Here is a 51164-nt window from a genome sequence, read left to right as displayed (position 1 = left end):
TCGCCGGCATCAAAAGTCACAGGTGCAAATGTGTCCAGGCCCTCGAGCAACGCCCTGGAGGCAGGGTCGACCTCGGGGGTTATCATCAGCGGAGATGACAAGCTATCGTCCAATGTGGGGCCGGCAGAGCTCATAACACTATCAATGACCGTGCGCACGCCCAAATAGTCACCAACTTCCTGGTTCTGTTGTAACCGTTCATCAGCCATGAATCTGTGCGAGGCAGAGTCCATGCGTATGTCGCGCTTACTTGGCGGCGGCAGCTGCACAAACATGCCGGTACCCACAGGCTGTCTCCGTACATTAGCACCATTCGACATGGCAGTGTCGTGGGCCGCCACCATGGCCAAGCGCACATCCCCCACAGAGCTCCGACGCTTCCGCGCCACCGACATCGAGCTGCTGCTGCTAACGCCAATATTGTTGTTGTTACCATCGCCAATATTACTGTCCGCCAGGCGTTGTCTGAGGAACTGCATATTTGCAATCCACTCGGCCTTTTTAGGCTTAGCCGCTTGGGCTGCAGCCCGAGCCGCCGCCGCACTACCGCCATCTCTGCCAACCATGCTAAGGTCAATGCGCTCCACCAGTGCATGTTGCGCCTCAAGCGACAGTTCAATATGAGTTGAAGCGCGTGGTGGGCTAGCCTCCTGTAAAACAAGCAGTGCGCTCTTGCTGCGCTTCATAACAGGCGACATCTGCTTAGGAATCGTGGTAATCTCAGCGTGTTCCAGCAGCGGGGCCATTTCAGCAACGGGGATTTCCGTCGACGGTTTTTTACGCATGCTCAGCGCGCGCCTGATCAACGGACTGCCAATGCTAGCCTTGGTTTTAAGACCCATTAGCCTGCCTGCTGCCTTTGTGTTGCCCTGGGAGGCGGGGGCCAAGTATGCGCATTCGGTCGAGTCCACTGTGCGGTAGCTGGCTGCGGGCGACGCCATGCCGAGTGATGAATTGTCAGATTCGAGCTGTCTTGTTGCGTTGTTGCTGCGGATAGGCACGAATCCGTCATCTATGTCTGCATCCGCCGGGTTTTGCAGCAGTTGCAATGAGTGCAAGTTCAGTTTGCTCTTTTCCGGCTGGGCAACGGCAATTGTCTGAGCTGCCCGGAGCGTCGATGTGTCGACGATAGATCCCGCCTTGCGAATATGTGAGTTGGAAATGTTAGCCATAGACGACGCCGTGCTAGACTGCTGTTCCTCCTCCTCCTCATCATCATCCTCCCCCTCATCATCCTCCTCCTCGTCGTTGTCGTCGTCGTCGCCACCGTCCTCGTCGTTTTTAAGCTGCCGTCCGTGCTGTAGCGTGCGCAGGATGGCCGAGTCACCAATAACCGATGGCATCTCTGTATACATGCGCAGCCCGCTTCCCTCCCGCTCCTCGACGCGCGACACCGCCAATGGTGACGGAATATCACTAACCGAAAACGCAACAGACTCGCGACTCGCCGGACGACTTCCCCCATAGCTCGGGATCGACCCGACAGTGGACACAGTATTCAGCCTCCCGCCCATCCCGCGTCTCAACGGATCGATGGCGAAAGCCGATAGGTCCGCGCGAGGATCACGCATGGGTTCGCGCTGCAGGCCACGCACAATATTGACCTCCATAGAGGGTCTCGAGGTCATCACCGGCGGTGGTGATATGGTTTTGGTGGTGAGCGAGGTGAGAGGGTCGGCGGATGTGTTGTGCTGTTTGATTTGTCCGTTGATCAGCTGCTGGGTGAACTTGTCGCGCGGTGTAAAGCTAATCCGTCCATCCTGCACGGTTGCTGGCTCCTCCTTGGTTGCCGCCAGCTTGGAAATGGCCAGTGCCATGGCTGCGGTATCGGGAAACGCCTGGTCTTCCTTAGTCGCTGCCAGCTTGGCGATGGCCACAGCCATTGCTGCAGTGTCAGGGAACGCCGACACAACAGGCTGCTGCTGCTGCAGCTGAGCTGCATGAGCAAACGTCTTGTCCAGCCGCGATGCTCTCTCAACAGCAGCAAGACCGGGATTTACAGCTACAGACACAGTGTCTTTCCCAACAGGACCAAATGTCGGGGACGTGCGGGATTTGGTCGAACCCACTGACAAGTCCTGCGACACGCGCCTCGAGTCTTCCATCTCCATCTCCATATCATCGTTATCTGCCGGCACAACCTGCATCTCCATTCCCATCTCCATCTCCATCGACTGGCTTGGCACAAGGGGTTCACCCAGGGTGTGGTCAAGCATACTGGATACTAGGGCCAGAGCCTCCTGCGCAGTCGGGCGATCCACCGGGTTCAGTACCAGCATATGGTCGACAAGGCGGAGCATAGTCGGAGACACATCCGTCATGACTGTATCCAGGGGCTTCCGCGTGCTGGGCACAAAGTTAATTCCGAGTTTGCGCGCATGCACCGCTCCCTCATACCAGGAGCCGGCGGAATCCGCACCGTCATCCATTTGGCCTACAGCAGGGGTGGATATCTTAGGGGTACCGAGGACCTCAAAGATTCTCCGCAGCTGGTCGATCTGGTTACTTCCCGGGAACAACGGTCGCAGTGTTGCCAGCTCCGCAACTATCGTGCCGACTGCCCAGACATCTATTGGGGTAGAGTAGTTAGGGCAGTTCAGAAGTACTTCAGGCGCGCGGTACCACCGCGTACTAATGTAATCCGTCAGGGGTCGGGAGAAATCCAAATCATGGACGAGTCCAAAGTCTGCAATCTTGGCCTCCACAACAATGGCCGAGCTGCCGCCTGGCCCGCCAGACGAAGTGATATGGCGCCGGATAAGGACATTTTCGGGCTTAATGTCTCGGTGGAACAGCTCGTTCTTATGGATAAAGTCCAAGCCATTTAATACCTGGTAGGTGATGTCCAATATGACAGTGTCGGGGATTCTGCGTCCGTGTCGCGAAACTACTAGCTCGTTGAGGTCGCAGTCCATGCATTCGAAGACTAGGAAGGACCGGTAGTCCTCGCGGAATACGTCTAGGAGTCGGATGATGTTCTCGTGGTGCAGCTTTTGTAAAGCGCTGATTTCTGCCTGTGCTGCTGTGTCCTTCCACCGCCGCTTCTTCATCTTCTTGATGGCTACTTTTTCGCCCGTCTCGATGTTGAGCGCAAGGAGAACTGAACTGAAGGCGCCTTCACCAATATGCTTGATGGACTTGTATCTGCTCTCCATTGTTTTTTTTTATAATGGTGGTAGTGATGGTGAGAGTGTTAAAAATAAAAATAAAAAAGATGAAAGGTGAAGGATGAAAGGTGAAATAGGAAAATAGGATAGTAGAGTAGAGTAGAGTAGAGTAGGGCAGAGAGAGAAGAAGAAAAAACAATAAACAAAAAGGCTGTTCCAGCAGCTCTTTGTTTGACTAAAGTAGCAGTAGTAGCAAGCAGCAGCGAGATTCTATAAGAAAAATTACAAATAAAAAAGTGAAAGAGAAAGAAAAAAGAAGAGCTATAGAGTAAATTGTATTAGTATTTCAATTTTAATGTCAGCACACAAATACAAAAAATAAAAAATTACTACTTTTTTATTTTTATTTTTTTACATTATATAAATTATTTTTGTTACGGACATTATGACTATGTTTTTTCTGTTTAACCCAAAAAAGAAAAAGGAAAAAAAAGGAAGGAAAAAAGTAGGGAGTTGACAAGAATGGGAAAAAATACAAAGAGAAGAAAAAAAGAAACACATACACAGGACGGAAATGGTTGAAAACAAAAACAAGACTACTTTTTTTCTTCTTCTTCATCAGTCTCTTCATGTGTTGTATGTGTGCTTGCAGATCAAAAAAATAGAAAAAAAGCAAAGAAACAGGTAATTTTAAAAAAGGCAAATATTTTTGTTTTTTTTCTTCTTTTTGCCAGGTAATCCGCACCATATCCATATTTGGGCTTTTTCGTTATTGAAATGATCAAGCACATGTACGACATAGCAAACATGAGAAAGAAGAAAAGTCATTTGCTTTTTCAGGACCCCAAAGTGTAAACAAAAGAAGGATAATCAAACGGTCTGGGTTATATTTTTTATTTTATGTATGTGTATTATTCCGGGAACTGGTACCCTTTCTCGGATTCATATTTTTTATCAGCAGTATCTCCCCCCCCTACACTATACTGTTGTATAGCTTTGTTCCATTGATAATATAATAAGGACATTAAAGGTGTTGATTTATTGTGTGAGGCAAAAGAGAAAAAAAGAAGGCCAAATAAAGGGGAGGGGGGAGGGGAATGGTGAGAGAAAAAAAAGAGGGGGGATGGTGGGGAGTAGGAACAATGGTAATTTTTTTTATTGATTGACAGATAAGTGCAGATTAAGTGGAGAGGGAGTATAAGACACGTAAAAAGAAGGGAAAAAAAGTGGCAGTAAAAGGAATAAGGAAGAAAAAGCTAAGGATACTGGGTTATAGACCAAATTTAAACAAGCACAACTGAGCAAAAGAAAGAAACGCAGGGAGATATTAGAAACTGGTGAGTACACCCTATATATAAAGGTAAATAAAAGAACTTACATGTGCGAGCTTGTATGTTTTGCTTTTATTCGCCAAAACAAAAAAAACAAAAAATTAACCAAATGAGGGGAAAATTGAAATAGTCGCAATCGCTGTGAAATGGAAAAAATAAAAAATAAAAAAGTATATATATGTATATGTATATATTTTTAGAGAATAGAAATGCTATCTTTTGTTGAATTTCGAGCAACAAGGAAAATAAGCGAAAAACGAAAAAGAAAAATAAGACGTGATTTAGATGAATAGCGGAAGAGAAATTAATTCATTATTTTCGGGTTGAAATCCGATCGTTAATGGTGAAGTAACAACAACAATAACAACAATAATAATAATAATAGTAATAGTTGTATTTTATTTTCCCATGTGGGATTGAGACAAGGCACAAGCTGTTCCTCAACTCAGGGTTGGCCCTTTTTTACCTTTTCCTTCTCTTTTTGTTTATTTTTCTATCCTCCCCCCCCTCCCCACACTTTCTATTCCACAAACTACTATTCTGAATAAGAAAAGAAAGGGCTTGGTGCGGAGAATAAAAACAATGAAAGGAAATTAAAATTGCGTCCCTTGTTTCAGAAGACACCACCAACCAATCAGTTCCATTTGTTTAATCCTTGTTCCAAGCCAGCATCTCCCGCACCCACGTCTGCGCCGGCATGGCGTCGTCCTCATCGCACACCCAAATGCTCCGTCCAGGCGGAGCAAACACAGGTGCCTTGGGGTCCTTTGCCAGGCACTCGGCGATGTCGTCTTCGATCCAACGACTCCACTCGACGCGGCGCTGGACATCATCCCCGATCAAATCACAGTCATCGCGGCCATCGCAGTCATCGCGGTCATCGCGGTCATCGCAGTCATCGCGGTCATCGCAGTCATCGCGGTCATCGCAGTCATCGCAGTCCTCTTCTTCAATCAGATCGTCGTCGCCGGCCACCCATCGGCGCCAAGCCTCCTCCAGCCCGCGCTCCAGATTGCGCGTCCACCGCTGCGTGTCGAACAGCCGCGACTGATCGCGCTGCATGAACAGCCGGAAGCGCAGGTCCATCGCCGGCCCGCCACACAGCTTGTGCTGAACAAGCCCGGTCAGCGGATCCGGGTCCAGAATGCCGCGCATCGGCGCCGCCGCCAGGGCAGCATCCGGGGCCGGGGCCGCATCGGCCGGCGGATACGCGTACTCGTACGTGTACGTGGCCTCCGTGGCCCACCGCACCGCGCGGTCGACGTACGCTTCAGCGTCGCCAACCACCATCTGGCCGGCGTCAGTGCCCACCGCGGCGCAGACCACCGACGCAGCCACTCGCGAGCACAGCTTGTGCTCGTGGCGCGGCCACGTCAGCACCGGCGTGCCGCTCCACAGGATGTCGACGGCCGTCGTGTGCGCGTTGCACTCGGTGGTGTCCAAAAAGGCGTCGGCAATGCGGCCGCGCTTGATGTGCATGTGCTTGGGCGCCACGTCGGTGAACACCAGGCGCGCAGCCACGGCGTCGCCGGCCCACTCCCTGGCCACGCGCCGCAGGTGGTCCTCGCCGGCGGCAGGGAAGCGCAGCAGCCAGACGACGGCGCTGGGCGCGCGCTCGAGAATGCGCAGCCACAGGCGGAACAGCTGCGGGTCGATCTTGTACAGCTGGTTGAAGTTGGCGAAGATGAACACGCCGTCGCCCAGCTGCGGGAACAGCTCGCGCCGCATGCGGTGGCGCGCGTCCTGCTCGGCCCGCCACAGCGCGTCGCCCGGCGCCGCCGCCAGCGCGCGCAGCTCGTCGTCCTCGCGGAAGCCCTGGCGGTGGTCGTTGACGAAGTACGTGTGCGGCATGTAGATCATGCGCTCGGTGTACACCCACGGGCCGGCGTCCTCCTCGGGGTCGAGCTCGCCAAAGTCGAGCGGCGGCGGGGGGCGTGGCCCCTGGGCGCCCTGCGGCCCCTGGGCGCCCTGCGGCCCCTGGGCGCCCTGCGGCCCCTGGACGCCCTGTGGCCCCTGGGCGCCCTGCGGCCCCTGGACGCCCTGTGGCCCCTGGGCGCCCTGTGGCCCCTGGGCGCCCTCGGCCGCCGCCGCCGCGATCCGCTGCTGCTGCCGCCGCCGCCGCCGCCCGGCCCGCACCTCGCTGCGCACCGTCCACGGCGGGCACACCACCGGGTCGGCCACCACGTAGTCGCACCAGCCGGCGCCCAGCGTGCCCGCAAAGCCCATGAAGGCAACCAGCACCGGCGCCGGCCGCGCCGCGAAGATCTCGTTGCGCGCGCCCTTGGTGTACCCGTTGAGGTTGACCAGCACGTGGATGCCGTCGGCCGCGATGCGCTCGACGATGCGCTGCGTCGGCCACGCGGCGCACGCCACAAACACGCCGGCCTCGCGCTCGATCTTGGCGCGGTGCGCGCTGCCGTCGGCCGCCGTCGTCGCGTAGCAGAAGACGCGCACGCGCCGCCGGTCGTGCATGCCAAAGACCGACTGCATCAGGTGCGCCAGCGGGTGGTTGTTGAAGTCCGACGACACGTAGCCGACGTGCAGCAGCGGCGCCGGCGCCGGCGGGGGCGCCAGCACGTGCGGCACGCCCGCCGGCGCGCCCGCGCCGCCCAGCGCCGCGAACGACAGCCGCAGCGCGTTGCGGTGCGAGATCAGCCGCACCTCGCGCGCGTCCAGCGGGTACGTGAACGTGTGGAACGGCAGCACCGTCGGCACGCCCGGCGCGGCCAGCCCGCCCGGCAGCCGCACGCGCTGCAGCGACGCGTCGCCCGCACGCGCCAGCCCCGCGAACTGCCGCCGCTGCTGCGCGGCCGCCACGCGCTCGGCCAGCCGCAGCGCCCACCCGCCCTCGTTGCGGATCTGCCGCACAGCGCGCGCCCACGTGCGCGGCGCCGGCGCCCCGTCCGGCGCGGCCGCCGCCGCCGCCGCCGCGCGCAGCGCGCAGTGCACAAACGCGGCCAGCGCGCCGGCGCGCGCGTCGGGCAGCAGCCGCGCCAGCGCGTCGAGGAACCGCAGCAGCTCGCGCGTCGGGCGCGGCGCGCCGCCCGCGCCGCGCGCCACCAGCAGCCCGCGGCCCCACGCGGCGCCGTCGCACAGCTGCTGGCCGACGATCTCGACGACGCGGTCCATCCAGCCGCGCGCCCTGGGGTGCGGGCCGGCCTCGCCTGCGCCTGCGCCGAGCGCCAGCCGCCGCCGCTGCATCCGCGCCACGGCCGCCGGCGCCGTCGGCTGGCGGCCGCGCGCCATCACCGCGAAGATGCGCTCGGCCGCGGCGTCGTCGGCGCCGGCCGCGCCGGCGCGCAGCCCGTCGCGCGCGCGCCAGTCGCAGACGCCGGCCATGGCGTTGGCCAGCCCGCAGACGGCCTCGACAAAGTCGGGGCTGGCCTGCACGGCGCGCAGGTACCAGCCGACCGACTCCTGCACGCGGCCGAGGTCCTTGATGGCGTTGCCCAGGTTGGCCAGCGCCACGTCGAAGCCGGGGCTGACGTCGACGGCGCGCTCGTACATGCGCACGGCCTCGGCCACGTAGCCCAGGTCCTTGAGCAGCGACCCGAGGTTGGTGTACAGGTGCGGGTGGCGCGCGTCCAGCGCCAGCCCGTGCGTGTAGTACTGCAGCGCCAGCGCCGCGCCCATCGGCGCCTGCGCCGCCTGGTGCCCGCCCTGCAGCGACGGCACCAGCGTCGGCGTCGGCGGCGTCGGGATCGCCGACAGGATGATGCCCAGGTTGTTGCACGTCGACGGCGACGGCGCCAGCGCCAGCGCCAGGTAGTACAGCGGCAGCACCACCGCCAGCGGCTGCACAACCAGCGCGTGGTCCTGGTGCAGCTTGGCCAGCGCCAGCAGCAGGTTGGCTGCCACCTGGTTGGCCTGCTGCAGCGCCGCCGCCGCCAGCCCCGCGAACCCGGGCAGCACACCGCGCGTCGCCGGGAACAGCGCCTGGGCGACGCGCACGGCCTTGTCTGGCGGCAGCAGCGTGAGCGGCAGCGAGTCCAGGGCCTGGGCCTGGGCCTGACCCCCGTCCTGGCCCTCGCCCTGGACCTCGCCCTGCGCCCCCAGCCCCGCCACCCGCACCACCACGTCCTCGAGCCGCAGCTGCCCGCCCAGCACAACGTCGACCGCCTTCTCGTACTCGCGCCGCGCGCCGCCAACATCGCCCAGCGCCAGCCGCAGGTTGCCCTCGGAGTACAGCAGCGACTGCAGCCGCCGCAGCTGCTTGTCCTGCACCTGGTACCGCGCCGGCGCGTCTGCAATGCGCAGGCTGCCGTCGACAAACTCGCACAGCTGCAGCGCCTCCTTGTACCGCGGCTGCGGCGCTGCTTTGTCTGCGCTGCCAGCGGCAGTGGTGTCCTTCGGCCCGTTGCCGCTGCTGCCGCTGCTGTTGCCGCACAGGACGCCCATCAGGTTCTCGACTGCGTCCCAGTATCCTGGCCGCAGCTTGACTGCCCGCCACCACCACGCCTCGGCCTCGGCTGCCCTGCCCATGCTGCGCAGCGTCGTGCCAATATTGGACATGGCCTCAACATAGTTGCCGTCGATCTCGAGGATCGCCTCGTTGTACTCGAGCGACTTGCCCGCCTGCCCGCTGCTAAAGTACGCGCATGCCAGCAGCAGCAACGTCGGTAGGTGTCGCGGGTGCAGCTGGTGCAGCCTCTGCAGCATGTCGATGAGCACCGGGTTGCGCGCGTTGCTCGAGTACAGCTGGTGCGCTGTCTGCAGAATGTGGTCTCGCACGTTCTCGTCCAGAGCCTGCTGCAGCCTGATTCGCGTGCCTGGCACGACCTCGCTGGTCGCCTGCTGTGGAATGACAGCTGCTGCCTTGACCCCGGCTCCAAACAGCGGCAGATTCTCCGGCTGCTGGATCTGGTGGATCTGCTGCTGTTGCTGCTGCTGGTGATGGTAGCGGTGCTTGTGGGTGCTGTGGCCCAGGGACATGCGCGATAGCGACGACAACGACAGTCCTCCATGGGACCGCGGGACATTCAGCGGCTGCAGCCGCCCATTGGCCGACTGCAAATGCTGCTGCTGCTGCTGCTGGAGTGTCTGCACCAGCCCCGCACTGCCGCCAAGCAGCGATGTCGATCCGCCAGCCGCGTACTGCGCATTAAACTCAGGCCTCACATACCCAGAAGCCGATCCCGGTTGCTGCTGCAGAGTCGCCAGATTTGTAAACGATGCTGACTTGCGCGTCTGCTGATAAAACCCATCAGACTGCTGCTGCTGCTGCTGCTGCTGTTGTTGTTGTTGCAGTTGCAGTTGCAGTTGCTGCGCTTGCTGCTGAGAGGCATACCCGTTGAATCCAGACACGCCGCCCCCGCCTTGCTGTCCACTGAACTGTAGTCCGACACCGACACCATTGCTATTCGCTGCTGCTACTGCTGACTGGTGCACATGTGGATGCCCCCCAATTGCATACTGCCCCGAGCCTACTGCTGTTGCCGCCGCCGCCGCTGCCATCTGTGCCGCAACAATATTGTTCTGATGCATCGCCTGATCCATCTGCGCCAATGAGCCGACAGAAGATATAGGGGGGACCTGCAATGACAGCTGCGACGAAGAAAGCGGATGAGGGGCAAACTGCTGTGTCAACAGCATCATCTGCCCACTATGCCCAGCCTGTTGCTGCTGCTGTTGGGATGGATCGGCAACCTGCATATTTGTGACGCCATACCCCAACGGTGCCATCTGCTGGTGTCCTGCAAAATTAAACGCCAACTGGTGTGGTGGAACCGGATGCTCATAATGGTACGCCTGTGGCTGATATGTGTTCTGATTCAACAGTGACATCCACTGGTTGGGGTCCGCCGTATAGTACGAGAGCACTGTTGGTGATGGAGGCGGGACCATCAGTGAATGCAGCGATGATGCAGTGGCATAGTGCAAGTTCTGCGGATATCCACTCTGCTGCTGCTGCTGCTGTTGGATTGCAGAAAATGGGTTGTTGACTGCCGCCGGATGCGACTGCCGCGCCAAGGCCATTGGATCCACATACGAGGCCTGGTTGTCACCTAGCATCGGCACTCCACCACCTTGCAATGTCGCCATCTGGCTATGATGCTGCTGCTGTTGCTGGAGGCTGTGGACCGAAGGGGCCATCATGACGTTATTTGTGGGCACTGCTCCTCCGTGCTGAAAATTATGTCCCGAAACTGTCGACACGCTGAATCCGTGGTCTACCTGCATGTTTTGCATCGATCCCATTGCTGTGCTCACTGCCACTGCTGCCATTTGCGCCGCCGCAAGCGCTGACATATTGGGCCCAGCAATTTGCTGGTTCTGGTGCTGTTGGTGCTGCTGCAATTGGTTGATCTGAGGCAATAGTGACGGAAGCAATTCGGGTGGAAGTCGGCTGAGGTTGGCAAGCAATGTCGCGTGGTTCATTGACCACGGATCGACCATATGCGCGGTTGTCGTTGCGTACGAGATGTAGTCGTTCGGCGATGGCAGTGCATACTGTGGATGCTGTTGCTGTTGCTGATGGTGGTATGCGTAATTGGGCTGTGTTGTTGGTGTGTCGACGTTCATCGCATAGCCGCTGGATCTGCGACGCCGTCGGTAAGTATCGTTGTTGCCATTAGACATCCCTGGTAACTCGTGGGTGTGTGCGGCATACACGCCTTCCGCTTGCTGCTGCTGCTGCCGGTGCTGGTGGTGGTATTGCTGCTGCTGGTGCTGGTAGTATGACATTATCTATATAACAAAATCAACATTGTATTTAGTCTATCGCCCAATCCCATGGCACGGCCAACAAAACACGACAAAGCGCGCTTCATGTCGTATGACTTGTCAAATGCCTGTATTTTTTTAAACATTCCTTTAGAATCGCGTGATTTTTTATTATCCGGTGCATTACTTACAATTATAAAAGTGTGTTTCTGCGTGTTGCGAATATATTTGAATGTAAAAAAGAACCCGAGTCAGTTTATGTCGTTATAGCGTAATAAACCCACTCCTGGAATTTGCTCTTTGCAGTCGACAAAATAAAAAAGAGATAAGGCGTGGAATAAGCGCGTGTATGTACAGAAAGAAAAGAAGGAAAAAAGAAGAAAAAAAAAGTATTTGTACGAATAAGTTATTATGTCAGAGGCAAAAGAAAGAGAAGCTAGAGAAACAGACATTCAGAAATGACATAATGAAGAAACTTGGCGTTCAGTGTTTTATTTTATTTTACAGCGCCACTTGTTGAATAAGAGAAAAAAAAACTATGTGAAAAAAATGGGCTGCACTCAATATTTTTATGCTTTGTTGAGTGCCAGCCGATTTTCCAGCCCTTTTTTGTCTGCGATTGGGATGATCCGTTCTTTTTTCTCTATCCCTGTATCCCTTATCCAACTCAACTCAACTGTGATTTCTTCAATTGTGGCCCGAAAAATTGAGTTGTTAATAATTATTGTGTACTGGTTGCTGCCTGCCTGCCTGGCACTTTATTTTTTGCACTAGATTCATTAGTTCATGTGTGGTCAGATCTCCCAATCCAACTATATGCCCCCGCCCTCATTCTCTCTCCGCCACTCAATCTTCCACTTTATTTTATTTTTTGCTTTTCGCAGAAACATGGCGTGCGTGCATAAATGCACATAATTGTGTATGTGTTTGTTTATGCGTGGCTCTCGCCTGCTGGCTGAAGCGGATATCAATATCGGTCGCAATATTACTTCAATTACAATACGTACGTCATTGTACACCAATAAGGAAAGGTGGCGAAATCTCCGGCCAACGCTCATAAGCTCTTTAATGCTGTTGTATTGTGCTTGCTTGTGCGCATTACATCACTGCCGCTCTGATTTGAAATGATTTCCACCCCCCCCCCCCCAAACCTTGTTTCCTCTTCTGCATTGGCGTTATTTTTGTCCAATCACAGAAAACGAATGGAGTTTTACTGCTTGCATTCTCTGCTTGCATTTTCTGTGCAAAGCATGACTCGGCTCGGCTCGAGTCAAGCCAATCCAAGCCAGTTCATTCCGAGTCGGATCATTTGACAGCCAGCATAGAGCTGCTGCTGCTACACTTGAAAAAATGCAGTGCATTTTTAAGCGCAATTATTTTTTGTTTTTTTTTTACTCGTTGCATGAATGTGTCGCGGTTTGATTCCTTTGAAATCAATACAAGCTTTTCTTCCTTGCTTCAATTTAACGTCATCTCTCTCGAATTTACGACTCCTCGCTCATTCTAAACACCTCTCTCTTCCTTTAACCCCTTCACCCTTTCTCCCCTCTTTTTTTATTTAAGCATACAGCACAAAAATGACTAGAGCACAGCAGGTCGCTACGACGCTCGCAATTGCCGGCGGTATTTGGTTCCTCGGGCTCATCGGTCTGCTTCCGCTGTCAGAAACTGTAAAGTCGGAGGTTTGGCCCGCTCTGCCTTTGGTCGCGCTGGTGTCGCTGGGCGCGTATGCCTTTATTAACATTGGCTACAATCTGTTGGTCTTCCGCGAGTGCCCCGAGGCGTACCAGGAGCTGATGCAGGAGATCCAGGAGGCCAAGGACGACCTGCGCACGAAGAATGTTGATATCGCATAAGTTGGCTCTAATTGTTATTGATTGTTCTTAATACACACACATTTCTGCACTTTTTATTTTTAATGGCTGGTCTGGTTCTGGGGGTTTCCAGAGTCAGACCCAAAAAGAGGAGAAAAAGTGACTCTGACAAATTCGTGTTTATTTTATTCTATCAGAGTGTGAGAGTCGGATACGACTACCGAAAAATTCAATGTTTTTACTTTTATTTTTATTTTATCATTATTTTTACTGTGTATGTGACCACATAAAGAAAAGAAGAAGAAAAAACAGCCTTGCATGTTGTTTGTTATTGTTGGGAATTTTCTTGTTTTTTTATTTGTTCGTTCTCACTCTCTTTTTTAATATTTTTATCTGGTCTTTTATCGCCTTTTATATCTCGAGAGGGAGTTTTTATTGCTAACGAAAAAATATCGTCTCGTTTCATTTCATTTCACCTCTTTTCTTTCATTTCGCAGACCTTGTGTAATCACGGGACTACAAAAATAACAATAACAAATAAACAATGACCAGTCGCCAGGAACTAATCGGATGGGTCAATGACCTGCTCCAGACCAACTACACCAAAGTCGAGCAGCTGGGCTCCGGTACGTCGAACTTAAACCAAGCAAGCAAACAAACAAACAAACAAAGCCCAGCGCAGGTTCAACAATTGAATAATTGACAACTTTTTATACTCTCATTCCGCTAATTTTCCACAACAAAGGAGGAGACTTTTCTTTTGGCTTGTTTACTTAGGCGCAGCGTATTGCCAGATTATCGACTCTGTATACGGTGACATCAAGCTCGATCGGGTCAAGTTCAATGCGAACCAGGAGTACGAGTACGTTGAGAACTTTAAGATCCTGCAGAACGCCATGGCAAAGCACAAAATCGACAAGCCCATTGACCCCACACGCCTGACGAAATGCCGCTTTCAGGACAACTTTGAGTTTATCCAGTGGCTCAAGCGCTTTTGGGACTCGTACTCGTCGGGCTCGCCCTACGATGCCATTGGCCGCCGCAACGGAAAGCCTGCTGGGCCGGTTGACGCGCACCGGCCGATGAGCAGCGCTTCGTCGGCGCGCAGCTCGTCCGCTGGTGCATATCGCACACGCCCGGCGCCCGCTGCCAACCGGGTGGCTGGCGGCCGGCCTGTGGCGGCTGGCATGGCGCGCGCTGGTGTGCGTCCTGGGAGCCGCACGACGCCTGCGGCGGCGTCGGCGGCTAGCTCCCAGCAGGTACAGGAGCTCAACAGGCAGATCATCGAGGCCAAGGTTCTCATTGACACGGCGGAGAAGGAGAGGGACTTTTACTTCACGAAGCTGCGCGAAATCGAGGTGTACCTGCAGTCGACTCAGTTTGAGGCCGGCACTGAGCTGGATGCCATGGCGAAACACATTCAGAACATCCTCTACAGCACTGAGGAGGGGGATGTCGATGACTTGGCTGCTGAGCACATGGATGATTTGAATGCCGAGCACTACGGCGATGTCTCGGGCCATATGGGTGCTCTTCACGTTGATGAGGAAGAAACCTTTTAAACGCTAAACGATACACCTTTTTGACCAATGCTTACACTTTTTTCTTTTGCAAGCCTTTACTTTTTTTTGCTTTTATCAATTTATTCAACCAAACCTCTTCTTTATCATCTCAACAATTCCCTGTACTGATCAGCAAAACAATAGCAGAAGCAGTATCAAAATCAGACGCACGATACGTTTATTTGCTTCTTTTTATTACTTATTTTTGACTCTGCGCACAGCCGCTCTGGCCTTCCCAATGCCCCTGACCACCGGCACAGTGCACCACCGAGCGACCCAAGGCGTCATAGCCAAACTAGCAGCAATTCGAAATGGAGCCGCCGCCTTAACCACAGCATAACTGGTGGCCAGATGCAGGAGCACTGGCGAATCCGTCGCCAACGCTTCCCATCCGACATACTGCCGCAGCCTATTGACATACCTATTGCCTTCTTCGAGAACAGCCTGCGGGACAGGGACCTTTGGCTCAAAGTAATCCAGGGCGTAGTAGACGCCGAATAGGGGTGCTATGGCGGTGATCTCGTGGAGTACAGCGAACGTAGTTATGTGGCTGGCTGGCCGGTCCTTGAATGCATGCAGGTGCCTGCGCCAGCCGCGCTCTGGTGTTGGGGAAGCAGAGGATGGGGTGGGTGACGCTTGTGAGTAAACTAGAGATAAAACATTAACATTAAAAATTCAAAATAGTTTGTATTCAGTTGATTTTAGTCTTAATAATGACGCTGGATTTGTTGTTTATTTTGAGCTTTCAGCTTTGTACTAAACTACCTCTGCGCTGCGCTGAGCGGCTTGAAAAGCGCGCGGAAATAAAGACTGGTCGGAACATGTTTAACAAAAAAAAACTAAATATCAAGTTTAAATATGATATTGCAATAGTATATGAAAAATATATTTATTTTTAAAAAAAAAAACCCCTAAATTGCTTTACTACAACTACTAAAACATCACACAGCATATTCGCAAGTATGGTTGCGCGAATTGCATTATTTCCTGCGAAAAATAATCATTATTAACTACCACCTAAACATGCAGTCTCGAGAACAGTGAACCGTGGGTCAGGCGCGGCCAGAAGCTTCTCCCGCTGAGCCCTGTTGCTCACCCTGCCAAGGGTGCCGTCCGTCTTCATTGTCAACAGCATAAGCATCAGGTACGACAGCGTACAGACAGACAGGGCTAGCCAAATGTTAATAAGAGTGTTGGTGGTAATCGACAGCGAGTTCAACCGAAGCTTCTCAATGAACTTGTCACCGACTGAGGGGACACTCATGTACCCGACAAACTGGTTTTTCATTATCGCCGTGTACCCGTATTTAATCGGACTGAACCACTGCAGCCATCTCATCCACACCACCGTGTTTGTGTCGTTAACAAACAAGCCGCCGTACAAAACAATCGGCAAAAACAGGATTGGTACTGCATTCACAATCCCCGTTATATCCCTAAACATGGCACCCAGCAGTACGCCTATAGAGTACCCGTTAAATGCAATCACGACCATGCTAACCATATACACCAGAAACTTGGCTAAAGTGCGCTCAAGCCCTGAAAGCCAGTAACTAATACCACTGTAGACCATTGCTGTGGCAATATTGATAGGCTGCTCGACAATGTTCTTGGCCGCATAGTATGCCGGCAACCTGTAAGTACTTCCCCTGCCGCTCGCGCAGAAAAACCTTGCGCTCGTGAGCAAACACATTAACCACGCCGAGACTAGACATCAGAAACTGCGCCACACAGTTGAAGAACATGCCGCCACTAAAGTTATGCAGCCGCCACTCCAATATCCGATCCTGCGAGTTCAGGTAGACTAATCCAATGAGCAGCCCAAAATATATGCTTTGTGCAATTCGCAGTTTGAGAACGAGTTTTTTGCGCAAATTGTTTAACCACGTTTGTTTAAGCAAGTAGTGCAGCTGCACCATTTGGTGGGCTCGTCCGACGGAACTGCGTTGCACCGATGGGCGTCAGCTCGGGGCTATTGATTCTGCGCTGCAGGGCTGCTGCCTCCTTAGACTGCTGCCACATTTCAGACATAAACTGGGCGTGTTGCTCCATTTTCTCCCTGTTGATAACATAGCTTATATTAGCGCGCGCCACTTTTATGTCAAAAAGCATAGAGTTGATGTGGTCAGCCGGGTTGCTGTAAATAGCACAGGGATAGCCGATGCGCGCCAAATAGTCGATCAAGTTTGACCGCTCGCCCGTATACACAATACGGCCCTCAAAGATAATGACAATGTCGTCAAACAGCTCGAACATCTCGGACAACGGCTGGTGGAGCACCGCAATGACAGTTCGGCCTGTTTCAGTAATGTGCTTGAGCTTTCGCGTAACCATTAGAGCCGAATATGCATCGAGCCCCGAGGTCGGCTCATCCAGGAACATAATTGGCGTGTCAGTCACCCACTCCATTGCTATAGACGTGCGCTTCTTCTTGCCACCCAAAATGCCCTTGTTCATGGAGTCACCAGCAGCAGTAGCGCGGCATTTTTCCAGCCCGAACAGCGAAATAGCCTGTGAGCAGCGCGCTATTTGCTCTGCCTTGAGTGCGTCCTTTTGCATTTGGTCACGCTTCCCAATGGAAGGCGAAACGCAGTAGCTGCTCACAGAGACGCTTGCAGACCTGTTGGACTGTTTGTCGCCAGTGGTAACGGGAAAAGGCAGTTTCTCGTCGCTGTTGTAGCTGCTGCTGCTGTGGTTTGCAATATTGGCCATTGTTGCATGCTTCTTCTTCGGCAAAATCTCTTGAAACCCATCATGGATGTCGTCTACGGCCTTGAATTGTCCCAAAGACAGTGTCGGCATTCCTAATTCCAGTGGCGGCAGACGCATAATAATAGACATCATGATGGCCTCTTCCACTGTCTGGGTCGACAAAATGACGTCCTCCTGGTTCACGTATCCGGCAAGCTGGCGCATGCTGCTGCCTGAAGCCAAGCGGCCATTGATCCAGATGTTGCCGCTCGTAGTCCCCTTAGTGGTCTGGCCGGCTAGCAGATTTAGCAAGGTGGTCTTGCCTGAGCCTGAAGGTCCCAGGATGGCGGTCAGTCGGCCTGGCCTGCATGTCCCGCTAACTTGGTTAAGAATAACCTTGTCCTCGTACTTGGCTCTGGTAAATGGTGCTTTTAGAGCGTGAAGAGCGGATGAGACACGACTGGGGTTAGTGTTTTCAGCGAGGGTAGGCTTGACAGGCACCCTGACAGAGTATGTCAGCCCTTCGAATGAGATTTGCAGCGGAGTGGTTTTTCCCATTTGGATGATACCGCTAATAGAAAGATAAAATAAAGCGATATTGTAATATAACAAATTTTGTTTCAAAAAGTGAACCTTTACATTATTATGTTGACGGGGAAAAATCCAACGACAAATAGTGCTGGCCAGTACTAGAGAAGCAAAACGTTTTAATGTGGCGAATTCTCCTCCTCCCTAACACTGTAAATCCAATAATCATGCAACGATCTTTAAAAGCAATGTACTGTCCTACATTCGTTCAGTGTATAATGCTTAGTCGATTATTAAAATTACCTTTATTATGATATACAATATACAATATACACATTCAGACATGAACAGTACAAACGTAAGTTTAGGGATTCAAAAATTATAATTGTTACAGCCAATCACACACATTGACAAATATAAAAAATACAGCAAGCAAACAAAAAAGCATTGACGATCAATAAAATAAAATAAATTGATAGCATTAGTGCTAATGCCGGACAGCTAAGTTTAAAAATAATTTTATATTTGTCATACCCATACATTGTAAAATATTTTGCTGTTTTTGACACACTTGACTGCCGCTTTCTCTCTTTTCCACTATTGTATTTTCTTTTGGGACCTTGGAAATTTGCTTTCGTCTTTAAAGAGAAGTTACAAAGCAGTATGTTTATTTTATTTTAACAATGAAAAAAGCTAGCATTATATTAAGCAAAAGCGGAAACAAAAACAAAATTATATAATTGCTAGCTGGAGGCTCCCGTGTAGCTCAACTCCAGGTTGACTGCAGTCCACATGTTGCTCAATTGCAGTCTAATTAACATTCAATTGTTTTTTGTTTTATGTTTAGTTGGCAAACAAAATTAGATGGTATATTTTTATTCCTAGACTCCAGTCCCTGTGTTGGATGACTGTAGCTCACATTTTTGCTTGATTGTGGGCTATTTTCCTAGCACATACGCATCAACTCACGATTTTTGCTATTCTGAAAGGTGTTTGCTTGTTGAATGTGGGTTGACAGATCCTACTCCGTTATTTTTATACCTAATTGTTGAAAATGTACTTTCATCAAAATTGATATAAAAACAGTTGTTTGGCGCTTTGTTCCATACAATTTTTTATACATAAACTCACCCTCACACCTAATTAAATACCAGCTCCAACTAAGTTTTACTACATAACATAGATATTTTGTCTAGGACAATAAACAATGTCATCCGTCTCAATTACAGCTGCAGGCTTATATGCTTACTATTACAATAATGAAATTAGTAAAATTGATTGTATCGAATTAAAAAACATAGACTTTGTTGAAGGAAATGTAACTAAAGGGATTAATAATAAAATGCTGGCATTGCGTATTGCGGTAAAATATAATGAATACAATGGACCCAAATATTTGTCATATAAAACATATACACGCAGATTACGCAATGATACACCCGAGTTATTTAGGGTATATTACGATAAAAGAGGGGAAAATATTAATAAAAAAATCGAGGAAGCTTTAAAAAATATAACCATTGCTGCGTAATTAAAACGCATATATATATGTATAATGATGGTAATAATAAATTTGCAAAACCATGAAAAATTTAAAATAAATGCTATATCAATGTCATTTAGCACGGCTTTGCATTTTTTGTTTAACTAATATCCATGTTTTAAATTATTGCCAGCCACCAAGAAATATATTTGGCAAATATGTCAACCAGCTCAAGTAATTTATTAGTGTAGTTTGTGTGGTTTTTTAGTTTTGATTTTTTAGTTTCTACTTTTCACAAATATATACCTAAAACCATGTGCTCAGCAAGCATGCTTGACAATACATAATACTGATGCAAATGGTTTGGAGCGGCTCAAATTGTACAAAAAGTTGGATAACGGGCTGAACCGTTATTACGCTATTCTAAATTGAACTTAGTTTCTGCGATTATGAATTGGTCTTTCATATATTTGTATTTTGCTTTATTTGTTACAAATACACTTTATATTTTTGTTTATTTATTTATTATACTAACAAACAACAACACAAGCGGTATATTGACTTGTAGAACTAATCAACTCAGTCAATCAATTTCCCATATTATTGGCCAGGTGTGCATCTACAAAAAAGGCAAACCTATCGTATCATACCATTCGTGTAGTGGTGATTTTTGTATTTCAATATTTAAAACAAAACTGGTTTGACAACTCAAATACTAAAAAAAGGTTTGCCTTCTTTTTGTAATTTTTTGGCGATCTTCAGCCCACTGTGGACATTTCAGTTTTCCAAGGCATGCACATCATCAATTTTTAATGACAATGTGTGGTCCTTGCAAAGAGGTAAATCTCAGTTGACCACTTCTTTGTAGCAGAAGAAAAGGTATGCAAGTGCGCTTCACATAATTGCAAGTGTTGCTCTTCCAACCACCGATTTTGCAGGTTTGGATTTTCTGAACTTGCACCGCATTTCTCACCTCTTTTTTATGGTGCTGCTTATTCGGTTTCTTATTTTCTTCCTTCCTTCCTTCCTTCCGCTCAAATTATATTTTTTGTCGCATTTTTGTTACACCCAATTTTCACCACCCGCGACTTGTAAAAGTCATCTAGACAGCGTGCACGTAACTTTTGTGCCTGTTTACAGTCTGTGATCGCTTAATATTTTATCCCACTCCTATTTATTGTTTATTTTTTATTCAAACCCCACTTTTTGATATATTTCGATTTTGCGCGGTGTACAGCTCTTAACAATGAAGCTGCCTTTTAGCCTTGTAAAAGCCGCCGCAGTGGCCCTGTGCCTGGTCCAGTCGGTCCAGGGCTTTGCAGCAAACTTTACAAAGCGCACAGTCACTTCCAGCAACCTCATAAACGACTTCCGTGGCGCTGTTCTTATTCTTGCTGGTGTGCAGACATCCTGCGAAATAGCTCTTTTTAACACTCAGTTTGGAGCCACTGCGGCCAGCTGCTTTATTTTTAAATCCGACGGCAGCGTAGACAACGACAAGGATTTTAAAATTGCCATCAACAGTCCAACTGACGGAACTTCCAAGATGTTTACGCTTGACTCCATTGACGTTCACTCCGACTACGACCCGTCGACGTACGCCAACAACATTGCCTTTATCACATTCAACACCAAAAACTCGCAGTCGTGGTACTCTTTTGTTGGTGCAAACCCTGCTGAGTGGGACAGCGTTCTGTACAGCCACCGCAAAATGACCAGTGTCAAGGAAAAAACCTGGGGGTCTACAAGTGCCGCTTTCTTGTCGTCCAACAGCGAATGCAGCGCCAACAGCAACCTGTTCAGTTCAAACTCAAACACCATGCTGTGCGTTACCAGTGCTGTGACTTCGCCTATGAACAGCAATTGCAGGTTACCCTACGGCACCGGCTGGGGTGTAATGCAGCCCGACGACTTGTCTGTTTCGGCCATCTACAGTCATAGCGTTATTACCGGCGACAGCCTCTGCCAAGCCACGGGGACATCGTACCATTACTACACCATGATCTACCCGTACATTGCATGGGCTAAAAGAAAGGTTGGGATAGACATTGACACGTTCTGGCTTGATGACTCTTATTCGCTAAATAGTGACAAATCATTCAGCATGAAAAACGCCGCCGGGGCAAGCAAATCTGGGATCAAGCTGGTTTCTGGCGATTTTTACCCCATGCACCGAAACTATGTTCCTACCGCTGTTTCAACTCCGACCCCAACTCCAACTCCGACCAAGTCATCTACAAAGGCCGCACCAGTAGCAGTGACCACCAAGGCAACATCAGCAGCTCCAGCCCCAGTAGTAGCACCAACCACGTCAACAACAAAGGCCGCAGCAGCAACCACAACAAAGGCCCCAGCAGCAACTACAACAAAGGCCCCAGCAGCAACTACAACAAAGGCTGCAGCAGAAAATACAACAAAGGCCGAGGCAACAGTAAAAGCGCCAGCACCAGTAGTAGCACCAACGACGCCAACAACAAAGGCCGCAGCAGCAACTACAACAAAGGCCGAGGTAACTAAAACAAAAGCCGAGGTAACTAAAACCACAGCTCCCAGCAATGGTAATAGCAACTCGGGCGGTAATACAGGTGACAGCAACGACAACGACGACAACGACAACGACAACGACAACAGCAATAACAACAACAATAATAGCAATAATAACAACAGCAATAACAACTCGGGCAACGGCAGCTCAGGGGGCAGCACCGGCGGGTCTAAAAACAGTAGTGCTGGTTCCAACAACAGTTCAAAGTCAGTGAGTAGAGCGAGCAGTAGCAGCCATCAGACTACTCGTGCCCCCTCAGCCAACAACGAAGACTCCGATGACTCGGAAGAGGTTATTGAGGACGATTACGAACAAATAATTGAAGATGGAGACTTTGTCACTGTCAACGGAAGCATTATTCCAATTGCTGAGCTTTTAACTAATCCTGGCATGTCGGACCTTGAGATTACCCGCGTACTGTACCTCACCAAGACCGATTCAAACGGCAAGCTTGTTTTGGTATCAAATATCGAGGTCGAAACCTACGCTTACGCCGATTACATGGACAACGACGACGACGATATAATTGATGGCCCTGTTGACGAGATTGTCCCCGATGGTGGAATGAAAAACTCTCAGAACAACGCCAACGCAAAGGCGAGAAGTAGCAACGGGCTGAGCCGCGGCGCTATCATTGCCGTCAGTGTTGTTGTTCCTCTTGCCACCATTTTCATACTGATTGGCATGTACTTCTTGCACAAGTGGTGGCGCAGACGCCGCAACGCCATGAGCTGGGATCCCAAGAATGAGACTGCTGATCTTAACCGCAAGAGAATGCTCGACGAAATCTCTGTTTCTGGCGACGCCGAAACCGAGGCCACTCCAGAATTTAACAATGTTGCTGTACCTGCACCTGTTTATGTCCCTGTCACTGAACGCATTACCAGAGACAGTCACGACATTTCTCTTCCAAACTACGAAGCACATGGTTTTGCAAATATTGTTTTGCCATCCGAAAAGTCAGCCGCACCTTGAGTCTGCGTTACTTTGGGCATACATAAACGTATATGTTAGTTTTAATATATTCTTTACAAATTTTATTTATTTGTCATTGTCCATTAATTTGGCCAACCTCACGCTTTTATTTTTGGGAAATACTCAAAAATTTTATTGTCTAAATGATGGTGTAAATGTTGAATGTGTTAATTGACAGCGTAAAATTTTACATTTATTTTTAAACAGCAACAGTAGCTTCAATGGTTGATGTTGCGCAGCCCGAGGATATGGAAGTGAATGCCGAGGTTGAGAATCGTGAAACAAGCCTCCACCTGCATGCTGATTGATAGGGTGCAGATGTGATCATGTGGGAGTAGGTCAGGGGACATAATAATGACACCCGTGTGTGCTCCCCATTTTACAATGCACATGCATTAACACGCTTACGTGAAAATCACAACTTTGATATGCCAAGATACCGGTCTGCTCGCAGAAAAACCAGTTCTTGCCAACGGAGTGCACAACTGGTGAAGTGCACAACAAAGCCAACAAGATACATATATAAGACGAGGCTAGCCCTAGTTCTACTTTTGATTCCCTTGATAATAAAAACTATAACAAAACCCAAACATACATTTAACACCAAGTGATTAGTGCTCTACTTAAACCACAACACCTTTAACGCTAGACGACTAGTGCTCTCCAAATCACAACATTGACATGGTCAAAATAAAGTAAATTGCGGCTTCAGCAAGCGTCCCACAGTGTATTTTTTCCAGTATTGTATATTCAAATACCACCGTCACAAAATGTATACTCGGTGTCAAAGGTGCATCTGGTGGTATTAGAAAATATTAATATGTACCATAATAATGCTGTGCAAATATTGTTTAATGTATGTATGTTTGTTTGTATCTGGATTTGTAGCTTGGGTGTATATTTATTAGTCAATTGGAATCGACTAATTAGCCAGACTTTATTGTTGTTGATTTGCCAGAGCCGGATGCAGCCAGGCATGATCATATTACATTGCTTATCTTTTTAAGCACACAGTAGCACGCGCCACATAGTTGTTATCTCTTAACTATTCAGTGCATAGCACTCATAGGATATACCTTATTAAACATACCGTGTTATATTTTTATATCCTGTTCACAGAACGTACATATTTCAATAATAATATTATAATACATCTTTTAATCAATTGCCTAAATTGTTTAATCAATGTGACATACGCCACGCATTCAAATTTGTTTGCAACAAACGCCAGGGTTTGTGCATATTTTTTCAGAAGTAAAAATCTATTTATAAAAAGGAAAAAAATATGCCTGGCCAAAAAATACTATGCCCAATATCTCTATTTTATAAACATACAAATTTATAGTTTTTATTATATTTTAATTTCTGGCGATAATTATCAGCTTAAATCAAGGGACGAGTTTTTTATGCATGCTTGATTAATGCCTGCTTTCACGCTTTACATGAACCTGTTATGTAAGAGGGGGTGGGGAGCACTACTGTAATAATGTTAAAAGAATGGGTGTGAAATTATAAATGTTTTTATTACTAGTGTTTCTAAAGTGCTATTATCGCCGGCCTCGCCTTATATATATCTCCTTGTCTTTGTGGCACTCACTGGCCGTTGTGTGCGCCGTTCGTGAGAACTGGTCCTTATGAAAGTAGCCCGGGTCTCTGATATGGCATAATTGGAATGTCTGTATTCTTGCGCCCAGCACATCTATTTCGGGACAGGCAATATGTCCGGATTTCAATTGTGGCGTCTAATTTGATCCCCTGTGATTTGGCCCATATCAGATCCATCTGTTAGCTGACGAGAGTCTGTCTCATGATTTCCCCTTAGCGTCTACTTCCATATCCTCGGGCTGCGTAACAACCCGTTAAACACCAATTACAGGTGCTTGTTAATCAGTCAAATTTAAAACTGTTTGCATAAAATATAATAACTTCCACAGGGTCATCTATGTAGTTATAGCAAACAGCGGCGGACACTGATGCTCATAAAAATTTATATTGGTGGTGTTCATGTCGGGCAGCCCAATTTGAAAATAAGTTCCCATTTGTTTTGTCATTTGCATTTTAGCCTTTTTTCATCACACCCGACTGCCGCTTCCCCCTTTGCCGCTATTATTTTTACTTTGGCTCTGAGTGCATTTGGCTTTTGCAAAATAAAAACATAAACCCATGTTCATTTTTAATTTGACAAAGAAAAATATTGGCATTATATTACACAAAAGAAGAAACAAAACCAAAACTTAATAACTGCTAGATGGCGGCTCCTGTGTTGCCTAACTTCGGATTGACCGTGGTTCACATGTTGTTTGACTGGGGTTCGCATGTTGTTTAACTGAAAATTACATGCTGGTTTACAACTGTTTTTGTCAAATAAACATTGCCTATTATATGGTATACTGCAGGTTGAATGCTACCTGATTGTTTTTAAAACATTTTTTAGCACATTCATAAAAATAATTTGCATTTGTTAAACAATGCACTAGCAAATTATTGGTTAATGGCGATCAACTGATTAACCAGTCTTGGCTGTTTAGCAACACAAACAATAAGTCACACAGTGACCAAAGCAATATGCTTTCTACTCTTTACCTTTCACAGTGTATAGCACTTATTTATTAAATATACTTTATATCATTATAGTTTATCTACACGTTCACAGAACGTTCCTATATTCCAATACAAATGCTCGAGAGTTGAATTATTTTTATTATGCACTAATAATTGTTGAAACTATCCTAGCATCTAAATTAATATTAAAAATTGTTTGGTATGTTGCTCCCTATATGTTTATACATTAATACTAGCTTTTACGGTAATTCTATACACTACAACTTGTCAATTATTTATTTTTAAAGATTAATAGTTTTTTTTGACAATATGCGCATCTTTTAATTACAACCATGCTTTTATAATGGAAAATTCTAAAATTAATACATAAATATTCCCAATTGCCATTGCTCAAATACCTAATAATAAAGGTGAAGCAATATATTTTAATGAAGACCTATTACTCAAGGTGCGTTTATGCTCTCGGCCTGAGGTGAAGCCTGTGGACGCATCACTATGCCATTGGCAATGTAGTGGTAAACTGTCTCCATGCTGTGCGACCAACCTCCCTGTATTTGAATCTCTCGCACTGGCTTGTTCTTGTTGAGGATATATGTTGCCACCACTACCTGAATCTTGTGTGGCATGTCAGAAACACCGTACTACGCCAATATTTCCTTGATTCAATGGCAGACCATGTTCTGCGTCGCGGACTGCTTGGTCTCGAGGTGTAGGAATAAATACTTTCCCCCATTCATTCGCGATGTTCATTGCACCAGCCAATATACTCACTGAGTGTGTGATAGGGGCAGATCATTGAGTCATCTGGTGTGCCTTGCCCCACCTGTACCAGGTCGCGCTGTGTCTTTATGTAAGGCATGCACACCTTGAACCTTGGCTCAACATCGTCTAAATAAATATTTTTCACATGAGGGTGGACACCTTGCTACCAGGTCGCCACACAGTATGCAGTGCTACCATGATGACCACATGAATTGCCACCCTTCTTGAAATGAGCAGGTCATCATCATACCATCGGCGGAACTTCTCACGGATGGTGTCACCGGTCCACATAGTGAACCCCCACTTCAACAGCTTGGATATTGCCGACGAGCGTTTCCACGCTGTAATCACGGATGCAATTGTGGATTCTGCGCCCACTGGCATAGTCAAGTTATGCAGTGGCATCCACACAGAGCTGGTCGCTGCTGTGAGCAAGCTCAGGTTGGAAGAGCTCAGCAACGACTCAGACAAAAAGTTGGCTAACTTCGTAAAAAAACACAAGTAGGATCCCAACCCCGTTGGATACACCCCCCATGCGCTGTCATAAGCCTAGTGTTTGTTTGGCGCTCTGCCTGTAAATTACTCAATAGTTGCTGCAGAAAGGCCACACTTTTTGAGACATGTCTGAATAATGTTCAAGTAAGGTATAGCCAGCACTAACCCCGAATTGAAAACTGAATCAGGGCCATATATACCAATTCCAGCAGCAGTAATTACCACTACTGTGTCATCCATTACAGCATCACCATTACTATTGCCACTTTCTCCTGCTATATTTTTCCAGTGCTTGTGAAATCATACACCACGGAAGGTGAAAACTCCTTGTGCTATTCAGGACTGGTTGAACCCATCTGTCACCGCCGCCTGCGGGTCAGGGAACTGCATCCAAAAAGTTTTGAGCTGTGCACTCTCCCTATCTGCGAATGCGTTCATGGAGAGTTAGGGCAGTCGTTTCCGGAGAAGAGCAAACGTCTTCCTCAGAATGATCAGGTCATGCGGTGCCCTCAAGGCCTGCTCTGCACACCTGCAGCTATGTTCTGTACTTTTGGTAAGTATGTCGAGTGTATTTTAAGATTGCGTTTGTGTGCCAACTCTGTGATCCTGATCTCCGACTGCAACAGGGCTAGGTCTGCCATTCCTCCGTCCTTGTTGACATGTTTTACACAATGGTATTAACCGTCATCACCTCCAACATTGCGGACATTACCATTGGTGACGTCCCCATTGTCCTCCAATGGTCTGCACACTTTTGGAGATATCTCCCCTGCCTGAATCCTGAATTTGGCCGGGGTCCCGCATGCCGTGTTGACGAATTTACTGTTGAGACTGAGAGTTGTTCTGTAACTAGTTTTGCTGTTGGGATTGTTACTACTGCTGCTGTTGTGGTTGCTGCTGTTAACCAAGGTTCCACTTGTTATTGAAGTTTTTGGACTTGCCGCCACGATTTCTGTTGAAAATGTTCTGTCCTCGTCAACTGCCGCTCATTGTTGTGGCCTCCGCAAAATCCCCAGACTGCTGGGCCTGCTTACCCTTGCCGTAGATGGCAAAGCCAAGGAATCTCTGTTCAGTGACCAAGGCGTACTGCTTGCGCTTGTTGCCTTTGAGGATGCCATTATATTCGGAAGTGTTGGGCTCGTCCATTTCTTGGATGGTGGCAAAATTGTCCCCTTTTTTACCAATTCAAGTTACCCACTCCTTGCAGAGCTTGCCATGTGTATGCATAACAGAGCCTCCTAGTGCTGCAAGTAGGTTTCCGGCTTGGTCCCACCCGGCACTCGAGTCACCCTTGTTTCTGAAGGCTGTCTGCACAAAAGAGAAGTCGTAGGCTGCCATGTAGTCGACGCGACTGATAATTTTGTTGATGCAGAGGTCATCTGCCAGACGGGGAATTGTGGCGCAATTGATGTTGGCATTGGTTCTCCCTGCAAAATTGAGGTAGATAAAGCGCAAACCATTTTCTGGGTAGTGCTTGTTGAGTGTTGCCCATGAGACATTGGCACCTTGCATGGTCGAGGTAAGGCCATCAAGAAACTCCTTACTGAGAGGCGCAACGTTGCTTGAGGCCCCTTTGTTGTCGCCATTGTCATACCCATTGTCATCCTGCTTGACATCCATTTTGCCTTTTTCTGTCTCACCAGGGACACCGCGGACAACTTCCCCACGAGAGACTCGTTTTTTAACCACCCATTGTGGAGGAGGTTGCTTGAGGAGTTCCACCTCCCACTTGGGCATTGGCTTCAAACCTGCTCTTGGCGGGCCCGCAAACGATGGCGGTGAGGTCATTGCTGAATTGGTTAATAGCACTGACTGCATCATTGTTAATTCGCAAAATTCAGATGTTAAATTGACTGTTTAAAAGTTTACAACACATATTTAAATATCAGGTCCAGATGGTTTGAAGGGGTGTAAGAAATGCCACTTGATGCTTGTTTTTTAAAAATAGAAAAATAAAGGTCAGAAGCCCAGTGATAATGACATTGTCCACTATAAAGGTTAGCTGGAAGGTTAATCAAAAATATAGGTAATCTAGTCACATTTAACGTTAAAAGTTTAAATACGAGATATTTAATACCTACATAACGACCAGACATGTAATATTGCATACCTAACTGAATACAAATTACTCGCAATAAAATAAAAAATGCTCGCCATTGAACCGCACATATTATTTTCTGTAAAAAAATTTCTCAGAGCTGTTGTTTTTATTTGGTTCACTGTGCAAAAAAAACATAAAAGAAAGGTGCAGAACAAGTCTATAAAAATAAAAGGCAAATACAAAGCATTATTTTTATGCTTTTTATGCTTTTTATTAAGTTTTTCTCATGAAATGAAAAATTTACAGTATTATAACACGCATCCACTCATATTTTTTAGTTTCTGTATATCAACTATTATTTAAGTTTTACATATATATTTTATATGGCTTTAATCTATAGAAACCTTCTTGTCATCGGACTCATCGCCGGCTTTTTTTATACAGCTAGCGTCTGCCAATACAAGCACCACCACCACTACATATAAAAGCACAAAGTCGACTTCAAAAAATAAGAGCAAGACCACAACCTCCATTAGCTCAAAGACCAGCACCAAGAGTAATGCTTGCAAATAAGGTATGCGAGGGTGGAGTGTGGCAGGCGGTGGAACCACTTGGAGCCGATGACCATTGTTATTACGGTGTGTACAACAGGTTTAAGGGTAGTGCTAATGCTATTAACAGTGTCAGGTTGGTCGTGGGTGCTGTAACCCTGGTTGCTCTGCTGACACAACTGTGGTAAAGTTAATATGTCACATTTGTATGTCAAAAGTTTTAAATATACACCATCCATACATATACGCCATGTCTTAATAATGTGGATGAAAAACAAGTTGATTTTATGCGAGTATAAAAAATTGAACGAATATAAAAATAAAGAAACAAGGCAAGACAAGAACAGGAACAGGGCAAAACAAAACGGACAGTAAAATGTAAGGGACTCAGAAGAAGAAATATCCGACCATAAACGCAGCCAAAGCGACAATAACCACAGAGTGCATGGACAAACCATCAACAGTCTTCGAAGTCTGAGCGCTAACCGCCCGACCACCTGCAGGTATAGTTACAGCCGCAGCCGAAGCGGCACTCCCGCTAGCCACAGCGCTCTCTAACTGGTGCCTGTAGTTGTTCAATTGCCGCTTGAGGTCCTCAATAGTGCCCTGTGCAGTCTCAAGCTCCTTCTTGGGCACAACATCGCAGGGTTCAGCCGATTTCTTTGCAGACTCCTCAACACGGCCAGTAACTGCAGAGTCATCGGCTGTCTTGGGTGCAACAGCAACGGCGGCTGCGGCAGCAGGCAGCGAGGTGTCGCTGAACTTGGGTGTTTCGTGGGGTGACGAGTTGTCCCCAGACTCCTCTCCGGGAGAGTCCACCTGGGTGTCCACGGATTTAGCCAAAGGTGATGGGCCAGGTAGTGGGCGAGAGGAGTGAACGGAGCGCTGCTGCTGCGATCCTGTGTTTCCAGAAGCAGCCTTTTCATCAGCAGTGCCACCGCTGGTGGTGGCTGCAGCGGAACCAGCGACGGATTGTTGGCTTTGTTTGTCGGATGCCTCGGGTTGCAGATAACGGACGCGCAGCTTCTTCTCGCTGATAGAGGACTTGGCTTCGCGCTCAACCATGGACCAGAGCTCAGTCATGGGCATGGAATCCATCTCGGGTGTGATCTGGATGCTTTGGATCAAGAATTTGTCTCTGCACTTGAAGTCAGCTGGCGGATCCTCCTTCATCGGCTGCAGGACAACTACATTGCTTGACATTCGAAAAAGAAAATATGAAATAAATGTGTAAACAAGTTTTTTTAGTTTTTTGTTTTGGAGAGGACGAAAACAATTCATTGTTTTTTCGAGAACATCAACATACAGACATTACAGGGATTGTCACAAAAAGGCAAGATAGGGAACAAGGAAGGACCCCTTTAAATACTTTTTTGTGTATATGTGTGTATGCATTGTATTGTATTGTATTGTTCGCAGATAACAATTGTTGGCGGAAATCAAGAACGGATTGCTTACCTTGCACTTCGACAGAGTCTCCAGGCTCAATGCGACCGGCATTGGGACGCACGCAGTATTGCTTTGGAGCCGTAGTCTTCACCTTGAAGGCAACGGGCGAGTTATTTTTGTTCGTCAGGCGCAGCTGGTCCTGGGCCTGAGTGGCAAAGGGCTCTACAAGTGGGGGTGCAAAGTGACAGTGTTGAATGGAGAAAAGAAAAAGTATTAGCTACAAGTGATTCAATGTGTGCGCAACATGTCGCTAATTTCAAGATGAGAGAAAGAGAGCAAAACTGGCCCTTTTCAAAGTGTGTAAATTGGACTCTGAAAAAAGGATTCTGGTACTTACGCTGGAAGGACAGCGCGTCTCCGGGTTCGTACACTAGAGCCATATGATATCGTTAGATTTTTTAGTAGCGCTATTAAGTCCTTGTAACGTTGTTGTCGATAGATAAAAAAGATGCTAAATTCCCCGTGAAATGAATATTAAAAATGTAAGAAAGGGCGTTAAAGCGTATGAATTTCACAAAAAGAAGAAAAACGTTCCAAAGTGCAGTTTCTCTTATTTATTTTATTCTTTTTAAAGCCAGAGGAAGAAAAAAAGGTATAAAAAACTAGCAAGCATATTTCCAGCAGCACCAAGCTCAGCTTTGTATTGCCGACGTATACGCTGCCGTTCGCAAGTCGCACGAGCGAAAGCGAAAAAGAAGGGTCAAAAACACAAGGGCCAAAAAGCTAAAATCAAGCCAAGTCCAATGCAGACAGCAGTCAAGTGACGTAAAGTAAATGCTCAAGAGCGTTTAAAGAGCCGAGCCGAGCCGAGGAGCGGGTATGAGATACGCCCACTGCTTGTTTGTTTGCCTCATCAGATCAGAAGCAGCAACAGAAGAAAGACCCATCACACAGATCCACCTTACTGGCCTGGCATATTCCGCTCGGGCTCTGCTCGGCTTTTATTCTTGCTCTGGTACTCTCTTTTTTGCTGCTACGATTAGTTTTTTGATGCAGCAGGAATGCAGCCTGGGTTGGGATTTGCCTTTTTTATAGGACTTTTAGGGTGTGCGCCTTGTCCCAAGAGTTAATATGCCCGGGAGACCCAGATAACCCAGCGCCCACTCGAATCATTGGGCCTCACATCTTTTGCTCTTGGCACAAGCGTTGCAAAGAAAAATACTTTGTTTTTTGTACTCATATAATGATATAATGACCCAGCCCCAGTGTGTTCCAATCAACCCATTTTGTTTTGTTCTGGCTTGGGGGGTGTTGTATTTTTTCTTTACCGCCATCAAGCTCTTTTTCTTTTTTTCCTCTTTTTCCGTTCGGCTTTTCGTACTTTATGCACTTTTGTTAATTCACCTTCACTTTCACTTTCACTTTCACTCACTTTCTTTTTCTTTTACCTTTTTTATATATACTTTTGGACACTTTGCAAATTTGCCATTGTTTTGGTTTTGCTTTTATTCCCCCTTTCATTCATATTTTGCACGTCATTCGGACAACCAACAGGTAGCGAACGGCTCGTGGAACTGGTTCCCGCTTCCGTCTCAAAGTACATATACACGCATATCTTGCACAGAAACACGCAATAGCGCACACTCATTCGGCGATTTTCCAGTAAAAAAAGTTTTAAAGGTAACAAACACGCTACCATTGTTTTTGCTTAGTCTTTTTCCTTATCTGGCCTGTTCTACTGCTGTTAGAGGTGAATGTCCACTTTGTCGGAAAACCAATAATAAAAACAATGACATGCTTTGTTGGAGCATTGCAGCTATGCTATACAAATGATTTTTGGCCTCTTGTGCCAAAGTTTACATTTTATTAATTGGGTTGTAGCTGGCAGCAACTAATATTTTTATTTTTCATTTTTTGTTGCGCTTGCTAACTGTTCTTTTTAATACTATTTATAGGCCCGCTTTCTCTATTCGTCCGCATTTTTGCCTAATCTAGAAGGAAAAAAAGAGGAGCAGACACAATTTTTTAATTGGGCTTAATATAGACCGCGGAGCTAAATTAACATTATTTTTAAGACCGACTCAGTGGGGGCGGACAATCTTTTTTATTTTTCTGTCAACGCGCAAGGACACACGTGAAATACCCCTGGAAGCAGTGCGAAGAGACACAAAGGAACACCGACACCAACACTGACACTGACAGCAGTATATAGTATGTCGCGAGTCAATAGCCCCAGCTTGCAACACCAGCAGCAGCAGCAGAATCGGAGGCCGATCCAGCGCAAGGCAGTGATAATTGGCGACGGTGGGTGCGGCAAAACATGTCTTTTACACGTATACCGCGAGGGCTCATTCCCGCCCAATGATCAGTACATCCCGACAATTTTCGAAGAGTGCGTCAAGGATGTCGTCGTCGACGGGCGCGCGGTGGAGCTGGCGCTGTGGGATACGGCGGGACAGGAGGACTATGATAATGTGCGATACCCTTGTTACAACGGAGCCAGCGTCGTCATCATTTGCTTTTCGGTGGACTCGCCCGACTCGCTGGAGAATGTCCGGGAGAAGTGGATCAGCGAAGTGCTGGAGTACGCGCCCGGAGTGCCGACGCTTCTGGTTGGCCTAAAGGAAGACTTGCGGAGGGACCCAAATATCATTGAGCAGCTCGGCAGGGATGGTCAGCAACCAACCAGTCGTGAGGAGGCGCTGGAGGTGGCGAGCGCGATTGGCGCACACATGTACTTGGAGTGCTCGGCGAAGGAGAATCGGGGCGTGAATGAAATTTTCAGCATGGCTGTGCGCAAAACTTTAAAGCCCGCCAAGGGCCAGCAGTACGCTTACGACGACACCCAGGGTTGTTGCATAATTCTGTAACTTCTTTATTTCTTTTTTTTTTACTTTTCTATCGCTTTCTCTTAGCTATCCAATTTTATTCCTCCACAGTGTACTACTTTTTTATTTAGTTTGCGAAACTTGGCCTTTTGTCTTTTTGTTGGATGCCAAGCAGTGGTGAAAATGCCAATACGTGACCCTGTGATATCAACATATGTATATAATATACACATGAGCAGGGCGTGCTCTGACCTCTAAAGAAACCCGAAATTCAACATGTAGAATTTTTCTACCTATCTGAGTACACCTCCTCCCTGCACTAATTCCCACTGCTTCTGCAGCTGCTTCGTGACTCTGAAGTAGAAAGGGCAGCGGCAGCAGCGCAGCAGCGCATGAGCCAGGATAATATTTTTTGTTGCCTGATTTCTTCTTTTTTTGTCTCCCCAATCAATCTTATGAGTTTTTTTTGGAGTTTGACTATTGTCCCGGAACTCAATTGTGAGTGAGCAAATAATCAAACAAAGGAAAACTGCCAGCCTCTCTCTTTTTCTTCTCTTCTTTAGGTTTTTTGGGTATTGTTTTTCATTTTTCTACTTCGTTGGAGTGCTTTTTCTTTAATTGTTTCTTTAAAAAATATTTCCATCTACATTTTTATTTTCTCCTCTATTCTCTCTCTTTTTACTTTTTTCAATAATTTTTCTGCATATATCACTTATTCATTTATACACTCACTCACCCATTTATAATATCACTTATTGTAAACAAACTTAAAATATGCCTCACACCAGCTCAGTCAACAAAGAGTCTAATGGCTACGCCGTTCGGATCAAAGCCGTAATAATCGGCGATGGCGCATGCGGAAAAACCTGTCTCCTCCACGTCTTCCGGGTCGGCGAATTCCCGCAAGACAACCGGTACATCCCAACAATCTTTGAGACCTGGGTAGCCGACGTTGAGGTGGCCGGACGGCCCGTAGAGCTTGCACTGTGGGATACCGCAGGGCAGGAAGAATTCGACCGACTCCGATTCCTCTGCTACCCGGATGCAGACATTGTCATTATTTGCTTCAGCATTGATTCGCCAGATTCATTGATTAATGTCATGGATAAGTGGCATTTGGAGGCGGTGGATAATTCACCCAGGGCATCGATTATTTTGGTCGGGTTGAAGCTGGATTTGAGAACGGATGCGGTGGTTATTAGGGAATTAAGCGCTTATGGACAGACACCGGTTTCGTTTCAGGAGGGTGAAGCTGTGGCGAAAACTATTGGCGCTATTAGTTATATCGAGTGCTCGTCGATTTTGAACATCAATGTGATTGATGTTTTTGTTATTGCCGCGAGATGCGCCTTGAATAATATTAAACATAGGGATGCATCGTCGTCTTGCTGTGTTCTCCTGTGATAGCTCTTTTGACTTTCTGTTTTCCAACGCCTCTTTTTTCTTTCATTATTTTTTTCACACTTTGAGCGGCTTGTGATGTATTACTTTTTTTCTTTTTTTCATTATTATTGCATTTTTCAATAACAATGTTTACAAATGTTTTTTTTGGCGCGCACAGTCTGTATTCAATTCGGACATGCTTCAGATACAATTTAGTGAGAAAAATTGAAAGAGTGACAGACAGAAAAATATTTATTTCTTCGGTGAATTCTTTTCGGACCTTTTTTTCCAACAGGCGAATGTGTCCTTTAATGTGGGTCTATTTATTGTTTATTCCAACTTGAATACCCAGAGAAAAATTCAAGACGTGAGGGGTAGCAATAGTGGCATGTATAAGTACAACGAATGAACAGGTTTATTTGTACAAACTTTAAAACAGTGACACTGAATGTGTTTTTTTGTTGAGCCCACGTTGATCGTTAAAAAATCACCATACATAGTATATTATTATTTTCAATAAAAATCAAAGCAGGAGACAAGATAATCTACAACACGCATATCTTGACACACTCAGTGGTGGTTGGAGGATATCGCTTGTGTTGAAAAATCAAGGGGAAAATTTTGTTCCTCTTTCTTTTCTGTGCAAAAATAAAATAGGGTTTGAGTTTAATACTGTTGTTTTAAAATTAAAAAAGCAAGTACATTTGTGCCTGACCAAAAAAAAGCGGGTTGACAGTCGTAACTGTTGCATCATTTTATTGAGACGGTGATGGAATTGTTTGCGCACAGTTCCTTTTTAGTCTGTCACGTTTTGATGGATTGACTTGTTCAATCTCTTCAGCAAAAGAATACATTCACAAAAATCAATAAATTCAATTGTCTGGAGCGAAATAAAGAAGTAATTCAAATTGATCGGGTGCGGGGGGAAGAGAGAAGAGAAAAAAAGGTGAACTTTATTCTGAGTGTCATTAATTACACACGACTCCCTATTTTGCACGTGTGCGTATTCTGGGTCCGACAGTCCATATATATGTATTACTATTTTTCTTTTGTTTTGGTTTCGACCCTGTTTTTTATATTCATCTTTTTTATATTTCCTAGTTTCGCCTTATTCCTTACTTTGAATTTCGAGACAAAACTTTTATTACCATTTGATTTTATTTAAATATAGAGTAATAGAATAGGAGAATACACACTGGGCTGTTTATCTATACAAAACCAATAGTTGTCGCACGACACCAACAACAATTTCATTTATTCTTTTTTGAATTTACAAAATCTCTTGTCGCCCGCTTATTCTTTCTTCTCATTCACCGTTGTCTTTAATATTTATTTGTGCACTTTTCATTCCAAGCAAAACAACAACGAAAGAGGGAGACTCATAACCACACACAGTAAAGCGTAGCCACAATGCAAGCGGTATTTCGGCTGATCCTGGAGGGTCTGGCTATGTTTGTCGGCTCATGGGCGGCCGGCTGCGTGCCGATTTACGTGCGCATGGACCAAAGCAAATTCAACATCCTCGCCCTATTCGGCGCTGGGCTTCTCATCGGCGCTGCCCTGGCAGTGATTCTGCCCGAGGGCGTAGAGACACTCTCCCACGCCCTTCTGTCGCAAAGTCCCAAGAACCAGATGGACGACGACATGATTGACTCTATAAACAACAACATTGGATGGTCACTGGTGGCCGGCTTCTGCGTCATGTTTCTTATTGACAACCTGTTCCCGTCCGCCCACGCGCACGAAGACGCTGCTGAGGGGTGCGGTGTTGACGGCAGAGATAATGATAGCGCAGCGTGCTTGGGTGAAATCCAAATGGGGCCAACAACAGGCGGAGCGAGGGTGGGTGCTTCCGAGTTTACCTTGCATGATCCTCAGCGTCACCAGCATCACCAGAACCTTGGCGCACTCAACAACTCGGCTTCATCGCTGGTCATTAGTCCACAGAACTCTGCCAACAGCCCATACAGTGTGACTCCAACCAGCGAGGATGGCAACTGGGATGAGCCGCAGAAGCCCAAACCCAAGTGGCGCCAGATCTTAGGCCAAATTGGCTGCGCCCTGTCCCCCCGCTCGCTGCCCTCGACGCTCATTGGTATTCTGGTCCACTCATGCGCCGACGGCCTCGCCCTTGGTGCTGCTGTGGCTGCGTCTGCCTCTGCTGCATCAACGTCGGCAGATAAGAGTGCTGGGGAGCACAGCTCGTCAATGGAACTCATTGTCTTCATGGCTCTGCTCTTGCACAAGGCCCCGGCCGCATTTGGTCTGATTACGACGTTGAAGCAGCAGGGCTTTGCAACGTACAAGTTGAACATCTGGCTTACAGTGTTTGCTGTCTCGGCGCCTCTTGCTGCTCTGGCCACGTTCTCAGTGTTTTTAATGATCGGTGGTAAATCCTCGGATGGTCATGCCGAGAGCGATGGCATTAAGCCGTGGGCAGGAACCGTTATGTTGTTTTCAGCGGGTACTTTTATGTACGTGGCCATGGCACATACGCTTGCTGAGGCTGTGCATCAGGCTAAGGTGCTGAGAGGCAGGGCGGCATCTAATGGCTCAAAACTGGTATTGGGCTCGCTGTCGCTTTTAGATATCATTGTTTTGCTGGCCGGTGTAATTCTTCCGCCGTTGGTTTCAAAGGACCACGATGGTTAAAAAATGACATTTAGTGTGCGTGGATATTTTTGCTTCAATGTTCATTTTGTTTTATTAAAAAATTATGCAAATATAGCCTTGTTTTATTATGAATTTAAATATTTGTTTTTCTTAATAATTGACTAATAGTTCTGGCCGTAGCCTGACTCATACCTTGACTGCTGGGCCCACATATCAGTATGGTAATTTGAAGACTGGCCAATATCTTGTGCATATACATTGTTAATGTTGCCGCTGCTGTGGTTCTGGATATACGGGTAATCCTCATAGTTGTCGTAACCTGTATTTGGAGCTTTACCGTACTTACCTGGTCCATAGTTATTGCCACTGTCAACGCGCTGATCATTGTACCCGTTATTTCCATGGTAGTTTCCGTCATTCTGGGAGAACCCGGAGATACGGTCGTTCTGCATTAAGCCAGGCTGATACTGGCCGGTAGTGGCACCAGGCGGGCGAAGGTAATTGGAGCCGAGAGAGTTCCTCTCAGAGTTCCACCCGTTCTTATCAATAATGGATTCATGCTCCAGCTCCCGATTAAGTTTGCGTCTTCTGTAGAAGAACCAGATACCACCACCAACAGCCCCAAGCAAAGCCACAGCAGCGACTGCAATTATAATGGTGCGAGTTGAGCCGGGCGCTTCCTCGTTGTTCTCGCTCGTTTTATTGGTAATGACATTGGCGCTGCTTCCACTGTCGTCTGAAGCGCTCTGGCTGGGGTTTAAGACTGCATTTTCTGATTCACTAGGCCCAATGGCAAAGTTGCCTGCTTTGCTAGTGGAACTTGAGCTTGCATTGCCAGTGCTTGTTTTTTGCGTGGAGTTGGTACTTTCAATCAGCTCCGTGGCTATATTCTCGTCGTCGTCGCTAATACCCTTGGAAGATAATGAGGATTGAGCACCAGTAGGTGATGACGCACTGTTGCCAGCACTATCTTCGGATTCAGATTTAGATGGTGACGATGACAATGACGATGACGCGACCAAAGTATTAGAGTTACTTGATTCCAATGACCCTACAGTTATAGATGCTGCATTGGAAGCTGGAAAAGCAGTGGTGCTTGAATCATTTGTAGTGGTAGCACCAATTTCTTGTACGGCTGGTGTTGTAGTCAAAGATGCAGCCGTCGGAGAGGTGATGGCAGCAGCCGAAGTTATTTTAACCAAAGTAGTGGTATTGCTCGTTGAAACTGCTGTGGATTTAGCTGGATACGATTTAATTGCCTCGGCTAGTGCGGGATTGACAGGATCCTGCGCATATCTGTTTCCCGAAAACACTTTCACGCCGGAAACACTGTCTGAAGGGACATTAGTCATGCTGTAGTTATAGTTCAGTGGCATGGTGTAGCTTGTGTCTATGGTGAATCCACCAACTGAGCGGCCAATAACCCGGGCGGCCCATGCAATGTAGTTGCGCAGAAGCGTGTAGTAGTGAAGCTTTTTATCAGAAGAACACAAGCTATCTCCATAGATTGATGTGTGTGAGTGGATTGCAATTATCCCAGAATCGTCTGGCTGGACTATGCCATAGACCACACCGTAAGGCATCTTACAGTCACGGTTGACGGTCGACAACGAGGCGGCATAGTTGCACAAAAAGTCTCCCTTATTTTCATTGTAAGTCTTTGAGGCCTTGGCACAGTCGCTGGGAGTAGTCGTAGTGGAGAATGCAATGATGTTGTTCCAAGCTAGGTTTGAAGTGTCCACAAGCGACCTTCTTGCAAAATATCTATTATCCCATTCGTCCGGGTTAACGCCAATATACGTTTGCCAATCGATTGCTGAGTCCGTATTGAACTGAACTACAGCCAGGTTGTTGATAAATGTTGTTGCGTTGTAGCTCGGATGAACGTCAATTTTTGAAATAGAGTACCTCTGCGAGTTTGTGCTTCCGCTTCCCATTTTGACCGCCACCTCATAATTTTTTGACATGTCCAAGTTGCCATCAGTGTATTGAAGGCAGCTCGCTGCAACAAATGCTGCACTGCTGTCCATGAGTGCGGCCTCGCATGACGTCTGACTTCCGTCGATAAGCAGTATGGCTGCCCTGTATTCGGTGATGGTCGATATATCAATGTCACGTCTACTGAGTCGCAAATCCGTACCAAAGACTGACTGTAATATAGTCATAGCTGTCACTAAGCAACAAAGTCTAGATAATTGTAACATTGTGCTGAATAGAGTACGCTGTTTTTTTACCAGTGTGTGCGTATTTGCGTATGTGTGTGGGTGAAAAAGATGTATTTTAATACTTGTGAAATGGCTCTGCTGCGTGGAGTGGGTATTAAAAGTAGTTTTGATAAATAAGGTTGAGAATAAATTTATAAAGTATATAGTACAAAATAAAAATAAAAAATGTAAACGGAATAAAAACAAAATTATATTTTTCGGGCGGGAGTAGGCCCTGAGTACTTTTTTTTACAATTTCCCTTTCTCATATTTTATTTTTAATCCGGCTTTCCTAATGGAAAATTGACATTGTTTCAAATGCACATCCTTTTTTGAAAATGCTTAAAGGGCTTTTTACGTTTCTCTAATGAATGATTTTACATTTAGTAAAAGAAACATTGCGTGCTTTGAACGAATTTGTCCAGCCTTTGCTTAAAACAAAAAATAAAGAGAATAATCCATTATACAAAAGACATAAAATAACAAAAAATGCAGGTGTGCCACTTGGCACAAGAAAAAATAATGCAAAAAATAATGAGTGAATGCCGCCCTGCAAGCTGAGGAATAAGAATAAAGGCTGTAAATAAAAGCAAATTATATTAAGCGACATCACTCCTACCGGGATCTACTGAACTTGACATGGGATGGAATTTCGTTGGAAATGGACAGCCTGAAAGGCACCATTTCTTCGTATGCAAAAGGACTGTCTCCCGGTTTAGGCGTATAAGTGCTAGATATAGGAGTATTGATAAATGTTTCGTCCCAACTGTCAAATGTACCTATCTCTGCGTTGTCCTCAGGGTGGTACTGCCTTAGTTTTGTTTTAGCATAGAAAACTAAAACGCCAACAATAAATAGTGCAACTATTGATGCCAATATTGCTATAACCGCTCCGTTTTTTGATGTTTGTTTAAACGTATTGTTGTTAATTGCTTTGAGTCGCGCACATTCTGCCTTTCCTACAACATCGCAGTTAACTTTTACGTACTCCGTCGTTGCATTTACCAGTAAGCCATATGTCAGCAGCGGTGGCAGCAAACCCCAATGCCAGCGGTTTGTGCTACAAGTCATCTTCAATACTGTCGGTTTGGTAATAATTAACTAATACAAATAAATAAATAAAAATTAATGAATAGAAAAAGCTAGGATTTCAACGTTGACCACACATAAAACTTGGTTTAAACATACCGCACAATTAAAAAAGTGAGTGTATCAACTATTAGTTGGTGGGGACCTCCGTGTCGTTCTTTGTGGCTTTATGATTTTTGCAACCACTTAGGTCGCTTGTCGACATTACGTGCGTCCTTTATAATACTTGGCGGCATCTTTCTCAAAACAATTATGTTGTCAAAAGTAACACGACAAAGATAAAAAATGAATAGCACATATAATTATCAATATTCATTAGACATATTAAATTACTCAGATTAATAAATACGTTTTATTTATATATTATATAATTCGGGTTAAATGCAGGTAATAGAATGTAGACAACATAATAAATTAAATTTAGATAAACAAGTATACGCCCAAATCAAAGCGACTCAACCTGCGACTGGCTTTTCAGATGGCAAAACAAGGTTTTCAAAGCCATGTGCCTCATAGTTTGGAAGAGAAATGTCGTGACTGTCTCTGGTAATGCGTTCAGTGACAGGGACATAAACAGGTGCAGGTACAGCAACATTGTTAAATTCTGGATTGGCCTCGGTTTCGGCGCCGTCGTAAACGGAGATTTCGTCGAGCATTCTCTTGTTGTTAAGGTTGGCAGTCTCATTCTTGGGATCCCAGCTCATGGCGTTGCGGCGTCTGCGCCACCACTTGTGCAAGAAGTACATGCCAATCAGTATGAAAATGGTGGCAAGAGGAACAACAACACTGACGGCAATGATAGCGCCGCGGCTCAACTCATTGCCACTTCTTGCCTTTGCGTTGGCATTATTCTGCGAGCTCTTTATTCCACCATCGGGGACAATCTCGTCAACAGGGTCATCAATTATATCGTCGTCGTCGTTGTCCATGTAATCGGCGTAAGCGTAGGTTTCGACCTCAATATTTGATACCAAAACAAGCTTGCCGTTTGAATCGGTCTTGGTGAGGTACAGTACGCGGGTAATCTCAAGGTCCGACATGCCAGGATTAGTTAAAAGCTCAGCAATTGGAATAATGCTTCCGTTGACAGTGACAAAGTCTCCATCTTCAATTATTTGTTCGTTATCTTTTTCCACGATAACATCTCCCGAGTCGTCAGAGTCTTCGTTGTTGGCTGAGGGGGCACGAGTGGTCTGATGGCTGCTACTGCTCGCTCTACTCACTGACTTTGAACTGTTGTTGGTGCTGGAACTGCTGTCTTTAGACCCGCCGGTGCTGCCCCCTGAGCTGCCGTTGCCCGAGTTGTTATTGCTGTTGTCGTTGTTGTTGCTGTTGCTGTTGTCGTTGCTGTCGTTGTTGTTGTTGTCGTTGTTGTTGTTGTCGTTGCTGTTGTTGCTGTTGCCGTTGCTGTTGCTGTCACCCGTATTACCGCCCGAGTTGCTATCACCATTGCTGGGAGCTGTGGTTTTAATTACCTCAATCTTTGTAGATGACTTGGTCGGAGTTGGAGTTGGAGTTGGGGTCGGAGTTGAAACAGCGGTAGGAACATAGTTTCGGTGCATGGGGTAAAAATCGCCAGAAACCAGCTTGATCCCAGATTTGCTTGCCCCGGCGGCGTTTTTCATGCTGAATGAGGTGTCGCCTTTCAGAGAATAAGAGTTATCAAGCCAGAACGTGTCAATGTCTATCCCAACCTTTCTTTTAGCCCATGCAATGTACGGGTAGATCATGGTGTAGTAATGGTACGATGTCCCCGTGGCTTGGCAGAGGCTGTCGCCGGTAATAACGCTATGACTGTAGATGGCCGAAACAGACAAGTCGTCGGGCTGCATTACACCCCAGCCGGTGCCGTAGGGTAACCTGCAATTGCTGTTCATAGGCGAAGTCACAGCACTGGTAACGCACAGCATGGTGTTTGAGTTTGAACTGAACAGGTTGCTGTTGGCGCTGCATTCGCTGTTGGACGACAAGAAAGCGGCACTTGTAGACCCCCAGGTTTTTTCCTTGACACTGGTCATTTTGCGGTGGCTGTACAGAACGCTGTCCCACTCAGCAGGGTTTGCACCAACAAAAGAGTACCACGACTGCGAGTTTTTGGTGTTGAATGTGATAAAGGCAATGTTGTTGGCGTACGTCGACGGGTCGTAGTCGGAGTGAACGTCAATGGAGTCAAGCGTAAACATCTTGGAAGTTCCGTCAGTTGGACTGTTGATGGCAATTTTAAAATCCTTGTCGTTGTCTACGCTGCCGTCGGATTTAAAAATAAAGCAGCTGGCCGCAGTGGCTCCAAACTGGGTGTTAAAAAGAGCTATTTCGCAGGATGTCTGCACACCAGCAAGAATAAGAACAGCGCCACGGAAGTCGTTTATGAGGTTGCTGGAAGTGACTGTGCGCTTTGTAAAGTTTGCTGCAAAGCCCTGGACCGACTGGACCAGGCACAGGGCCACTGCGGCGGCTTTTACAAGGCTAAAAGGCAGCTTCATTGTTAAGAGCTGTACACCGCGCAAAATCGAAATATATCAAAAAGTGGGGTTTGAATAAAAAATAAACAATAAATAGGAGCGGGATAAAATATTAAGCGATCACAGACTGTAAACAGGCACAAAAGTTACGTGCACGCTGTCTAGATGACTTTTACAAGTCGCGGGTGGTGAAAATTGGGTGTAACAAAAATGCGACAAAAAATATAATTTGAGCGGAAGGAAGGAAGGAAGGAAGAAAATAAGAAACCGAATAAGCAGCACCATAAAAAAGAGGTGAGAAATGCGGTGCAAGTTCAGAAAATCCAAACCTGCAAAATCGGTGGTTGGAAGAGCAACACTTGCAATTATGTGAAGCGCACTTGCATACCTTTTCTTCTGCTACAAAGAAGTGGTCAACTGAGATTTGCCTCTTTGTGAGGACCACACACATTGGCAATTCAATATTATCCATAAAAAGATTGTCGATGGTTGATCAACAATTGTCAATTGAATTGGTAAAAGCTAAATATTGCAATGCTATAATAACATTACAAAAAGTTAATTGTTTTATGCTAAATTAATGGCTGATCTAACAGACTATAGAACAGTTTACAGACATTAAAAACAGGTTGGACAGTGATAGCTGATTCTTTGTCTAAAGTTTTTCAAGAATTTTCCACTTTTATTCAAAAACTGGAATATAATATACAGTTGACAATACCCAGACATTTTGGTCATATTTGTGTTGTGCGGCCCGAGGATATGGAAGTAGATGCTGAGGTTGAAAGTCATGAAACAAGGTTCTATCTGCATGCCGATTGATAGAGTATTAATTGGATTATACAAGAGTAAATTAGAGAGGCATAATAATGATGCCCAGATATGCTTCCTATTTTGCAATTTACACGTACAAGCGCACATATGCGAAAACCACAATATTAACTTGCCAAGTTACTGGTCTGCTTGCAGAAAACCCAGCTCTTGCCAACGGAGTGCACAACTGGTGAAGTGCACAACAAAGGCAACGAGATACATATATAAGACGAGGCTAGCCCTAGTTCTACTTTTGATTCCCTTGATAATAAAAACTATAACAAACCCCAAAAATACTTTTAACACTAGGTGGCTAGTGCTCCACTCAAATTACAACACCTTTAACATTAGGCGACTAATGTTCTCTCTAAATCACAACAATATGGTATTTTAATAAAAATACAAACATTTTGTTTTTTAAATTGAATTTGGCATTATATTCTGCTTTGCAAAATTTTTTGATTTTTCAACAATTAATCACAATAAATACGTGTATTAAATTGAAAATAAGTAAAAGTTAATTGGATTGTAAAATATGTGTATTTACTGTTAACTAAAGTCGTACATTTATTTTTATTAAATGATGTATTTAACTCTACGGACAAGTTTTAGAACATATAAAGATGTTTAGCACTTGTTGTATTTCAATTTTTCAATTAGCATATATTCATTGTTTATTTTGGTGTTTCGCAGCCCGAGGTCATGGAGGTGGATGTTGAAGTTGAGAGTTATGAAACAAGTTTCCGTCTGCATGCTGATAGATCAAATATAGACTAGATCGTGGGGAATCAAATCAGAGGACTAGTGGTACAATACAGATACGCTCCCCGTTTTACAACGCACACGCACGAGCGTGCATACACAAATACCAGAGTATTGGCATGTCAGAGCCCCAGGTTACTTGCAAAAAAAACAATTCTTGCCAACAGAGTGCACATAATATGTGGGTATTTAATTTTTAATACAGTCGATTTTACCTTAATTCTATATTGCTTAGCAAAATAGATTTTAAAGCAAACAAAATTTGAAAAAACGATACTTATTTTAAAGCTTCAACTTTCAGAATCTGTGTAAAATAAACATGCAATAAGAGGGTTCAAAGGGCTACTGTGGTAAACTTATTTGGTCAATACAACGTGAACGTTGCAGCTGGACAAAAATTAAGGTTGTTGATAACATACCCCCAATCTTTATTATAAATATGTAGTGAATAATATATAAAAGATACCTTTATTTAAACGCTGAAAAGCAATTTAAAACCAATAGTAAATTAAAAGGCTGTGTGTGTGCGTACACTAAAAACCTTAATCTGTGTTCGGCTTTTCGGTTGGCAGAGCAACATTCTCTAAAACAAAAGCTTCATAGGTTGGTGGCAATGTATGACGATTGTTTTGTGCAATACTATCAGCGCTGGAACTGGGTCCAAAGAGGGGGTTGGATAGCGGCGGAATCAACAGCAGGAATAGTGGTAGAAACAACCGCAGGGATAGCAGCGGGGTTAGCTTCTAGTACGAATCCAATTGCTGGTAAAGGTATAAGGGTGCCATAATCAGGAACAACGTCAATAATCCTTATATTACTAACGCTCGCAGTTTCATTTACGGAATCCCAGCTTGCAGAATTGCAGCGTGCGCGCCACCACTTACGCAAGAAGTACAGTCCAATCAGGATGAGAATGGTGACAATAGGAACGACTACACCAATGGCAATGCTAGCGCCAAGACTCAGCCCATTGTTACTCTTTGAATTTGCGCTGGCGTTATTCTGTGAGCTCTTTATTCTGCTGTCAGTAGCACTGGTGCTGACAGAAATTCTGCCTATAATGTTGTTGCTGTCGCCCGTAAAATCTGAGTAGGTGTAAATCTCGGCATCAATATTTGATACTAAAACAAGCTTGCCGTTCGAATCAGCCTCGGTAAAATGCACCACGCAGGTAATTTTGAGGTCTGACATACCAGGGTCAGTGAAAAGCTCAAGAATTGGAACCGTAGTACCATTGACAGTAACAACAGCAGTCTTGTCAATAATCTCAATGTTACCATTATTCTCGTTTATGTTCTCTGAGTCATTGGAGCCGTAGTCACCGGCTGCAGATGCGTGTGTTTTCAATGCGTCCAGTGCTAGAAGCCGTGTTTTTAGGTGTTGCTGTTGTTGTCCTTGTGGATGACGTAGTCAAAGCTGGATTATCTGTGGGAGTGTAGTCCTGCTGCGTGGGGTAGAAATCGTCAGAAAGCAGCTTGGTCTTGGATTTGCCACCACCGGCAACATTCCTCATGCTGAATGACACGTCTTCTATCAAAACATATGATTTGTCCTTCTGATAGGTGTGTAGCTTTCTGCCAATTAAGTCCTTGGTCCACGCAATGTATGGGTAAAGCATGGTGTAGTAATGGTACGACGTTCCTGTGGTCTGGCAGATACTGTCGCCGGTAACACCGCTGTGTCTATAAATAAGCGCAGGAGCCAAGTTATTGGACTGGTATACATCCCAACCGGTTCCGTAGGGTACCTGACAATTTCTGTTCATGGGTGAGGCTACACCACTGGTAATACACGTCATAATGTTGAAGTTTGATTTGAACAGGTTGCTCTTGGAATTGCATCCGCTGTAGGTCGGCAAGGAAGTGGCACTCGTAGGTCCCCACGAATTTTCTTTAACAAGGACCATTTCACGATGACTATACAGAACGTCGTCCCAACTTGCGGAGCTCATGCCAGTATTGTGAAACCATTCCAATGAGTTACCGGTGAAAGAAAGAACGGCAATGTTGTTGGCGTAGGTTGACGGATAGTACTGCGGGTGGATTTCAATAGAAATAATCGAATACAATGTGGAAGACTGGCCAAAAGGAGCGTTAATAGTAATCTGATAGGCTCTGCTGTTATCTACTCTGCTGCTAAAACCAGACGTAACGCAGCTGGCCGCAGTAGCTTCGTGCTTAGTGTCGAATAAGGATATTTCGCAAGACGACCGCGCACTAGAAATAACATGGATTGCGCCGCGGAAGTCGTTTATCAGATTGCTAAGTGACCGTGCGTTTAGTGAAGTTTGCTGCGAGGCCCTAAACCGATAGGACCAGGTATAAGGCTAATAATGCGGTTTTAGCAAGCTCAAAAAGCAACTCCATGGTTGAAAGTTGTGCTCCGCGAAAATACAATTATAGTAAATGTGAGGGTAAGAGTGATGTTAACAAGATAAAGCTAAAATTGTTTTTAGATAGAGAAGTTACGGGTGCAATGCCCAGATGGCCACTACAAGTAGCGTGAGAAGAAGATTGAGTGAAAACCAAAAATAAAATAAAATATTTAAGCGGAAGGAAGAAAAAGCACAGTCAAAAAAGAAGGAATGAGGAAAGAAAACGCATCAAAAAAATTGAATTATTAAACTTGCAACTACGCAAAGCAAATTCTAATCCTTGTATCGCTGCTTTAGCGTGTAGAATTCTGACCGTTTTTTATTGTGAATGATTTTTGTTACAAAAAATGATCAATTGCGATCAACCTCTTTGCAGGGCCCGCGGACATCGAGATTTTAGGATGTGCATGCAATTAAAGAATAAACAAGAAAGTTATTAGCAGCCTTCAGATTGCCAGAAAAATATATACAAAGAAGTTGTATCATGATTGCAGCACAAAATCAAACGGCTTTACTTTGTAAAGCAAATTATCGTTTTTAACAATTGGGTCGCACAGTTCTAAGCATATTCAATTTTGCGTAAAAATAAAGTTTTGAGTACACACATAGCTTTCAAATGGTAAATGGTAAATGGCAAAAAGAACTATCAATAGTAATTGCTTTTAAAATTATTTATATTGGTGTATACTTTTAATAAAAACTGATGTTATTTCTGATGTTTTAACAACTATTTATCGTGTGGGAAGATACCAAACTAAGAAAGTACGCATATTATATGGCCACAAACACCCCGCATTCGTGTGATCATTGTTGTGACCTAATTGGCATATTTGAAATTTTTTATTGCCGAAAACCTCTCAATAGAAAATGGAAATTACATTCGTCAATTCGGGTTCATTATTACGCATCATTTTTTACCCGCGTTAGCAAATTCGCCTTTTACAAGGTATCGCTAAACGCTTTTTAGTGATTCTTTTGAGGTAAATGTTTTTTGATGCCAATGCATTTAATATATCATATATTATGTATGTGCTGCCCCTCATTAAATCTTTGATTTTCTATGAGGTAATTTAATCGGCAACTCGCATCTGAGTGGCGTGGTAACCGCACTCTACACTACCGATTAATTAGATTTGGTGATATTTTTTGTTATAAAGTATTCTTTATCATTTTCCCATCACATCTCAATTGTCTATTCGGAGAAAAAAATGTTTGTGAGTCACGCGATGGGCACACCATGCGCCGTTTTTACTTTTAATATCTGAAAAGAAAAGAGAGTGGGGCCCCTGTCATGATTCCCCTTTTCCTGTCCCCTTGTTCCTTTTCCTGAAAACGAATGATAAATTTTTTTGCGCTCACACGCGGACGACAAAGCCTAACGCAAACGCAAGGTGGAAATGGTTTTAAGAAAATATAAATCGCCTAAAAACGACCACGTTAAGAATTTTCTCTTTCTATTTTTCTAACTTTTCAACACGATATACATCTTTTATTGAATACTTTACACACCATCATGGCCACACATAACACCAGCCCTTATGCCAAAATAGGTATTAATTGCGCCATTGTTGAGCAAGGTGCAAATGCCAACGAAATATCCAGCGACGATGCTAGCAGCATCAACGAGGAAGAGCTGGCAAAATCTGTTGCCGAAATGTTCAAGTGTAAAACAGCGGAGCCACCTAGACAGACTAAAAAAGAAAAGACACGGGCTAGTGTTTGCGGTACATGTCGTCGAATTATGGACAGCGATGTTTATTTTTTCCACATAAGCCGGTGCAACTTGTTTTCTTCGCTTTGAGATTACTGCTGCAGTGAGAATTTTTACCTGTCAATTATTGCCAGAGCTTTCCTAGAGCTGCAGCAATCACAGCAAAGCGAGGTCAGCAGACAGTGTATTTTTATGTAGTTTTTTATGGGTGTTGTGTAAGCATGTTTGCGCGCAGCCAAATATTTATTTTTTATTTTTGTTTCTGTTGGTCATTGTCAATAAAAATAATTAAATAATATAATTGAGTAATTGAAAATGCGTGCGTAGTGATTGCCTAAATCTATGATATGGATTGCTATTTTTTGGCCCAATCTTACGAGCAATTTTATTTTTTAATCGAGTGGATCATTTAAATCAAGTTGATCACTACTCGGGTCTTTATATGTTTAGCAAGCAGCATATGTCACTGGGTTGTGATGGCAATTGCGAGAGTTGATTGGGTTGCACGGGTGGCAAAATGGACAAGGGTAGTGCCAAAGTATGTGCTTTTCTGTTGGACCAGGTCGTCAACTGCACACATGTAGGACAGAAAATGCCCCAGCAATAAAACTAGACATTAATTTGATAAGGTGCCTGACAAACATTAGTCTTTAATCTGCGTTGTAATTTTTTAGTACATGAGGTTGTTTGTTGCTAACACTCGGGTACGAGCTGTTATTTTGGCAATCAATAAGCGCGTGCCCCATGTTACACGCGTGTTATTATATATATTGTATCTGTGTTGACTGCATTGATATTGACACATAGACGGATGTAGGTTGCATAGTACTTGCATTTATGGCTGCATATGTTTGTACGTATAAACATGTAATTGTGGTTGCATATGTTTTGCGTGTATGACGGACAGACGTTTGTGTGTAAAGATAAATTATGATATGTAGAGCAACAAAATACATGCGGACACAAAAACCAAAGGGTAAATACAACAGTGAGCTGCATATTCAAAAAACAATGCAGACGTGCTGATAATAGAAGCGTCGAATTGTGTTTATTTGCAGAAATTTGCACATGACATTAACACAACTACCTGTTTATGGCTTGCTTGTAAATGTCCACAAAACCAAATATTTGGCGAAATTATTGTTTTTTTTGAGCAGTTGCCTAGTGTTGTCGGTGTGTCTCGGCAATACTTATTTAATCATCTAATGGCATTCGAATTTGTATTGCTGTCCAAATGCAATGCACATTTGCATTAATGTGAATACGTGTTGACACGCTGGCTTCTAATTGGCAGCTTGGTACGAACGGTGTTAACAAATAAATACAAATGGACATGCATTTTGGCATTCTCATGTTGCTAGATAAGCGCTGAAACAAAAACTGAACGCACATTGGTTTATTTCATATTTTTAGAACCCAGCTAATCAGCAGCAGCTTTTTTCTGGCACAGGTCTCTAGCCCAGCTTTGCAAAATAAAACAAATCATCCGGAAAACGACAACGAGGCTAGTACTAGGGCTGCTTTTTTTTAAACCATAACAAGTTCAATTTTTGTCCGGTCTCGGCTTTTATTTTGTAAACACATATTCGGGGGTTGTGTTTATCCTTGAAGGACCACCACAAAGGTTGAAGAAAAAATTGTGCAAAAAAATTGTGAAAGTCCTTTTCTGATCTGCGCCAAGCACAAATGAGATGGGTATAAAGATGCAAGCGGTCGGATGGAGATTTACAAAGAAAGCCAGCGAGAAATAGAAAAAACACATGATGCCTCGGGATTGACGTTGAACATAAGGTGAAACGAGTGTCGCAGGCTATTGTGGCATTGAAAATGAAAGAGCGCAGGCTAGATGATATCGTGCATTAGGCTGCAGTTTCAGGTGAGAGGTGCGCGTTTGGCACCCAAATAACATAAACAACCATTCCCTTTCCAAGGTGCTCTATGTCCGCTAATTCCATCTTTATATCGGCTTTTCAATCCTTAGTTCCTACTTTTTCGGATGTCAATCTCATGTTTTCAGACATTCCCTGTACATCATTCTGTGAATGTGGCAAAGCGAAAAGGAAGCCCCTGTTTAGTCCCTCCCTTCGACCCTCCCCCCTTTCTCCATGCCCTCTCAATTATAACCTAATAATTTTGTTACCACTCACATTGCCTTTGCGGAGAAATAAAAAAAGTAGTAAAGATAAACAGAATAGAACAACGTGCCAACCACGATAAAGGCTGGCTTTTAAAATATGTTGTCTGGTTGGTATAAATTAGACAACTTTCTCCGCATTATCGCACTTCTCATTTTATCTCTCTTCAATCACACAGCTTTGAAAGATTACAGTCACCCTCTTCCACACATCGATTCAAAACAACCGCCCTTTTCAATATTTCAATATTTGTATTCAGCCATTCATTAGCATCTATACCTTGTAATATTA

The 51164-nt window shown here is 45.9% G+C and overlaps 19 protein-coding genes across 19 annotated transcripts; 7 read left to right on the top strand and 12 right to left on the bottom strand.

Annotated features, from left to right (window-relative positions):
• Nucleotides 1-2456: 2456 nt before the first annotated feature.
• BX661DRAFT_145389 (kinase-like domain-containing protein) lies at nt 2457-3155 on the bottom strand (the record flags this gene model as incomplete). The annotated part of the gene is made up of 1 exon (XM_051533112.1): nt 2457-3155. A coding segment is annotated over one exon (699 nt), but the record flags the coding sequence as incomplete, so codon positions are not given.
• Nucleotides 3156-3272: 117 nt separating this feature from the next.
• On the bottom strand, nt 3273-3925 carry BX661DRAFT_55221 (uncharacterized protein). Its single transcript, XM_051539261.1, has 2 exons — nt 3550-3925; nt 3273-3428 (listed from the first exon to the last, which is right to left on the bottom strand). Exons 1-2 carry the CDS (start codon nt 3859-3861, stop codon nt 3390-3392), a joined length of 351 nt encoding a protein of 116 aa, XP_051389817.1. The 5' UTR covers nt 3862-3925; the 3' UTR covers nt 3273-3389.
• A 1473-nt stretch (nt 3926-5398) lies between these two features.
• BX661DRAFT_137257 (glycosyl transferase family 41-domain-containing protein) lies at nt 5399-9106 on the bottom strand (the record flags this gene model as incomplete). The annotated part of the gene is made up of 4 exons (XM_051532693.1): nt 5399-6343; nt 6476-7297; nt 7388-7597; nt 7688-9106. Coding segments are annotated over 4 exons (3396 nt in total), but the record flags the coding sequence as incomplete, so codon positions are not given.
• A 3123-nt stretch (nt 9107-12229) lies between these two features.
• BX661DRAFT_186365 (dolichol phosphate mannosyltransferase-like protein subunit 3) lies at nt 12230-13361 on the top strand. Its single transcript, XM_051537021.1, has one exon. The coding sequence runs from the start codon at nt 12679-12681 to the stop codon at nt 12955-12957; it is 279 nt and encodes a 92-aa protein (XP_051389815.1). The 5' UTR covers nt 12230-12678; the 3' UTR covers nt 12958-13361.
• On the top strand, nt 13284-14572 carry BX661DRAFT_186364 (calponin homology domain-containing protein). The gene is made up of 2 exons (XM_051537020.1): nt 13284-13541; nt 13693-14572. Exons 1-2 carry the CDS (start codon nt 13460-13462, stop codon nt 14475-14477), a joined length of 867 nt encoding a protein of 288 aa, XP_051389814.1. The 5' UTR covers nt 13284-13459; the 3' UTR covers nt 14478-14572.
• BX661DRAFT_186362 (uncharacterized protein) lies at nt 14573-15360 on the bottom strand. The gene is made up of 2 exons (XM_051537019.1): nt 15243-15360; nt 14573-15124 (listed from the first exon to the last, which is right to left on the bottom strand). The coding sequence occupies exons 1-2, from the start codon at nt 15298-15300 to the stop codon at nt 14673-14675; spliced, it is 510 nt and encodes a 169-aa protein (XP_051389813.1). The 5' UTR covers nt 15301-15360; the 3' UTR covers nt 14573-14672.
• Nucleotides 15361-15483: 123 nt separating this feature from the next.
• Nucleotides 15484-16050, bottom strand: BX661DRAFT_206998 (uncharacterized protein; the record flags this gene model as incomplete). The annotated part of the gene is made up of 1 exon (XM_051538648.1): nt 15484-16050. The coding sequence occupies one exon, from the start codon at nt 16048-16050 to the stop codon at nt 15484-15486; it is 567 nt and encodes a 188-aa protein (XP_051389812.1).
• Nucleotides 16051-16192: 142 nt separating this feature from the next.
• Nucleotides 16193-17041, bottom strand: BX661DRAFT_186360 (P-loop containing nucleoside triphosphate hydrolase protein). The gene has a single exon (XM_051537018.1). The coding sequence runs from the start codon at nt 17034-17036 to the stop codon at nt 16371-16373; it is 666 nt and encodes a 221-aa protein (XP_051389811.1). The 5' UTR covers nt 17037-17041; the 3' UTR covers nt 16193-16370.
• A 19-nt stretch (nt 17042-17060) lies between these two features.
• Nucleotides 17061-17756, top strand: BX661DRAFT_186359 (uncharacterized protein). The gene has a single exon (XM_051537017.1). The coding sequence runs from the start codon at nt 17236-17238 to the stop codon at nt 17608-17610; it is 375 nt and encodes a 124-aa protein (XP_051389810.1). The 5' UTR covers nt 17061-17235; the 3' UTR covers nt 17611-17756.
• A 3909-nt stretch (nt 17757-21665) lies between these two features.
• BX661DRAFT_186356 (uncharacterized protein) lies at nt 21666-22801 on the top strand. The gene has a single exon (XM_051537016.1). It carries the CDS (start codon nt 22115-22117, stop codon nt 22697-22699), a length of 585 nt encoding a protein of 194 aa, XP_051389809.1. The 5' UTR covers nt 21666-22114; the 3' UTR covers nt 22700-22801.
• A 2903-nt stretch (nt 22802-25704) lies between these two features.
• On the bottom strand, nt 25705-26956 carry BX661DRAFT_200078 (uncharacterized protein; the record flags this gene model as incomplete). The annotated part of the gene is made up of 5 exons (XM_051538377.1): nt 25705-25875; nt 25936-25956; nt 26091-26138; nt 26183-26474; nt 26862-26956. 5 exons carry the CDS (start codon nt 26954-26956, stop codon nt 25705-25707), a joined length of 627 nt encoding a protein of 208 aa, XP_051389808.1.
• Nucleotides 26957-27493: 537 nt separating this feature from the next.
• On the bottom strand, nt 27494-28306 carry BX661DRAFT_200077 (uncharacterized protein; the record flags this gene model as incomplete). Its single annotated transcript, XM_051538376.1, has 2 exons — nt 27494-27655; nt 27713-28306. The coding sequence occupies 2 exons, from the start codon at nt 28304-28306 to the stop codon at nt 27494-27496; spliced, it is 756 nt and encodes a 251-aa protein (XP_051389807.1).
• Nucleotides 28307-29028: 722 nt separating this feature from the next.
• Nucleotides 29029-31222, bottom strand: BX661DRAFT_186345 (PapD-like protein). Its single transcript, XM_051537015.1, has 3 exons — nt 30897-31222; nt 30569-30721; nt 29029-30297 (listed from the first exon to the last, which is right to left on the bottom strand). The coding sequence occupies exons 1-3, from the start codon at nt 30937-30939 to the stop codon at nt 29498-29500; spliced, it is 996 nt and encodes a 331-aa protein (XP_051389806.1). The 5' UTR covers nt 30940-31222; the 3' UTR covers nt 29029-29497.
• A 1276-nt stretch (nt 31223-32498) lies between these two features.
• On the top strand, nt 32499-33474 carry BX661DRAFT_186342 (small GTPase superfamily). Its single transcript, XM_051537014.1, has one exon. The coding sequence runs from the start codon at nt 32713-32715 to the stop codon at nt 33367-33369; it is 657 nt and encodes a 218-aa protein (XP_051389805.1). The 5' UTR covers nt 32499-32712; the 3' UTR covers nt 33370-33474.
• Nucleotides 33475-33901: 427 nt separating this feature from the next.
• Nucleotides 33902-34830, top strand: BX661DRAFT_186341 (uncharacterized protein). The gene has a single exon (XM_051537013.1). The coding sequence runs from the start codon at nt 34102-34104 to the stop codon at nt 34729-34731; it is 630 nt and encodes a 209-aa protein (XP_051389804.1). The 5' UTR covers nt 33902-34101; the 3' UTR covers nt 34732-34830.
• A 1290-nt stretch (nt 34831-36120) lies between these two features.
• On the top strand, nt 36121-37362 carry BX661DRAFT_200073 (Zinc/iron permease; the record flags this gene model as incomplete). Its single annotated transcript, XM_051538375.1, has 1 exon — nt 36121-37362. One exon carries the CDS (start codon nt 36121-36123, stop codon nt 37360-37362), a length of 1242 nt encoding a protein of 413 aa, XP_051389803.1.
• Nucleotides 37363-37423: 61 nt separating this feature from the next.
• BX661DRAFT_55036 (uncharacterized protein) lies at nt 37424-39715 on the bottom strand. Its single transcript, XM_051539260.1, has one exon. The coding sequence runs from the start codon at nt 39525-39527 to the stop codon at nt 37485-37487; it is 2043 nt and encodes a 680-aa protein (XP_051389802.1). The 5' UTR covers nt 39528-39715; the 3' UTR covers nt 37424-37484.
• Nucleotides 39716-40971: 1256 nt separating this feature from the next.
• BX661DRAFT_206990 (uncharacterized protein) lies at nt 40972-43526 on the bottom strand. The gene has a single exon (XM_051538647.1). The coding sequence runs from the start codon at nt 43097-43099 to the stop codon at nt 41072-41074; it is 2028 nt and encodes a 675-aa protein (XP_051389801.1). The 5' UTR covers nt 43100-43526; the 3' UTR covers nt 40972-41071.
• Nucleotides 43527-45295: 1769 nt separating this feature from the next.
• BX661DRAFT_172722 (uncharacterized protein) lies at nt 45296-47938 on the bottom strand (the record flags this gene model as incomplete). Its single annotated transcript, XM_051533795.1, has 3 exons — nt 45296-45978; nt 46148-46979; nt 47906-47938. The coding sequence occupies 3 exons, from the start codon at nt 47936-47938 to the stop codon at nt 45296-45298; spliced, it is 1548 nt and encodes a 515-aa protein (XP_051389800.1).
• Nucleotides 47939-51164: the final 3226 nt, after the last annotated feature.

This window comes from Kickxella alabastrina, assembly GCF_025024165.1.
Source record: "Kickxella alabastrina strain RSA 675 chromosome Unknown BX661scaffold_21, whole genome shotgun sequence".
Taxonomy (NCBI): domain Eukaryota; kingdom Fungi; phylum Kickxellomycota; class Kickxellomycetes; order Kickxellales; family Kickxellaceae; genus Kickxella; species Kickxella alabastrina.
The sequence above is the reverse complement of the archived record's forward strand: the minus strand, read 5'-3'. Positions and strand labels throughout refer to the sequence as shown.

Coding starts and splice junctions, on each gene's coding strand:
- BX661DRAFT_55221 (XM_051539261.1), bottom strand. CDS start 3,861: ATGGATATGGTGCGGATTACCTGGCAAAAAGAAGAAAAAAAACAAAAA. Junction 3,429..3,549: donor AGAAAAAACATAGTCATAAT/GTCCGTAACAAA, acceptor TTTACTCTATAG/CTCTTCTTTTTTCTTTCTCT.
- BX661DRAFT_186365 (XM_051537021.1), top strand. CDS start 12,679: ATGACTAGAGCACAGCAGGTCGCTACGACGCTCGCAATTGCCGGCGGT.
- BX661DRAFT_186364 (XM_051537020.1), top strand. CDS start 13,460: ATGACCAGTCGCCAGGAACTAATCGGATGGGTCAATGACCTGCTCCAG. Junction 13,542..13,692: donor AGTCGAGCAGCTGGGCTCCG/GTACGTCGAACT, acceptor TTGTTTACTTAG/GCGCAGCGTATTGCCAGATT.
- BX661DRAFT_186362 (XM_051537019.1), bottom strand. CDS start 15,300: ATGTTCCGACCAGTCTTTATTTCCGCGCGCTTTTCAAGCCGCTCAGCG. Junction 15,125..15,242: donor CCGCTCAGCGCAGCGCAGAG/GTAGTTTAGTAC, acceptor TTTTATCTCTAG/TTTACTCACAAGCGTCACCC.
- BX661DRAFT_186360 (XM_051537018.1), bottom strand. CDS start 17,036: ATGCAAAAGGACGCACTCAAGGCAGAGCAAATAGCGCGCTGCTCACAG.
- BX661DRAFT_186359 (XM_051537017.1), top strand. CDS start 17,236: ATGTCGTCTACGGCCTTGAATTGTCCCAAAGACAGTGTCGGCATTCCT.
- BX661DRAFT_186356 (XM_051537016.1), top strand. CDS start 22,115: ATGTCGGACCTTGAGATTACCCGCGTACTGTACCTCACCAAGACCGAT.
- BX661DRAFT_186345 (XM_051537015.1), bottom strand. CDS start 30,939: ATGGCTCTAGTGTACGAACCCGGAGACGCGCTGTCCTTCCAGC. Junction 30,722..30,896: donor AGACGCGCTGTCCTTCCAGC/GTAAGTACCAGA, acceptor CCCCACTTGTAG/AGCCCTTTGCCACTCAGGCC. Junction 30,298..30,568: donor AGACTCTGTCGAAGTGCAAG/GTAAGCAATCCG, acceptor CAAGCAATGTAG/TTGTCCTGCAGCCGATGAAG.
- BX661DRAFT_186342 (XM_051537014.1), top strand. CDS start 32,713: ATGTCGCGAGTCAATAGCCCCAGCTTGCAACACCAGCAGCAGCAGCAG.
- BX661DRAFT_186341 (XM_051537013.1), top strand. CDS start 34,102: ATGCCTCACACCAGCTCAGTCAACAAAGAGTCTAATGGCTACGCCGTT.
- BX661DRAFT_55036 (XM_051539260.1), bottom strand. CDS start 39,527: ATGTTACAATTATCTAGACTTTGTTGCTTAGTGACAGCTATGACTATA.
- BX661DRAFT_206990 (XM_051538647.1), bottom strand. CDS start 43,099: ATGAAGCTGCCTTTTAGCCTTGTAAAAGCCGCCGCAGTGGCCCTGTGC.